This window comes from Lissotriton vulgaris, chromosome 8, assembly GCF_964263255.1.
Source record: "Lissotriton vulgaris chromosome 8, aLisVul1.2, whole genome shotgun sequence".
In the NCBI taxonomy this organism is placed as follows: Eukaryota; Metazoa; Chordata; class Amphibia; order Caudata; family Salamandridae; genus Lissotriton; species Lissotriton vulgaris.
Window position 1 is genome coordinate 794,656,467 of NC_141696.1, and position 72,089 is coordinate 794,728,555.

The 72,089-nt window shown below is 45.6% G+C and overlaps 1 pseudogene; it reads right to left on the bottom strand.

Moving 5' to 3' along the window:
- The window catches only part of LOC147698002 (uncharacterized), a 2,036-nt pseudogene extending 1,880 nt beyond the window's left edge, over positions 1-156 (bottom strand).
- Between the last annotated feature and the right edge of the window lie 71,933 nt (positions 157-72,089).

Consider the following 72,089-nt stretch of genomic DNA (forward strand, 5'->3'; position numbering starts at 1 on the left):
TCGCTCTCTCTTATGCGGTTGCTGTTCAGGGCAGGCTCCTTCCTCCGATACCGAGCCGCAGCCGCGCCTTGCCGCAAGCTTCTGTTCCCGGGTAGCCTGTTTAGCCGCTCGGGTTTTGGGGGCGGCATTACCCGATGCAGGATTTTTTGGAGCCATCCTTGCAGGGATAGAGTCGCCGGTCCGGATGGAGGGACTCTCTGTACCTCTCTGTGCCTCACTGCCTTCGCTCAGAGCGCTCGGAACGTTTGGGAGACGATGCCAGGAGAGGAGCCTCAGCAGCGCGTAACCGAGCACCGAGGCCACCAGATGCAGAGATGGATGATGCCGGTCTGCTATAGAAGGAGGATCAGATGCCAGGTAAGCTCCACGCATATTACTTTACTTTTTTCCCTCCCGGATATATAAGTTCAATCATTCATATCTTTTCTGCCAGCAACGAGGATATAGGTCATTCTCTTGCCATTCTCAAAAAAAAGGAGATCGCCCTTTTCGGTTTTTTCCCAGGCACTGGGCAGAGAGTGTCTCACAGCGGTCTAGGGAGCCGCCGCCATCTTGCCTCTCCAGGGGATCCCTCACAGCGGTCTAGGGAGCCGCCGCCATCTTGCCTCTCCTGGGAAGCTACCATAGACTGTTGCAAAATCAATATATTTTTGGTAAATATTCTGGATTCAGTAAAAATTGAGGGAAACTGGTTCTGTACCCACTGACAACCTTGACCGCATATGTGAAGTGAAGTGAAATGAAGGGGTTTTGTAGAGCGTGACTGCTGCCCGAGGGTGTCCAAGCGCTAAGTAGAGGAAATGAAACTCTGAGGGGCAGGGGAAGAAAACCAGGGGGAGAGGTAATTTCTGAAGAGGAATGTTTTCAGCTCTTTGCGGAAGGACGAGGTAGTAGGGTTGGACCTTAGTGAGAAGGGAAGAGAGTTCCATAGTCTAGCAGCGTTGAGCGTGAAGGACCTGCCTCCTGCTCTGGACCTCTTGACTCTGGGAACTGCAGCAAGTGTGTCACTTAGTTGCCGCCTAGTGCTGAATAGCAGTAGCTTAAAATACTTGGGCATATATGTGACAAAGGATTGTGACAACTTTTTCAGCTGAACCTATATACTGTGCTTAACAAGTTTAAGTAAAATGTTTGACAATGTATTCTCTTGCCACTCTCGCTAATGGGTCAAGCAGGCCTGTTTGCCCTTATTAAACTGACCCGTGGGGTATATAATGGGGCTTTGCCCTACTGGATGTGAGGGGGAATTACTGGATATCTCAGCTGGTTGTGGTAAATGACTGGGGTTTTGCTGGATGGATAGAAAGTTACATAATAAATAAAAATAAGATGCATTAAGGCCTTATATGGGAAATATTGCAGGAGGAACCTCCCAATGTATGTGCTGGAAGTGGTGAAAATGTGGCAGGCAGTACTTGGGTACATTAGCAGGGGAGACACATTGTTCAGGGACTCTCCCTTGTGGATTAGTGACCAGCTGAAAGAGTTTTGGAGATTATGAGGGTTCTAAAAATGGGATGTTATTTTATTTAGTAAACTAGGGAACGTTTGAAGCCAGACATAGCTCAAACCCTTTGCAACTCTCGGAGGGGAGTATAAGTTAGTGGAAGAAGGGGTGTTTAGATACCTGCAATTTCAGCATGCACTGGCTGCATGCATACATAAGGAAACACACATTGAGGTAGCGATCCCCTAAAGGACAGAGTATTGATGGAGCATTTCCCAAAGAAGAGAATATACCTTATTTACAAATAAATAATTAACAAGGCAACCGATAGCCTTGAGGGACTTCACAAAATTGGCAAAGGACTTGAGGTATTTAACGGAGGCTTGGGTATTTAAAGGCTAGTTTTAGACTAGTTCAATTAAAACTTATCTGAAAAAAGCTATACCACACGGGTGCTACAGAGAAAGATTGGATGGATAAACTTGAACTGCTGTCCCAGGAACTGTGGATAAGTGGGAACATACATTCACACTATTTGGCAGTGTTTGGAAAATGTACTAACTTGCCTGGCAAGGGTATGTGGAATTCCAATGGGAACCAAAGTGAAGCTAAGTATCCTGGCATTATTGGGGAAGGGGGATGAAACTGCGTCACAATACCAAAAATGTATTTGTAATCTTGGAATGGTGGGGTCAAGTGAAACATTGGACAACTGTTGGGGTAAAGTACCTTCTGAAAGCTCGGGAACTGAAAAAAAGACATGGACCTATGTCCCCAAGGAACTCTCACTGGAGATTTGACAGCTACTGCGAGAGTCCTGCAGGATCCAGTGCATCTCTCAATGTGATTTCACAAGACTCCAGTGGAGAAAAAAAGACAGGAACAATTTGGGATGAGGGCCCATGGCTGGTTGCCAGCTAACAAGGGCTCTGCTACCCTTGGGGGATTAGATCTTTGGACGTGCGTGACGAATAGTTGACTCTAGGGGCCGTATTACAGATGACTGCACCAGCCCTAATTGTCGCTGTGCGTCCGAGTATGTCTATGTGCGTTTGCATCTGTGCGCTAATACAATTTGCGTATAGTTGCAAACGCACATAAACACAGAGTTCAAAGTCTGCGCCAACATCATGGCGCATTACAGACCGATCCTCTGTAATGCCGTTGGGCGCACAGCGACAATTAGCGCTGGTGCATTCCTCTGTAATACGGCCCCAGGTGTATTGTAATAAAATATTACTTTACATTAGAAAAAACATAGAAATTAACATAAAAAACAATGGTTAAAGTGGAGTTATATGTGAGGAAGGCAGTAATATTAATTTAAGATAATTTATTTTTAGAAATTCAATGAAAAAAAAACACGTCAACGAACCAGTGGTGTCATTTAATGGCACATAGCTGTGACGAACAGGGGAACATCCTTTACAACGCGGTAATGACACCGCAGTGCCATTACAACGCGGGTTTCACAACGCAAGTCGTAACCACGATTTGCGCTGGAGGGCGCTCTAGGCCAAGGAATAGTAGATTTACTATTCCAGCACCTTCCCTACTGTACGTAGGCTGGTGTTGGAATAGTAAATCTTACTATTCCTAAGTCCAGCACCCTACAGCGCAAGTCGTGATAACGACTTGCATTGTAAAACCTGCGTTGTGATGGTCTGCGGTGTTTTATACTGCGTTGTACCGTCATACATCTGACAAACAGGATTAGTTTTAGAGTTCATAGTCTTATATGTTTTCAAACCTGAATAAGATGTGATAAATATTTTCCACCCTGTTCACCAGACAAATATATATTTATCTTTTTAGCTCCAGATGATTCTGTGCCTTAAACTGTGACATCAGGGGCATATTTACAAGTCCCTTTCGCTATCAGAGCGTCTCTTTTTCGGACACGGCGTGGCGTAGCTCCGTTTCACATATTCACAAGGTGGCACTAAGCCACCACCTTGTAAATATGCCATTTCCGCCACAGTCCTCTGTGGCAAAGGGGCGTGCAATGGGTGTAGCATTGGGCGTTCCACCGCAACACCCCTGGCTTTTTGACGCTGCCTCAGTTTTACTAGGCTGATGATGCGCCAAAAACGAATGCCAGGGAATACCTGGTTTTAGTATGGCGATACTGTCTCCTCATATTTGTTCTTTTTATGTGTGCTGCATTCTGCAGCACATATAGAAAGAGCAAACCACCTTTAATGGTTGTTTATGCACAGGAACGTGCCCCTTCCTCCATATAAACAATCACCCCGGCAGCGCAAGCACCCTTGCAACATGGTGGCAGGGTGCCAGCGCTGACACTAGGCAGCATTTTTTAGTGCCTCTTTCCTTTTGTTGCCTTGTTATGTATATGATTTTGTGGTTGTTTTTGTTTATTGTACCATGGTATGGTAGTTGAAGTGTGGTTGAAAGGTTTGATTGGATGTTTGGTTTGATTTTTTTGAATGAATTACATATATTGTTTTTTCTACTGTTCTTGGGGGTCTTGTGCAGATAGTGTTGTACAGAATTGATTGTATTGTATATAATGATGATGTCTTTTTTTGGACGATGTCTCTGTGTGATAAATTGTACGATTATAGAATGAATAAATAAGAATATGTTTTTCTAAATAATTCTTGTGTTGGGGCAATGTTGATAAAGATACTGTATGAGGGATATATTACCTGCATATTAAGTGGATACCGAGGATAGGTTAGTTCTCGTTCTACCGTATTCTTGTGAATACAGCACAACCCTGCATTTAAAAAATGTCGGTGGGCGGCGTTGTCAAATTTGGCGTAACACAGTACTCTGACATTTGTTTGTAAATATATTACCTGCATATTAAGTGGATACCGAGGAGAGGTTAGTTCTCGTTCTACCGTATTCTTGTGAATACAGCACAACCCTGCATTTAAAAAATGTCGGTGGGCGGCGTTGTCAAATTTGGCGTAACACAGTACTCTGACATTTGTTTGTAAATATGCCCCTCAGTTTTCAGTTTTTGAATCCATTGTTTTGTCTCTTATTTATTTTCAAATCTTATAGGTAGTTTTGAAATCATGGTTCTTTGACATTGTGGCCCACACTTCCCTCCATAGGTGGCCAAAGTCCCCAAATGCATGAGCCACCCTTAACCTCTACGGGGAAATCTAGACGTCAACATTTGTGGTAAAACGAGACCAACCCCTCACCCTCCACCTGCTCTTTCTTTCTCGCTGTCCTAACAATATGGATTCTGAAAAGCCCCTAGCCTGCAAAGACTACTTTGGCCTGATACGAAACCCATTCGAATCACAACCGGCCCTTTTAAAAAATAACTATTCCGTATTAAACATGAACTTTTAGAATTGTTGAGTCGCAGGAATGATGGTGTTATTTGTTTTACTTTGGTTCCGATGGTTTTGTGTTGTTTAATTTTTCCATTTTCTGTCCATGTGAAGTGTACCCACTGTTTATCGTCCTGTCTGCCTGGAGTTATTTTATCAGTAGATGTAGCATTCTGTGTCTTGCTCTGTATAAATGGTTTTAATGGAGGCATGCGTTTGAGATGGACTCAGACGATTCACATAATTCAAGCAAATCCGAGGCAGACTTCAGAAGATTTGAACCAGGTTTCGAGAAATGGGCCCGTCCCTACTTTTTACATTTATTCAGCATTTGTGCTAACTGCCAACAGATGCCTGCTGGCTCTGACAGCTTGGGAACTGGAGAGTCTGGTCAGAGGGGTGGTGAGATGGGTAGACGGGAGGAGGGTATCACTGTGATTATAAGGCAATGTCGAGGTGGAGAAGAGGGAGTTCTGTTTCGGGTAGAAGAGGTGCATAGAGAAGACACAGAGTACCCCTTAAAATGTCGGGCACCTATGGGGTCACTGCCTCTTCTCTCTCCTGCTGTCCACATATCCAAGTTTCTAAATTGTGTTGGACTCTCATTCCTGTAGTGGGCAAATAATATTCTTTCATTTTATCCCTCTTCCAACTCCATTGATTCCTCTTTACTTGTTACCCCTTTCCTTTCTTTCTCTTACTTTTCTGTCTCTCCCTCTCTACTTATCTACCCCTATCCTGCTTATTTCTCCCTATCGCAAAATCTCTCTTTACTTCCTCCCTTTTGTCTCTGACTTTCAGTCTTTCACGTCCTGTTCTCCTCTGCCTCTTATGTCATATCTCCCCCTTCTTATCGCTTAAACACAGACGTTCTCCCCTTCCATTCGTGCCCTCTCTCTTTCTCTCGCCATTTCACCTTCTTTTGCACCATCTCTTTCTCTATCCCGGTTTCTCTCTTTCCCTCTCACTTTTTTCCCTCTTTATCTATCTCAGTCCTTTTGTTTGCTTCTTCAATATGTATATATTTTTTTGCCCCGCCCCTATTAAAACGGTCTTGTAGAGGTTTTCCTTTCCAGTGAGCATTCGCCATTCTTCACTTTCCATCACTGGACTAAATTGCATAATTTCTGACTATCAGAGAAGATAAAAAAGATAAAACGGAAGACATAAAAGTTAGGAAGAAAAATCTCACACACCGTTTTCTTAGATACATACTTAGCAAGGGGTTAAGGACAGTGCTTAATTTGTAAAACACATAAATGCCGGGGCCCTAATCAGGAGGCCACTGCAGTTTGCACCACACAGTGTCACTGTACTAAAACAACTACTAACAATCGCACTGCTGCAAGTGTACCAATTCAGACCGTTTGAGCCAACTCACACTTTATCAATCGCTTGGGTGGCAAGTATTAGTTGTTTTTAATGTATACTGAATTAACTAACAACTGTTTTTCTGCTCACCTTTAAATTGCAAAAACAGGGCCACCATGTGGCAGCTGTCATGAGTGCATCTTCCAGCAATTAAGTGCCATTGCTGAGCACTGGAAACAACCAGCTCAAATTAACCCCTTTGCCGCGGGGCTAATTCCCCCGCGGTGTGGGGGGGAGGGGGGCCGCGCACAGCGCCGCGGTGCTGATGACGAGCTCAGGCTCGTCATGCAGCACGGTGCTCGTGTGCTCATGACGAGCCTGGGCTCGTCATGAACCCGCCCGCGCAATGGAACGCTCGGCACAGCGGGGGAATTAGCCCCGCGTGTGAGCGTTCCACGGCTCATGACGAGCCCAGGCTCGTCATGAGCACACGAGCACCGTCCTGCATGACAAGCCTGGGCTTGTCATCAGCACTGAAGGGGTTAAGCACTGGTTAGGGAGAGCCAGCCAGCCAAAAAGGAAAAAAAATGGATTGATGGATGGATGCACAAATGGATGGGAACGTATTTGGAGGCCATAATGACACAGAAAAAGATGGAGAAGTAAGTGGATGACTTTAGGAGTGGTAACAGGAAAGGGCAGGAGGTAATGCATCATAACATGAAGGTGAGCCAATATTACCCTGTTATATGGAGAGAGTACATGCACTTTAGCTCTGGTTAGCAGAAGTAAATTGCCAGGAGTTCTAAAACCAATAAAAACGATTTCAGCAAAAAGGGGAGTAAGGCAAAACATTTGGGGGTGACACTTCAGAAAGGGATATTTACAACAAAAACATTCACACTGGTGGACTGTTAGTCTTCATTCAGTTGCAGGCTAAAGCTATGACAAATACAATTGGGAAGGAACTCACACCCATCCGTAACCCTGGGCGATTTGGGTGCATTTTCCTAAAACTTGGTAATACTCAATTGGCACATTAAATGCACGTATAAGTCCCTACTCAAGAGGAACTACCTGTCCCCGGGGCCTGTACCTTAAATACTACTAGTGGCCTGTTGCACTGGCTGTGAAACCAACTTAAGTAGCACTTTAAACTTGTCTCAGGCCTGCCATTGCAGAGAGTCTATGTGTGAAGTTTTAAACTGCCATTTCGGCAAAGTAAACCTTTTTCCAGGCCCAAACCTTTGTTTTGAATCCAGATAATTCACCCCTAGTGTAGGCCCTGGACAGTTCAAAGGACATGGACCAATGTTTTTAAAAAGTAGGGTATACACTCTTAAGTTTTACATGTTTTACTCTTCTTCAAGGGTTATCTTTCCAATAGGATAACCTTTAAGTTGCCTTATTACATGTTAACATTGCAATTTCCAAATGGGAATGGATAATCAGCTCATGTTTGGAGTCTCTGGAATGACATTTTAAAATCCTAACTTATGGTGAATGCGGACTTTAAATTACAATTCTGCAAATGCCACTTTAAGAATGTTGTACAAAAGGGGGTGGTGATGGACGGAGCATCTGAATCAATCAAACACTCACACCCAATCAAAAGATCTGGGTTTAATCCATCACTGTTCTTTAGCCCACTCTGCCACCCCAGTTCAGACATGGCTATATGCAAATCAGTCTGACCCTGTGCCTCATGGGAACAATCCAGCCCGAACTGCCAAGCCATGTCTTCCCTGGACCGGAAACAAGCTTCCGAGGACCGGTTTCTGGCATTCCAGCCGTCTTCAGCCCGGCTTGCTTGAATCCAGTGGCAAAGTGAGCAAGGGACTCACGTCTGAGCATACCCTGCCACACTTATGGCGGCCAAAAGCGGTACAAAAGGGGGTGGTGATGGACGGAGCATCTGAATCAATCAAACACTCACACCCAGTCAAAAGATCTGGGTTTAATCCATCACTGTTCTTTAGCCCACTCTGCCACCCCACTTTAAGAATGTTGACATGTTCTTGTCTTAGCCATTTGGTGCCTGCAACCTGTCTATGGTCACGTGCCTGGGTGTAGTGGGCAGTTGGGATTTGTGTATTGCTCCTACACAGCCACACACAATGGGAGCTCAGGTGTGACCAGATGGGTCATCACTGGCAGGATGGGAGGGAGGACCTGGCCACAGACTTACTCACACCTGAATAGTCTGTATCCTGTCTCTACACAAAGGGCTGCAGTGAGTCTGGAGCCAGGAAGGCAGGGAATCTGTGCACTTCAAAGGCAAGCCTCTAGAAGCGTATCCCCACTTCAAAGGCACAGCTGTGTATAAAAGAAGGACCTCAGACACCAAACCCTCAGTACATGTCTGGACCTTTGGATACTCTGCCAGGAAAAGGACTGCTAAGCTGCTGGACTACTGTTCTAAATAGCTGATGCCCTGTAGTGCTGACCTGCTTACCTCTTGCCTGGTGAAGTAGAACTGGACCTGCAACTTCAGCTGGAACGCTGGACCCCACAGTGACTTAAAGAGCTGGTCTGCTGGTCTCCTAATCTGAGCCTCAGGGATATAAAAGGCTCCCCAACCAGTTCCTGAACCCAGCCACAGTGAGTTCCTGTCCCCCAAGTGGTGCCCTCGTAGGTCCTGGAACCATGGTGTGGCTCAGTGCTCTTGAAATCAAAATTTTGGACTCTTCGTATCCACGAACAGGCCTGCTCACGCCGGAGCCGCGCCGTTCAAACTAAAATTCAGTTCGAGCTGCCACCATCCCATCTCTTCACACTGCAAGAATTGATTGCCAACGTGAAGGGCTAGCCTGTCTGCAAAGCTTGGCTTGCTCTGTGTGACATACTGACCACTACCTGTGATGCTCTCCTTGCTTACTTCCATCCTCTCCAATGTGAGCGGGACTCTTGACACAAAAATTGAGAAGGAAAAACTTCAGCTGGACTAATCTGGGACTGTATAGGACCAATGCTCTATCGTGGTCGGCCTGACCTTTTGACTTTGACCTTGTCCAATGTGACAAGATAGCCGCTGTATTTCATAGTTTCTTTTTTTTTAATTCATAACTCTGGTTATACTGATTGGATTTTTGTCATTTTCATTTTGTTTTATTTATTAGATTCTGCTCTATTTTTCTAAACTGGTGTGAGATCTTTTTTGTGTGATGTTATAATATTTTACTGTTAAAAGTGTTGCACAAATACATTCCACATTGCCTCTAAGTGAAGTCTGACTGCTCTGTGCCAAGCCACCAGGGAGCTGAGCACAGGTTAATTTGGGGTACCTTATCCTGACTAGGATTGTGGTTTCTGCTTGCCCAGGGCTCACACCTCAGTCAACCCAATTTCTAACAGTGGTGCTCAGTCCAGTTCTCAGAGAGTTGCCACTTAGTCTATTAGCATCCGGACATGCTTCTTTCGTACAGCTTAAAACTTATGATATTCACACAGCAGTCAGAATAGGTGGGAATTAGTCAAGTTAACATATTTGTGGTACACAAACTGTTAAGTGAATTCCAGGTAGGTTTTAGACTGGATCACAGTGCAGAGTCTGTGATCACTTCTCTCCGAACTGCTTGGAGGATGGAAGTGAAAGGATGGAAGTGGATGATCCAGTGTGAGCACCATTATTTTCTTGTATTTCTCAGTTGTTATTGACAAAGTAAATCATTTTTTCCTGATAACTCATAAGGCTCAGTGTGTTGTGGTACTGGTATTTTCTATGTGTAGTATCCGAATACCTCTTACTTTGGCTCCAAAAGCTATGACATATGGCAACACTTTCATTAATCCTTCTAGAAAGGTAAGATCACATTTCTCCATATTTGAGTGATTTCCATTTGCTACAAGGATACAAATAGTTTTTAAATAACGGTTTATTGTTCAGCAGTCAAGATACATATGTATCTCATGTTTTCTTATTGATTAACTTATCCTGTATACACCTCATAGAACTTTATGGTTAGACATCCAATTTTAGCCGTGGTCCCTCTGTTTTAGAAGGTAGACAAGGTGAATGTGCTTTTACAACTTTTTATGTGTTTTCAGCCTGACTTTAGAGCCACTTGCCACCATTTGACCATGGTATGTCATATACACTCTTGAAAACCTCCCACCTTTGAAATGGGTAATTTTGGAAAGACAGGTGAGAATGGTCCTCAAGTTGTATAATGTGCTCTGCTTCATAGTACTAGCAAACTCTCAGGAAGGTGTAAATATCACTTCACAAGAGTCAAAACCATGGCCTCGATAATTATGCAATTTTGTGTCTGAGTAATTTTCAGCATATTTATGGATGTGCCTTGCTTGCACCTAATTGCATAATTTGCAGATTAAAAAAAATATATCTTTCTAGCTTCAACCTAAAAGGCCCATTTGGTACAGTGGAATGTTAAACACTTTTTAAAAGTTGGTTCTCACATTCAGCTGTTGATTGCTCTATTCACTACTAAACCATTACTGACCCAGATAGTATTAATATTCCACTCAGTGAACAGGGGGAAGTTTTTTTTGTCTGCAGTATGAAAGAAATCCTTTCGTATCTACTTGAATCTAAAAAAAAGATGTAAACATTGACTTCTCCCTTGTCATGAAAATGATTTGTTCCCTAATTCACACAAATTGATGCTACACTTTGGACATTATTTTCAAAGCAGCCGTTATTTAATAGTGTGTGCTGAGTGTAGAAAATTCCAAATATTTTAAGGTTTGATCCTTGTGGGGATCAACAGAAAGAGCTATTTCCCGTTGCCCATGAAGTGAATACATCTTAAACCTGAAATTTTGTTGAATTTCAATTCATAAATTAAATGGACCGAATAAAATAGGCACGTCTTTTATTACAAAATGTGTGTTTATATATAGACCGGTTTTCTGCTAAGAGCAATGTTATGTGTTTTACAAACTATGTTATTCTTGGAGTTATTGGGAAAACGGCATTGCTGTGTTATCATTCAAGACAATCATCAAAGAATAACATTTTGAGTAGGATTTCCTAAATGTTTACATTTAACTGTTTAAAGAAACCTTTGATGCATTTTCTATAGCTTTGCAATCCCTTCTGTGGCAGCGTGTTAAAAAGCCCAAAAAAAGGACAGAGTGCGATCCATAATGTTGCGTACTTTGTCTTTTTTTGCTGCATAATTTAGTCAAAACCACTGCATACTTTGGTCCTTACTGGATCATTCCAGTGGTCTTGATCCTAACATGACATAACTGTAAGAAATGTGGTTACTGGTTGAGGAGGGTGAAACCCTACTGAAGTGGGAAGCTCAAACCATCTCAGTGTGAAGTCACAAGCAAAACCCAAATTAACCTGTGCTCAACCCTCTGGTCGCTTGGCACAGAGCAGGCAGGCTTAACTTAGCGGTAATGTGTAAAGTATTTATGCAACACTTCAAATGGTAATAAAGTGTAAACACAACACAAGAAAAATCCCACACTAATTTAGAAAAATAGAGTATATTTGAATACATAAATCAAGACAGAAATGACACAGATCTGATCAATAGAACTGGAGATATGCAAGTATGAAGATTTCAGTGAAAATAGTGCCAAGAAGCACAAAGCGCCAACTGTGGTTACCTGTTCGCGCTGGACCGGGACAGTGTCACAAGTCCAACTGAGATGAAGTGAGGGCCAGCTACCGGTACCCTTTTAAGCTTGCTGAATACAGTACCTTTATCCTAGTTGCGATGAGATGCAAAGTTCCTTTCTGAGGATGTGTCAAGCAGCAGAAGTAATGTGAGATCCGGGCAAGGAGATGCATTTCTCAGAGATGGTACTGATGGAGTGATGGTATTGAGGGGCGGCGAAGTACGAGGAGGTGTCCTTGCGAGCAGATGCGTCAATCAGTGGCAGTTCAGATAGGCTGTGCTGGATGAGGTGATGTCCTTCCATGGAGATGTGTCGGCGCTGATGGGCTGCAATGGGCGATGCGAAGTCCTTGCATCAGTGAAGAACGTGCAGAAGGTAATATTTTGGTCCTGAGGGCAATACGTTGAACAGCAAAGGCGGTCGGCCAGTTCTATGGGAGTTGCGCTGCAGAAGAAATATGTTGGTACTGCTGGATCTACACATGGACTAGCAGAGCTCCTTCACCTTCACTCCCAAAGGTCCAGGACTGATATGGCACCACTTGGAAAGGCAGGACTCCCAGATGGCAGAGTCCAGGTGCATGGTTGTTTGAATCCTATTATGTCCCTGAGGCTTCTGAGCAGGAGGTCATTCTCACCCAGGCAAGGGGGCAGCAGGTGAACACAACATGGAAGCAGTCGTTCAAAACAGCAGTTCAGCCAAAGGCAGTCCTTTCAGCAGTAGAGCAGTCTTTCTTCCTGGCAGAGTCCACAGGTCCAGAAGTGGACTGAAGAGTTAGGTCTAAGGGTTCAATATTTATACCGGGTGCCCATTTTCAAGCAGAGGATGCCACAAGAAAATGGCAAATTTCTATAAGTTATTCAAATAGGGGTTACGTCCAATAATGTTGGCCAGATAGAATGTAGAAAAGTTTAAAGCCATTTTTTTCCCATAAGTGGCATTTTCAGAATTTGACATTACTATTAAAGGGGGTTTTAATTACAATTCTTTAGACACCAAGCACGATCTGTCTACCTGCTCCCAATTGGAAGTTACAGCTGATTAAATGTAATAAGGTAACTCCAATGGTATCCTATGGGAGAGGTAGGCCTTGCAGTAGTGAAAAACGTAATAAGGGTATATTCACTACCAGGACATGTAAAACATAAAAGTACATGTCCAACTTTTTAAATACACTGCACCCTGCCCTCTGGCATTTCAGGGCCTAGCCTAGGGGTGACGTATACGTATTAAAAATGAAGGTTTGGCCCTCTCAAGAGGTTTATTTTTCCAGGTTGAAAAGGCAGTTTACACTGCACACACAAACTCTGTATTAGCAGGCCTGAGACAAGTTTAAAGTGCTACTTAAGTGGGTGGGACAATGAGTGCTGCAGGCCAATAGTAGCATTTAATCTACAGGCCCTGTTCACATGTAGGACCACTTTACTAGGGACTTACAAATAAAATAAATGAGCTGACTGGGTGTAGGCAAATTCCGCCATGTTTAAAGGAGACAGCAAAAGCACTTTAGCACTGGTTAGCAGTCGTACAGTGTACAGAGTCCTAGAAGCCAACAAAACAATTTCAGAAAACAAGAGGGTGAAGGCAACAAGTCTTGGGATGACCAAGCAGACAGGGCCAAGTTCAACAACAACATAGCATAACATACCATACCATACCATATCATAACATATAACATAGCATATCATACCATACCATACCATACCATACCATAACATAACATAACATAACATAACATGACATGACATTAGACAGAGATGTATTCATTTTTAACTGCACAGTAAATCAAACAGTAAAGTGGAGCATGGATTACATTCCTCTAGGCACAAGATCATAGCATTGGATGGTAAAAGAATCCAAGGGGCATATTTATTTTGGGTCCACAAGGCCATATTTTGACCCATGCTTGTGTTTCTTGCAACCTGCAAACAGTGACTTACTCTGCATTACATCCTGGGACCAGTCCCTCTCTCCATTACTTCCTCTAGAAGGTCTATCAGACCACTGGCAGAGAGACACTATGATTCCTCAAGACAAATTGAGAATGTTTTACTCTTGTATGGACTAAATGGTTCTAAGAATAATCAAGAAACTGGTAAGCAATCAATGTGTGACAGTTTAAAGAGCACCATCACTGTGCAGCTGTACACTGTATGGGTGTGGCACTGCATGGGAGAGGATGCAGCATTTGTTAGGATAGTGTAAAGGTAACCTTGACCTTTCATTGGAGAGCTTGAGGGCCTAGACCAATGTGGGCGATGACTTGGTGCAGTCTCAGGAGACGCTCACTATTGACAGAGCAGTTTGACCTATATTTAAAAGTGCTGGCCCATTTGCAAATTGTGTGAGCATGGTCCCCTCAGTACTGCCAGGATTTTTGCATGTTGTTCCAGCCAGTCTTTGATAGAGGGTTTATCTCACTCAAGGGGAGATGAGGCCATCTGTGACAGACCCCACTCCTGTGACGGTGACCACATGGATTCCAGTGTACCTTACATGCCTCATTTAAAAGGCGGACAAAGATGTGTTATGAATATTATGTCTTTTTAATTCTGGGTTTTCCCTGCTTGAATTACATGTGCCAGTCAATCAATTAAAATTGAATATGATTAGTCAAAAGCAGAATAGGTGTGATTAATATGGCACACATTTAGTTTATATTAAGTTCTGTAACATGATGATCAAGCTTACCTGAATATGTTTTGCAGTTTCTTAATCTAAACGCTGAATACTTCATTTTACAAGAGCTTTTTATTGATTTCTAAGGGTTTTTAGAAGGTTGACAAAAATGTAGCTTGTTTATTGTTGATATTTGTTTTTAAAAAATCTCGTATAAGGAAAATAACTGAAAAGGAATCAGGCCACTTTCTGGTAAATGTTTTTACTAAGAGTTTCTAAAAATTATGAGAGTAGGTTATAAACCTTGACTATCGAGAGTCGAGGGTTTAGGGGGCTCCTCACGCCAGGTAACACTGTGACAGGCTTTATAGAGTCATATCTCCAGACCCAATTGAAGGCTACTGGGATGGAGGTACTTAACCTACGCTTGCTGGGTTATGAGTCAAGAATAGCAGATCATGGTATTTCATTGAACAAAGAGTTCTATTGTTCAAATAGGTATGTGGGTTTGTACCATCCCAGAAACTAAATATAGATTTTATTTATTCTGTGATTAGTGCATAGAAGTAGCAGAATGATGGTAGTATTGTTATGGATTTTTAACGGAAATCATGTTGGACTTGGCCCTCTTATTTATTCTTTAGGTCATGTTGCTGCTGCACTTTTGTCTTTATTGTGGCCACTATTCATACTGTGGGCACTAGACTAGGATTTTGATTTAAATAAATCTTTAACATGTATCCTTTGTCTTCTAGTGTTCTTGAGTGTGGTATTCGTTAATCAAAGAATGTGTGGGGATTCCACTAAGTAATCCTGTAATGTCTCTTGGTATTAATTGTTACATGAACCACTTGTCCCTCAAATAGGGCTCAGTGGATTGTGGAATGGTTGCAGTATAACTGTTTGTCATGATTCCTTGTACTATCTTAATGCCTCTGCCAATTGCAGAGTATTTCCTTTATAAACCCCACCCCTATCCCGTGCAACCAGCACAACCCGTGACATGTTTTATGTGTATTGTTTTCAATATAACTGTAATCGTGTGTTCAAGTATGATTTTTTTAAATGTAAACCTGCGCATTATGTTTCATAGTCAAATACAAGTGTTTCTAACTGAGAGTTCAAATAGTAAAATATATACGAGCAAAGTAAGAAGACTTGGGAGGGAGGGCGAGGGGGGGAGGGTAGATAACGCAGACCAAGAGAAATTTGAATGTGGAAAAGGCCACTTTATTAGGAACAGGTGCACATCACAAATTAAATAAATCTTGGCAAAAGCCTTCCAAAACTAATCCTCACTAAATAATTAATTAACCCTGACCCTGCCCCCCACCCCCTCCCCTAAAATTTCATAGCCCCTCCCCCACCCATACAATACAACATTTCAAACATTACAACAACATTATAAAACATTACATCATCAATATAAACATTACGTCATCATATCAACCCCAATAACTTATAAATACCAGGCCCTCCATTAACCAATCACATGCCTGCCCCTTCACCTCTGTCAAACCCCCAAAATGTATAAACGGTCAACCAATGACCAACTTATCCTTTCCCTGCCGATAACACAAACCTGACCATTAATCACCAAAATCTGACACAAACTGCCCCGTAACAACTAGACCCCACACTGCATCTGCTCCAAGCGACAAAATACAACTTAAATCCCCGGCACCCCTGCTCCAAACAAAAACAGCCAGATGTAAAAAAAAGGGGGCAAAATTAGAAAAAGCAAAAAAAATTGGGGAACCACACCAATACAGAAGGAAAAAACCAAGCTAAACTAAAAGAAAAAAAATTTGTTTGGGAGGGAGGGACAAAATTGCTAGCTAACCTCCCAGCCACCAGGTCACCAAACCTAAAATGGTGGCTGGGAGGCGGGGACAAAGAACTTTATATGTTGGGCTGCGAAAACCTACCAAAATACAGCCCAACAACACTTCTGGAATGTTCTGGCTGACAAAAACCCCAACCCCCCCGCAGCCCTCCCAAATCTCCCGGGGGGGGGCCTCCCTGCGATCGGCGGCCCCCCCCAAGCCCCACTTGGGAGGGAGGGCGAGGGGGGGGAGGGGAGATGACGCAGACCAAGATAAATTTGAATGTGGAAAAGGCCGCTTTATTAGGAACAGGTGCACATCACAAATTAAATAAACCTTGGCAAAAGCCTTCCAAAACGAATCCTCACTAAATAATTAATTAAGCCTGACCCGCCCCCCACCCCCTCCCCTAAAATTTCATAGCCCCTCCCCCACCCATACAATACAACATTTCAAACATTACAACAACATTATAAAACATTATATCATCAATATAAACATTACGTCATCATATCAACCCCAATAACTTATAAATACCAGGCCCTCCATTAACCAATCACATGCCTGCCCCTTCACCTCTGTCAAACCCCCAAAACGTATAAACGGTCAACCAATGACCAACTTATCCTTTCCCTGCCGATAACACAAACCTGACCATTAATCACCAAAATCTGACACAAACTGCCCCGAAACAACTAGACCCCGCCATCCAGGAAGGTGGGGGGAGCAACACTACCCCCCCCCCCGTTTCTGCCCCCCAGTAGGAAAAAAGGATGGGACCCGAATATCACTTACCGCTGCAAGGTCAAAGACCTAGCCAGAACTTCTCTCAACTCCAACAAATACAGGTCCAAACCTACTCTAGATAGGTGAACCCCATCGGCCCTAAATAACTTCAACCGACTCAAAACGTATCTCTCTATGAGACACTCTTCCAAAACCCAGCTGACGGCAAAATCTGGAAACCTCAGAGTTAACCTTCTTCCTGGCCCTATCAATCGCTCTAGGATTCACCGCTCCTCTCCAAATCCTACGAGGAACCAATTCTGTCAAAAAAATATGGCAACCAGCCCAACGCTCCCTAATAACAGCTAAGTCCCTCTTAATTGCCCACAACAAAACCACTCCTTTAGTTGCACCAAGGTCATTTTCACCCAAGTGGATGACTAAAATATAAGAACAGCAACCCCCAACCACTCCTGTATTGAGACAAGTAACCAGTTCCCTCCAAAGCATCCCCCCTTTTCCTTTCCAAACAATGCTGAACATTTTATCATTGAAACTTAACATCTCTCCAAAATAACTTTGAGCCGCCTGAACCCGAGCCCACTTGACGAATGAATGCCCCACTATCCAAATCGTCACCACTTCAGAATGGGGCCCAGCAACTGAACCTGTAAAAGAAAAAACAATGAATACTCAAGAAAAGGAGGATGACGCATGCGCCCCCCGCGTTGCCCCGCACATAACGCTGAAAGCAGTTAGATGACCAGCGCCCCAACCTCATGATGTCCCCTTGAGACCAACCCCTGTTAAAAGCTTCCGTCGCAGCACCGATCCTAAAAGAGTGTGCACCATATTGGTCCCCATCCAAACCAATGTGCTGCAAAGCTTTACGCAAAACCATGCGCAACTGACACGCTGTGGCGGGCGCCTTATTAATGTGCTGAAAAGCAGGATCACAATCGCAACCCCCCAAGAGCGAGCGCCAACGGCGAGCCAGCAGCAATGGACATGTAATTTTTGGGAAACACGTCTCCAACCACACCCCTTTACCCAACTGCCTTTGATAAGCCTTTGAGCTGGAAAGCCACACATGCAAGTTCAAGTTCAAGAATTTATATAGCGCACTACTCACCCAGAGGGTCTCAAGGCACTTGGGGAGGGGGTTCATTATTTATCGAATAGCCAGGTTTTAAGTTCTTTTCTGACGGAGATGTGGTTCTGTGTAAGGTGGAGGTGAGTGGGGAGTGAGTTCCAGTTCTTGGCCGCCAAGTAGGAGAAGGATCTACCTCCCATGGTGGATCTTTGGATACGCGGAACTGCGGCGAGGGCTTGATTGGCGGATCTTAGTTGGCGGGAGGGAGTGTAGAAGGACAGTCGGGTGTTGAGGCATTCGGGTCCTAGTTTGTAGAGGGCCTTGTGTGCGTGGGTGAGGAGACGGAACGTTATTCTCTTGTTGACGGGGAGCCAGTGGAGGTCTTTCAGGTGGCCGGTAATGTGATCTTGGCGAGGGATGTCCAAAATGAGTCTCGCTGATGCGTTTTGGATGCGTTGGAGTTTTTTCTGTAATTTGGCTGTGATTCCGGCGTAGAGGGTGTTTCCGTAGTCCAGTCGACTCGTGACCAGTGCGTGGGTGACAGTTTTTCTTGTCTCGGAGGGGATCCAACAGAAGATTTTTTTGAGCATATGAAGTACGTTGAAGCAGGAGGATGAGACGGCGTTGACTTGTCTGGTCATCGAGAGTGAGGAGTCTAGGATGAAGCCAAGGTTACGTGCGTGGTCTGTGGGTATGGGTGCTGTGCCCAGAGCCGAAGGCCACCATGAGTCGTCCCAGGCAGAGGGGGATGATCCTAGGATGAGCACCTCCGTTTTGTCTGAGTTAAGTTTTAGGCGACTGTTTTTCATCCATTCGGCTACTTCTTTCATGCCTTCGTGAAGATTGGTTTTGGCGGTGATAGGGTCTTTGGTGAGGGAAAGGATCAGCTGGGTGTCGTCAGCGTAGGAGATGATGTTAAGGTTGTGCTGACGCGCGATGGATGCGAGTGGACTCATGTAAGTGTTGAAGAGGGTGGGACTGAGTGATGATCCTTGTGGTACACCGCAGATGACTTCGGTGGCCTCTGATTTGAATGGGGGAAGTTGGACTCTCTGAGTTCTCCCAGTTAGGAACGAGATGATCCAGTCCAAGGCTTTTCCTTGTATGCTGATGTTGCTGAGGCGTTGTATGAGGGTGCTGTGACAGACTGTGTCGAAGGCGGCGGAGAGGTCGAGTAGAATGAGGGCCACTGTTTCTCCGTTGTCCAGTAGTGTTCGGATGTCGTCTGTAGCTGTGATGAGGGCGGTCTTGGTGCTGTGTTTGGCTCGAAAGCTGGACTGTGAGGGATCGAGGGAGTTGTTGGATTCAAGGAAGGCGGCGAGCTGGCTATTGACGGCTTTCCCAATGACTTTGGCAGGGAATGGGAGGAGGGATATGGGGCGGTAGTTTTTAAGTTCAGAGGGGTCTGCTGGGGGTTTCTTCAGGAGGGCGCTGACTTCGGCATGTTTCCAGCTTTCTGGGAAGGTAGCAGAGTTGAAGGAGCAGTTGATGACATCACGGAGATGGGGTGCGATGATGGAGTCTGCTTTGTTGAAGATGTGGTGGGGACAGGGGTCAGTTGGCGAGCCAGAGTGGATGGAGTTCATTAGGCGGATGGTGTCTTCAGTGGTGATTGAGTTCCAGGCGCTGAGGTTGTTAGAGGGCGGTTTAGGTTCAGAGGATTGTTCGTTGGAAATGTTCTCAAAGCTGTTATGTATGTCGGCAATTTTGTTGTAGAAGAAGGAGGATAACGAATTGCAGAGGTCTTGGGAGGGAGTGATGTCGTTTGAGGCTGCGGTGGGGTTGGTGAATTCTTTGACGATGTTGAATAGTTCCTTGCTGTTATGGGCGTTGTTGTTGAGTTGATTCTTGAATGCTGATTTCTTGGTGGATCGAATCAGTTGGTGGTGTTTGCGGGTGGCTGCCTTGAAGGTGGTCAAGTTGTCGGTGGTTGGGTTTTTTCTCCATGTTTTCTCGAGAGTACGGCATAGCTTCTTGGATTTCTTAAGGTCATCGTTGAACCAGGGGGCCTTTCTGCTGTCCTGTTTGGTGTGATGGTTTTTCAAGGGTGCTAATTCATCAGTGCTGTGAGTGATCCATTGTTTGAGTTTGGTGGCGGCTTGGTTTGGGTCCGATGAGAGAGCGGGTGGGTTTTGGTTGAGCGATGTGAGGAGTTGGTCGGTGGTGATTTTGTTCCAGTTTCTTCGAGGAATAGGTTGTGGGGGGTTGTGGGTCGAGGTGGTTTTGTAGCTGAAGTGAACACAACTGAGGTCCGTCCAATGGAGATCTGTGGTACGATCGAAGGAAATGTATTTGCTGGAAGTGAAGATTGGGTCGAGTATATGTCCGGCTACATGGGTGGGGGTGTCAACAAGTTGTTTGAATCCGAGATTGGCCAGGTTGTCAAGGAGGGTGGTGGTGTTGCTGTCGTTTTTCTTTTCCAGGTGGAAGTTGAGGTCTCCTAGTAAAATGTAGTTCTCGGAGGCGAGGACATGTGGGCTGATGAAGTCAGTGATGTCTTCGCTGAATTGTTTACGGGTTCCTGGGGGCCGGTAGATGAGGGTGCCTCTAAGTGTGGTCCTAGGGTCGGTGTGGATCTGGAAGTGGAGGTGTTCGGCGGTTGCAAGGTTATCGTCGAAGCTGGTCGTGATTTTGATGGTGTTCTTATGGACGATGGCGATGCCTCCTCCTGTTTGATTGGTGCGGTCTTTTCGGGGGATCTTGTAAGTGTCCGGGATGGCTATGGCGATGTCGGGTGTTGATGATGCGTTCATCCAGGTTTCTGTAAGGAAGGCGACGTCCGGTGAAGCAGTGTCGAGAAGGTCCCAGAGTTCAGTTGCGTGTCTGTGGACCGAGCGGGTGTTCAGCAGGATGCACTTCAGGTGGTTAGAGTCGAAGCTGTGTTTGGAGTTAGTGGATGTGGTATGGATCTTGATGCTGGTAAATTTGCAGGAGTGGCAGGCGAAAGGACCGTGGGTATGTCCAGGGGCAGCTTCGAAGTATTGTGGTATGCATTTGGGGTTAAGGGCTAGGAGGGTCGAGGCGTCATACGTTAAGCGGGAGGAGTGGGGGTCGCGGGGGCTAGGGGGTCTGGCGCTGGGCGCGGTCCAGGCGCGGACGGGTGCAGACGGGCTTACCTTTGGCGCACCTTCGGCGCGCATGGGGCGCGATCGCTGCGCGTGAACGCTGCGCGCGAAAGCATCTGTCATATGTGGATAGAGGGAGGGGAGGGGCGAGGGAGGGTCAGCTGGGAGGCGGGGCGGGCTGTGGAGGACGGGCTCTGAGGCACAACAACAACTAAAATGGCAGCGAAAACGAAACTAGAGGTAGGCTGGGGCACAGAGAATCAACAATGGCTGAGACAATGTGTCTTGCAAGCGCGACAATGATCGAGTCAAAAACAGGCAATGCACATTAAACAAAGCAGCACAAATAGCGCTACAGCTATGAAAGCGCGAATCAAAGCACCGTGTTAAAATATCCCAAAAGCGCTACAAATGTCTTTAATAATCCACAATGGCAATCGCACTACAGCGCTATGCTATGTAGGAGGCAGCAGTATTGCGATCAGCAAATAAACAAGAGCGCAGCCAACGATACCAGGCAGGAGCTGGGGGCGAAGGGAGCGACCGCTTCTGAAAGCGTCAGGACGGTCACAGCGCTTACGGGTGTGGGAGCGGGCTATGCAGTCCGTGGGAGGGAGGGTCAGCTGGGAGGCGTGGCGGGCTGTGGAGGACGGGCTCTGAGGCACAACAACAACTAAAATGGCAGTGAAAACGAAACTAGAGGTAGGCTGGGGCACAGAGAATCAACAATGGCTGAGACAATGTGTCTTGCAAGCGCGACAATGATCGAGTCAAAAACAGGCAATGTACATTAAACAAAGCAGCACAAATAGCGCTACAGCTATGAAAGCGCGAATCAAAGCACTGTGTTAAAATATCCCAAAAGCGCTACAAATGTCTTTAATAATCCACAATGGCAATCGCACTACAGCGCTATGCTATGTAGGAGGCAGCAGCATTGCGATCAGCAAATAAACAAGAGCGCAGCCAACGATACCAGGCAGGAGCTGGGGGCGAAGGGAGCGACCGCTTCTGAAAGCGTCAGGACGGTCACAGCGCTTACGGGTGTGGGAGCGGGCTATGCAGTCCGTGGGAGGGAGGGTCAGCTGGGAGGCGGGGCGGGATGTGGAGGACGGGCTCTGAGGCACAATAACAACTAAAATGGCAGTGAAAACGAAACTAGAGGTAGGCTTGGGCACAGAGAATCAACAATGGCTGAGACAATGTGTCTTGCAAGCGCGACAATGATCGAGTCAAAAACAGGCAATGCACATTAAACAAAGCAGCACAAATAGCGCTACAGCTATGAAAGCGCGAATCAAAGCACTGTGTTAAAATATCCCAAAAGCGCTACAAATGTCTTTAATAATCCACAATGGCAATCGCACTACAGTGCTATGCTATGTAGGAGGCAGCAGTATTGCGATCAGCAAATCAACAAGAGCGCAGCCAACGATACCAGGCAGGAGCTGGGGGGCGAAGGGAGCGACCGCTTCTGAAAGCGTCAGGACGGTCACAGCGCTTACGGGTGTGGGAGCGGGCTATGCAGTCCATGGGAGGGAGGGTCAGCTGGGAGGCGGGGCGGGCTGTGGAGGACGGGCTCTGAGGCACAACAACAACTAAAATGGCAGCGAAAACGAAACTAGAGGTAGGCTGGGGCACAGAGAATCAGCAATGGCTGAGACAATGTGTCTTGCAAGCGCGACAATGATCGAGTCAAAAACAGGCAATGCACATTAAACAAAGCAGCACAAATAGCGCTACAGCTATGAAAGCGCAAATCAAAGCACTGTGTTAAAATATCCCAAAAGCGCTACAAATGTCTTTAATAATCCACAATGGCAATCGCACTACAGCGCTTGATTAGTCATTGTTCAACGGCGCCGGGAACTTCAAGAGGGAGATCCATACAAAGGAGGTGCACCGCCTTCTTTTTGCTGTTTTGAACGCGTGTACTGAACGCGTGCACTACCCCTTTTTCTCGTCTCCTCCTGGCTACGGTTCCTATATATAACTATCAAGATAACTAATCAAGCGGACAGCAAAATCGAATACTTTTGAAAAACAAGTGCCTATACTCGTCATATCGTCCCAACCAGGCTCGATGACCTACAATATTTTGCCCGTCTATACAATAGGCCCTGAAGATTCGCAGTGTGTTCCCTGCGATGAAACACGTGTTGGCCTGTATAAAGGAACAATAAATTGATGTACCACACCAAGAACAGAACGTCTTGTTGAACTTTTTATATGCCTATCTGACGACTTATTATTCTCGAAGTGTCACACTGAAAGTTTTGATGTGCAGAACAATTCTCGTCAATTGACTTTATCATTACCAAAAATTGATTTATATGGTATAAGAGCAGGGGCTTTGTTGTGTTTTTACTACTTTGTGGATCCTCCTGATCCAACCTTGAGCAGTGGTGAGGGTTTACCGCTCGCCCTATTGCCTATACTGACCACCTCTTGTTACTATTTACTTTGCGGCCACCCAGGTTGTGCGCCTAGTCATTCTGGATTACTCAAAAAACCTCTAAGCTGTATACTGTCTAGAAAGACCCTTGTCCATGAGGTCCAAGATGAACTGAATGACATCCTCAGATCGACGTCAAACCTCTTCACGCCTGCAGGCGCCTGATTCCAGAAACTCCTTCCATGCCAAAGAATAAGCTGAACGCGTGGACACGGACAAGGAACCTACCACCAGTTGTAATACCCGACGTTGCCTACGTGCCACAGATGTCTCGGCATTGGGGTCGGTGATCTGTCCGCCTCCCTGGCCAGTCCACGGAATCTCCCCCACTGCGAACGAGACAAAGCATCCGCTATGTCATTGTCCACACCGGGAATCTGTAAAGCTCGAAAAGTGATGTCATGCTTCAAGCAACCCAACACAAAGACTCATCAGTTTCAAGACCTGCTCATCTCTGGCCGACTGTCGATTAACAATCTCAACCACCGCTATGTTGTCAACACGGAAAAGGACTTTCTTGTGTGCCAAATCGTCCCCCCAAAGTGTCAAGGCCACCAGTAAAGGAAAAAGCTCAATAAATGTGATACTCCTCCCACCATTCAACCAATCTTCAAGCCATTGCTCTGCACACCATCTACCATTCCAGTATAGGCCAAAACCTTCGCTGCCTGCAGCATCTGAAAACATCTTTACATCCCACTGAAAATCCACATCTCTGACCAATGGCACACCATTAAAGGAAGTGAGGAAAAATGCCCACATCCGCAGGTATTCTTTGACACCTGCTGACAGTCGTACACGATGGTGAGGCAAATGCTGTCCAGAAAGAGCCCTGCCCAATCTTCTACAAAAAGTTCTTCCTGCTCTCCCCACCCTGCACGCAAAGTTAAGGTGCCCCAGTAAAACCTGAATTTCCTTCACCTTCACTTTCTGTTTTGACAACATTTCACTCAACAAATCTAGCATCTTCACTTTCTTATCCTCCGGCAAGCGAGCACACATTGCCGCGGAATCAATTTCAATGCCCAAGAATGACAATACAGTAGCAGGACCCATTGTTTTCTCAGGAGCCAAAGGCACACCCAAATCCTCCATGAGCCCATAGAAAGTGTCCAGAGCTGCCTGACACGCCGCGGAGCCCGGGGAACCAACAAAAAAGAAATCATCTAAATAGTGCGTTACAAGTACATGACCAGAGTGGTGGGTGAAATGCCACTGCAAAAAAAGTGCTGAAACATTCAAATAGGGCACAAGAAATGGAGCAACCCATCGGCAATGCTTTGTCCACGTAACATTTCCCTTCAAAATGGATACTCAGAAGACTCCAATCATCTGGATGGACTGGAAGCAGCCGAAATGCAGACTTAATATCACACTTAGCCATCTCTGCAGTTGCGCCCGCGGTCACAACAAGTGACATGGCCACGTCAACTGAGGAATATGATACCGAAGCAGCCTCCTCATCAATGAAATCATTTATAGAAGACCCCTCCGGCCACGACAAATGTTGAATAAGTTTGAACTGTCCTTGCTCTTTTTTAGGTACCACTCCAATGGGTGAAATTATCAAATCATGGATCGGCCAGTCATGAAAAGTGCCTGCCATCCGTCCTTCACACACTTCCTTACTCAATTTCTCCCTTACCACTGCACTATGCTCAGATGCAGACTTAAAGTTGTACACCCAACGCCTCTGCCTTGGCCCCAAGTCTCCTAAACGAAAACCAAATTGAAAACCCTCCTAAAGCTTCCATTTCACACCCTCATCCTCATAATTCTGGAGGGCCTGTTGTAATTGTGGCAGCTTTACTGGTGTATGAGCCCTTAGGCCCAGAGCCCTGCGCCCCTCTACCTCCCCGACTTCCTTGAAACTGCTGAGTTGATCCTGAAACACCTGTACCTGTCTGACTCTCTTGTTGTCCACCTGGCGGTTTGGGACCCCAACATTTAAAGAGAGGGTGTCGCCTACCGCAGCTTGAGCATTCATGCCTATATCTACAGTATTCCGAAACGCATGACCCCTATTGAAGTCCCAACATGCGCCAGTTCCTGACTGTGCACTTGAACTACTTCCCACCCCGCCCCGGGGGGGCTTAGCCTGAAAGAGCCGATAAATTAAAGGGAGACCGCTAGCTGTAAAAATGGTTCTGCCCCCCGAGGCTGCCCCCAACGTATGCTGCAAGAGATCAGTATCCAACTCCCCCCACTTTGCCTCTGGATTCCATGCCATCCGAGCCCTAAAGGTAAGGTAGACCACCTAGACCTGCTATTCTTAGGGGCCAGCAAAGTCGTACCAGACCTTCGTGCGCTGACCGCGACGGGCTCCCTCGGTGGAACAGAGAGGGCCGCGCTAGGTTCTCTCCTCACTTCACCTCAGCGAAACTGGGCTGGACCACGCCCTACCGAGTCCGGACCGCCGCACCAATCCCCCACCTGAAAAGAAAAGTTTGGACTGGTGTGCTGGGGCCTCTATGAAAAACACCTACTCCACACCCTGGCCGCTGGGACACAACCGGGCCCACAGACCTCCCTTGCAACCTATCTAAAGACAAAAACCTGCCTGTACCTCTCGAAAGTGCACCCCTCACAGGAGAGTCACCCACCACGTCCTCATCATCACTCCAATTCAACCTTGCTGATACCACCTCAGAAGCAACACCCTTGCCCAAAGCCCTCTCTACAAAACCTCGCCCCTCCCTGCACCTCACCCTTGTCCATACACACTCTCCCAAAGCGATCCCAACCAGACTGCCTGGCCTCCAAAGCCCTGTCACGAAAACCCTCTGAGTAATAAGGAACAATATCCGAGGACCCCCCACTGTGACACCACCTATGTGCCCCAAATCCTTACCACAACGTGGAAAAACACCAGGAACAAAATTCCCCAGACCACCCTCAGGTGCCTTATAGCCAAATTCAGCTAACAGACCCACTACTGATCCCCCAGCCCTTACCTGTTCCCCACCCTCATCATGAAGAAAACCTTTGCTGGCACCCCCTTCCCCCATCTGAGCCCATTCCCTCTCACCTCATGAGCTGCCTAAAACAGACAACACCTCTTCATGTTCAGAAGGGGCACCGGAAAACAATAAAGGGCTACCAACAAAATCATCACCCTCATAAGCAGCCTCCACCATATCAATCTCATCAACAGCCGGGGCATGCTGCCCAACCAAAGCGTCAGTCACACCACCTCCTACCACATCTGAAATACCCCCTACAGTCACAACCCCAATCTGGTGCTCTGAAGTCGCACGCCCCTGCAAACCAAGGGAAAAAGAAAAAACGTCCCCGCCTGCTTTCCAACCGCCCCTCCCCTCTCCCAAAGCAATTAAGCCCCTGCGATGAACGCACGGAGAAGCGCAGACTCCCGGCCCCTACCGCCGCTCAAGTTCAGAAAGGAAAACCGAGCACTTCTTTGACGCCTTCTTGCCTACGCGACCCGAAGCAGACGCAGGGGCACCCTCGAAACCGGCTGGGCGTTCAATGAAACAGGTGTCTTCAGACACGCGCTCGGCCGGAGACAACACCATTGCGGCCCCCCCCTCTGCAGCAGAAAGATCACGTAAGACACCAGAAGCGACACCACCTCCCACACGCCCTTTTTGAGACAGGGCCGGCTTCCTCGTACGAGAGCGGCCCCGTTCCCTTACCCCATGTGCTCGCCGCTTCTTAGGGGAGGAACACGCTACCACAGCTGCAGCAACGCCCGCAGAGGCCTGGCGTAAGGGACGCGCCGTTCCCCCTCCAATCACCAGATCCATCCTGCCAGCCTCTGACAGTAAACGAAGAGCCTCTAACACTCGATGATCTTCTATTGCCATAGTAAGTTAACAAAGTAAGGCAAAGCTACCTTAATACTAAGACTAGAAATACTATAAAATGCTCCACAAAAACTACCACAAAAATTGCTAGCTAACCTCCCAGCCACCAGGTCACCAAACCAAAATGGTGGCTGGGAGGCGGGGACAAAGAACTTTATATGTTGGGCTGCGAAAACCTACCAAAAATGCAGCCCAACAACACTTCTGGAATGTTCTGGCTGACAAAAACACAACCCCCCCTGCAATCCTCCCAAATCACCCGGGGGGGGGGGCTCCCTGCGGTCGGTGGCCCCCCCCCCAAGCCCCCAATCTGAGTTTTGAAATGTTGAAAAGAGTAAAATTCGGAATACTGTATGTTGAGTGTGTTTGCCAAAATCATAGCTGACTTGAAGTCAGCTTTGTGACTGTTGCACAGGCGAGAACAAAAGAAACACCAGAGCAACGTTTCACTCCGCGTCACGCATAGTGTACATCGACATGGTGGCCATCTTGGGTGTGGCAATGCCACGGAACAATCTCTAGGGGTAGAGGGGGAAGGGAATAGGTAAGGCAGCCCCAAACTCATACAGTATTCAAACAATTGGAGCCTCACCTACATACACCCGCATCCATATAAAAGACCAACAGGGAAGGGACTATTTGTCATTAATATTCCCAGGAATTTGTCCAATAACATAAATCCTTAGGTCAAGATGCATGCTTGTTATAAAATCACACAGGACCACATACAGTTCACCCCAAAAAAGTATGAAAAATAGAGAGAGTACCTCACGGTAAAACAACACGAGGGGGTTCCCTGTTTAGTAATTACCGGTATACCCACTTTTCATCATTGGCCACTCTCTCTATGTGAAAAGACAAACGTGCACTAAAAAGAATAATCGTGCAGACGTGAGAATAGTGGTGAAAAACACAAATAGTGACAGACGTATCAACACTGACACACACTTGTAGTGTACAGAAACGAATAAAATAGACCCCTAACCAAACACAAAAGATAATGTATAGTAGGGCTTTGCTTGCTTTACCATTTTATTCTGATGCAGCAAACCCCACTTATTTAAAAATGGTTACTTGTATACCATAGTGATTTATGTCCTCAAGCCGACATGTTTCATCGCTCCACGTTTTAGCGATTTCATCAGGGCATACGAGGGGTTAACTATTCTCAGTCTTTTCAGACAAATGTGGACCTGTGTGAGAAGATAAAACAAAGAAACGCTCAAAGCGCCGTTCCTGCCCCTCCCATGGGGGGCATCACCGATGCAGCATAAATTGACACACAATTAAGGCACATTTACCTTGAGGGCGCTACGTCAGCATGTACCAGCACCACTCATTAGGACACCGTTCTAAATATTCACGAGTCCCAGATGTGACCGGAAATAGTCGCAGCCACCTGTACATGTTTGAAAAAGGATTATGCGTCAGATGGAACATTGCGAACTGAAATGCTTTAGTGACAAATTGGTAGAGAGTAGTGAGTAGAAACTATGCTATCCCCAACTTTATCAAGCACTGCGTTCTTAGTAAAATGATTTTCAGAAACCCTCTCAATCCAGCGCAATCCATCATCATTCTCCCGATTTCAGAGAGCTAACTCCATATGTAAATGGCCGGGGTTATGCTGTTAATAAAATACCCCAATCCAACATTGCCGGCTATTGCTCATTCCTAAAGCATTCAGGGCTCCCAGTCAGATGTCAATGCCATTTAAAAATCGGACTCGCATTTGCTGCCCATAAGAATCAATCGGAGTCGATACACATACACCCCCGAACACACATACGCTAGACCTCCACAGCCCTCTTACTGTTGCCGAGTCCCTCCGGCGCTTCTGACGGTCCTCGCACTGGGTGTGAGCGCGGAACAGGAAGTAGCCGGAGGGAAACGTGACCCCGCCCCCCCGGCGGGTAGCGCGTCGCGGCCATCTTGGAATGGGCTGACGCCAACCTGTTATCTGTTTCACGAAGGTGTCCCATCACTTATGACTAAAGACAAACAGAAATAAATCTGCCAATAAGTTGGACCCCAACTATTAGATATGGGCTACCGCTATATTAAAGGTGGGGATAGCCTACTGTAAACATTTTTTACACTTAAACAGACAACTCAGGCAGGCTGGGTCCTGTTGAGTTGCAACTTGCATTTTGGATAAAGGTTGGCAACACAACAACTAAGTAGTTACATAAATGCCATGGTGTGTATGTGTGATTCTCTGGATTGAATATCAAGAAACAAACAAGGGGAATTCACTTATACATATCGTAGGTGAGTGTGCCCCATGCAACCACGAACCAGGGTGTTTTTTCGTGAGACTGGGACCCTCATGGAGGTGCATATATTCATAGACAATATAAGAGCGATTGACATCAAGCCCTTAATATTCCTGCAGCATGGTGGCTTGTGTCCTCAGAACCTAGCAGAAGTTAATTAGGAGGTGCACGACAAAGCCCTGTTATCGCCTGCTCACTATGTTCCACTCAATGTTTTCATTAAGTCCCTCCTGGTCTGCCTTCTCCAGAAATATCCATTTGGCTTCTTTTCTTGCCAGAATATTCTCCAGGTTGTGAGTTTCGCCCACCACCTTCTCTAAGACGGTCCACTTGAGATCTTTGGGATCATTTCCCGAGGTGTTAAAATGTTGTACCAAGCGGGTGGTGAGTTTCTTTGCTCTGATGGTGCTCAGATGTTCCTGCACTCGTATTTTTACTTTGCGGATCGTGAGGCCGATGTAATATAGACCACAACTGCACATAAGTCTGTAGATAACATGTGTCGTGTTGCAATTGCTGAACCGGTTGAGGAACCAGGTTCTACCCCCACGTAAAGTTACACTCTTGGTGACTGATGTGAGCCCACAAACCGAGCAGTTACCACATGGGTAATGTCCTGCTGGTATAGTGCTTGCCTGGACCATATTCAGATTTCGTGTGTGGACCAATTTGTCTCGTAGGTTAGGGGCTCTTTTGAAGGCAAAGCGCGGAGTTGGCATCTTGTTCCCCCCTAAATCAAGTATAGACCAATGTTTTTTTATGATTTGCCTTATTTTGGTTGAAAGGGGATCAAAAGTCGTCACTCGGTAGTGACGACTTTTGATCCCCTTTCAACCAAAATAAGGCAAATCATAAAAAAACATTGGTCTATACTTGATTTAGGGGGGAACAAGATGCCAACTCCGCCCTTTGCCTTCAAAAGAGCCCCTAACCTAAGAGACAAATTGGTCCACACACGAAATCTGAATATGGTCCAGGCAAACACTATACCAGCAGGACATTACCCATGTTGTAACTGCTCGGTCTGTGGGCTCACATCAGTCACCAAGAGTGTAACTTTACGCGGGGTAGAACCTGGTTACTCAACCGGTTCAGCAATTGCAACACGAGACATGTTATCTACAGACTTATGTGCAGTTGTGGTCTATATTACATCGGCCTCACGACCCGCAAAGTAAAAATACGAGTGCAGGAACATCTGAGCACCATCAGAGCAAAGAAACTCACCACCCGCTTGGTACAACATTTTAACACCTCGGGACATGATCCCAAAGATCTCAAGTGGACCGTCTTAGAGAAGGTGGTGGGCGAAACTCACAACCTGGAGAATATTCTGGCAAGAAAAGAAGCCAAATGGATATTTCTGGAGAAGGCAGACCAGGAGGGACTTAATGAAAATATTGAGTGGAACAGAGTGAGCAGGCGATAACAGGGCTTTGTCATGCACCTCCTAATTAACTTCTGCTAGGTTCTGAGGACACAAGCCACCATGCTGCAGGAATATTAAGGGCTTGATGTCCATCGCTCTTATATTGTCTATGAATATATGCACCTCCATGTGGGTCCCAGTCTCACGAAAAAACACCCTGGTTCGTGCTTGCATGGGGCACACTCACCTACGATATGTATAAGTGAATTCCCCTTGTTTGTTTCTTGATATTCACTCCAGAGAATCACACATACACACCATGGCATTTATGTAAATACTTAGTTGTTGTGTTGCCAACCTTTATCCAAAATGCAAGTTGCAACTCAACAGGACCCAGCCTGCCTGAGTTGTCTGTTTAAGTGTAAAAAATGTTTACAGTAGGCTATCCCCACCTTTAATATATCGGTAGCCCATATCTAATAGTTGGGGTCCAACTTATTGGCAGATTTATTTCTGTTTGTCTTTAGTCATAAGTGACGGGACACCTTCGTGAAACAGATAACAGGTTGGCGTCAGCCCATTCCAAGATGGCCACGACGCGCTACCCGCTGGGGGGGCGGAGTCACATTTCCCTCCGGCTACTTCCTGTTCCGCGCTCACACCCAGCGCGAGGACCGTCGGAAGCGCCGGAGGGACTCGGCAACAGTAAGAGGGCTGTGGAGGTCTAGCGTATGTGTGTTCGGGGAGTATGTGTATCGACTCCGATTGATTCTTATGGGCAGCAAATGCGAGTCTGATTTTTAAATGGCATTGACATCTGACTGGGAGCCCTGAATGCTTTAGGAACGAGCAATAGCCGGCAATATGTTGGATTGGGGTATTTTATTAACAGCATAACCCCAGCCATTTACATATGGAGTTATCTCTCTGAAATCGGGAGAATGATGATGGATTGCGCTGGATTGAGAGGGTTTCTGAAAATCATTTTACTAAGAACGCAGTGCTTGATAAAGTTGGGGATAGCATAGTTTCTACTCACTACTCTCTACCAATTTGTCGCTAAAGCATTTCAGTTAGCAATGTTCCATCTGACGCATAATCCTTTTTCAAACATGTACAGGTGGCTGCGACTATTTCCGGTCACATCTGAGACACGTGAATATTTAGCACGGTGTCCTAATGAGTGGTGCTGGTACGTGCTGACGTAGCGCCCTCAAGGTAAATGTGCCTTAATTGTGTGTCAATTTATGCTGCATCGGTGATGCCCCCCATGGGAGGGGCAGGAACGGCGCTTTGAGCGTTTCTTTGTTTTATCTTCTCACACAGGTCCACATTTGTCTGAAAAGACTGAGAATAGTTACCCCTCGTATGCCCTGATGAAATCGCTAAAACGTGGAGCGATGAAACATGTCGGCTTGAGGACATAAATCACTATGGTATACAAGTAACCATTTTTAAATAAGTGGGGTTTGCTGCATCAGAATAAAACGGTAAACCAAGCAAAGCCCTACTACACATTATCTTTTGTGTTTGGTTAGGGGTCTATTTTATTCGTTTCTGTACACTACAAGTGTGTGTCAGTGTTGATACGTCTGTCACTATTTGTGTTTTTCACCACTATTCTCACGTCCGCACGATTATTCTTTTTAGTGCACGTTTGTCTTTTCACATAGAGAGAGTGGCCAATGATGAGAAGTGGGAATACCGGTAATTACTAAACCGGGAACCCCCTCAGGTTGTTCTACCGTGAGGTACTCTCTCTACTTTTTCACACTTTTTTTGGGTGAACTGTATGTGGTCCTGTGTGATTTTATAACAAGCACGCATCTTGACCTAACGATTTATGTTATTGGACGAATTCCTGGGAATATTAATGACAAATAGTCCCTTCCCTGTTGGTCTTTTATGTGGCAATCCACACCTGTCTTCTGGAAGGTGCTTAGCCTTCTGTCTGTTGCCTAGGAGAGGGCTGTGTCCGGGTCGTTTACCTGATATAGACGCGGCTTCCCTTTGGCTTCAGTTCGTCTTCTGGTTCATCTTGGCTTCTTGACAGCATCTCGGCTTTAATCTTCAGCTGTAACCTGTGGAGAAAGAAAGAACAGAAAGTTAAGTAACTAGATTCTATTTATGGCGCCTGATATTTATAGGAAGGGAAAAAAGAAACTAAAGTGCATTCAAAGACAACATATACCTCTTGGTTCATCACTACTTGTTGCTTTGCAGGTCAACAACAAGAGCTCACCAGCGCCAGCATCTCCTCTGCGAAACTCAACTATGGACAGTAAAAGTAAGAGTGCATGGTTGGTCTGACACTGTTTTTCTGATTTTTTTGGCACATTGGCTGAACTGTTTGTGCTAGGGGTCTAGAAACCTGAAACTGTTGTCTGTGACGTTAGAAAATCTAAAGATTACTTCAGATGGTGTGCTAAATATTCCTCATCTCAGTGACAGACATGCATCAAGTTTTTTTTCCACAACCTTCACAAAATTCAACGAAACATTTCACAATGTCACAAAGTTGCAAAGTTTAATGTTTCCCCACCTTTGCCTAAAAATATGGAATTTTTTGACAAGTTATATCACAAAAGTACTTTTGCAGAGAAATATTCTGCATGTATTTGACTTTGTGCTTACAAAAACTCTGCTGAAGGTAACCATGCACACAAAAGGTGTATATGCTTTTTCCATCATGACTGAATTGGACCTGAATGAATGAATGAAGCAGGATTTGTATCGCGCAACTTAGCCCCAGAGGGCGTCAAGGCGACCTGAGTGAATATTGTATCCATTAGAGCCCAGAAATTGTCCATGGTGTACTTTGTACAAAATGCATATGCTATGTGGTGTGGTGGAGTCAAGGAACATTTAAATTTCAAGAAGTAGTGTTTAATCAGTAGGTTGAAATGATCTGGCATGTGACGTAAACAGATGGTAAAATAACTAGGAAATTGTAATGTAGTGTGGGCTATTAAAGTTGTTCATAATGATAGTCTTCTGTTGATTTTAGGTCCTGGCTCATGCTGAATAAAGAAAAGAAAATCAGTTCCGAATCAACTGCCCTCTGGACTTGCCTGCTGTTTACCCCCCCGCCCCCCCCCCCCCAAAGAATGAAAAGCAGAGGACCGTTGCAACGTCGTACTTCAACCATCGCTTCCCAAGCACAGATTGTACCATGTGCTTCCACTGACAGCATAAATCATCCTTGGGTTGTGTTTGGCAAAACCTCTTTCTGGCTGTCACATTTATTCTTTTTTTATCTGTCATAGTTCCCCCTTAGGAGACTGATTGCTAGTTGTGCACTTCACCAACAGATAATACACATTGTATTTATTGGCATTTAAAAATGTTCTGAAAAGAATCAGAGGAACCCTTCCTGTATTTAGCGTGTCCAGACTTCCTAAAACGTGAAATAGCATCAAGTACACTCAACATTAACGTCTTGTTTCACAAATTCTAATGGTGCGTGTGTTTATTAAAGGGGCAGGTACAATGTCAATATGCTTCAACTATTTGTTTTGGTTCCCTATGTCATTTATAACAACATATTTAGCCCACATTGCTTTCATGGAAAACCAGAAGACAGTGTTTTCTAAAATACAGCAATCTAACCACGGTCTCCTTCTCAAATAATTGTGGTGATTGAAACTAAAACTAATTGTTGTGCATAGTATTGATAATGGTGAATATTCTTCATCTGTGATGCTGCAATATAAAAGTTGACAATACTTTTAAATTGAAGGGAAAGGGAAGCTGTATCTGTGTGTGATGAGTGATTTGTTTGTGTGTAGTTGGTACACTTTTAACAAACGTATAGAAATATACATAACCACCAAACAAGTTAATAAACACAGACTAATATATCCACACATATTTTCATGCCTGTAACTGGACCACAAAACATTCTCACCAGTGCTTTTTTTTGTCCTTGGTGGTAAGTGAAGGCAGTGCCTAGAGCAAACACCTTTAACCATCATATTATAAATCAGTGTGAGAAACTATGTTGTGAGGACTGGTCAAGCAACAGCCACAATCCGTTACAAGGTGAACTACAAAAAGTCACTAAATTAACATGTGCTTAACTCTGGGTAGTTTGGCACAAAAAGCAGTCAGGCTCAACTTAGATGGTAATTTGTAAAAAAATGTGTGCAGCATAGAAACAGTAATAAAGTTGAAAACAATCCAAGAAAAATTTCTAGATAATCTATAAACATAGAGAACATTTAATAAATGATTTGACACCAAAACAACAAAAAACATATCAGTAGAGGCGAAGTTATGATTTTTAAAATGTGTTAGTAACAATTAGCAGCTGAAAGATTAAAGCACAGACAGGGTACCTCTATTAGGGTGAGACCCAGCCAAGGTAGAAAAATGTGTTTGTCCGCAATGAAGCATGGTTCAGGTACAAGAAGTGGATTGGACCTGATCAGTGCTTACATTCGGACTTAGAAGAATTTCCGAGAAAAAGTGCCGGCTGCAGGGGATGTCTGAGCAGGGAGCAGATAGCCCTGGGTTGAAGCCACCGTGAAGCATTTTACATTCCAATTTACCCCTAGATTCATCAAAGTCCCGTTTTGCGAGTCCTTAATAGCGATTATTAAGGAATCGCTATTAAGGACTTGCAAAACGGGATTCATGTAGGAATCGCTAAATAAATTGCGATTCCTTATTTGCGATTAGCAAATTGCTAATCGCAAATAAGGAATAACTCCCCATTCATTCCTATGGGCCTAAAGGCCCATAGGAATGAATGGGGAGTTATTCCTTATTTGCGATTAGCAATTTGCTAATTGCACATAAGGATGCGATTTCAAGGGTGCTAGGGGTGTCCAAAGGACACCCTGTAGCACCCCTGAAATGTAAATTTAGACTTATGTTGCGCACACACATGTCCAAAAGTGCATTTTTCTCAGTTTTCGCTATTTACCACGAAGTCAGACTTCGCGGTAAATAGCGGCAAAAAATAGCGAAATCGCAATTTATTAATGGTTCATGAATAGCATTTAAGGAATCTCAAATTGAGATTCCTTAACTGCGATCGCAATTTGATAAATCGCATTTTTTTGCGATTTTTCAAATTGCGAGTTCATGACCCATTGATGAATTCCAAATGCCATTTTTGCGGGCGCAAACGGCCGAATTCTGCGATTCGCACCGTTTGCGCCCGCAAAAATGCTTCATGAATCTAGCTGGAAGTCGAAAATCTCCAATTGGACAAAGCAAAGGGCTGTAGCGGAAGACAGTTCCATGAGGCATGTTAACCGTTTGGCGAAGGACAACTGAAAAGGATTTGCTGCTGTGAAGAAGAACTTAGCAGGAGAAGCCGCAGAGTCATACCGACCACAGATGCACCTCATGTAGATAGGCAAGCTGGTTGGTTCAATTCTGCTCCTGGTTCTCACAGTACCTTTGTGCCAAAATGTAAGTCCTCAGGTTTGGTATATGGCTATCTGGGCACCTTTAACACCACTTTCAAAGGTCCAGGACTGGAGAGGAACCACTTGGAGGGTCAGTACACACTTAGGTTGAGTCCAGGTGAGGGTTCAAGATGTAAAAAGCCTTTTGTGTCCCTGTGACTCTCAACAGGAGGCCAGCAAATTAGTCTTTGTGAGTCACTTTGGAGGTCCTGGCATGGATGAAGATCCAGACCTTCTTCCCAGGTAGAAGGCAGCAGAACAGTACGACAACATGCCAGCAATCCAGCAGGGCAGCAGTCCTTGAGGGCAGCAGCCCAGCAGATTGGCAGTCCTCGCAGCAGCACAGCAGTCCTTCTTCCTGGTAGATTATTCACAGGCCTAGAAGTGTATTCACGAGTGGGGTCTGAAGGTCTAATTTTTATATTGTGGTGACCCTTCTCTAGAAGGTGGGAGAGGCTTCTAGAAAGGTTCGTGAATGGAATTTTCTACCTCCCCTGCCTTGGCTCCTAGCTGGTTTCTGTGAAAATGTGGGGTTGTTATGTCCTTTGTGTGAAGGCACAGCACAGGTATTCAGTTGCAAGTGGGGCTGTGCTCAGCACCGCCACCCCCATCCTGCCAGCATACGGCCTATGTAAGCACACCTACTCCATCTATTTTGTGACTGTCTGGGAGGAATTCACAAAGTCTAACTGTCAGCTACACCCAGTCATGTGTCCCAAGACATGCTGCGGGCACTAAGGGCAGGAAAATGCCAACTTTCTCAAAGTGACACAAAACAATGACGGACGGAATGCTGAACTTTGTCAAACATCCAGTCACAGATTTGGGTTTAATCCATCGTTATTTTGCTCACCACGCCATTCCTATTTGGACCCAGCCATATGCAAATCATTCTTGGCCCAGCTCCCCAGGAGAACAGTCTAGGCGAAAATGCCAGGCCAGGTCCTCCCCGGACCGGAAAACATACATATTGAGACCGGTTTTGGGGTATCACCCCTAATCAGCCAGGCTAGCTTAAAATCAGGGGGCATAGCGAGCAATGGACCCACGCCTGGGCACTCCCTTACCACTTAGGGTGAAAATGCAACACAAAACGAGGATGAACAGAATGCTGAACATTGTCAAATATTCACCCCCTGTCACAGATCTGGGTTTAATCCATCATTATTTTGTTCACTGCGGCATTCCATATTGGACCCAGCCATATGCAAATCAGCCTTGACCATGCTCCCCATGGAAATAGTCGAGCCCTGACTACCAGGCCAGGTCGTCACTGTACCGGAAAACCAGTGGTTTGGGGGTATCACCCCTCACTAGCCAGTCTAGCTTGAAATCGTTGGCGTAGTGAGCAAGGGACCCACGTCTGGGTATACCCTTCCCACGTAGGGCTAAAATTCAACACAAAACAATGATGGATCACTGCTATAGTTATAAACTAGACAGTTTTGGGAAAATGGATGAGGACAAAGAAGTGACAAAGGAAAGCGAAGGGGAGGAACAAGTGGGGAATGAAGTGCTAGTCAGGGGTCAATATGAAATAAGAAGAGAGAGAAATTGAGGTTTGTTTATTTTTTTGTTGTTTTATGATGTGATCGCTTGTAGTGCTGCTGGTTAATCAAAAGTAAAAGAGTGGTTAGCAAAAGGAATCAAAGGGAAAGTACAAGGACTACATTTTAGCTAAAAGAGGAGAAGGGGCAGCCCGTCTAAGGAGTGCCAGGGGTGTTGCCCGGCTATGTGAGAGCGAGCTGTCACATTTGTGTCAAGTATTGTTCTCTGTGTGTTCTGCTCATTACTTTACTTGGGGTGGAGAAGTGGGCTGCTCCCCAAGCATAATGATTGGCAGCCAACTTGCGTGTCCCTGTGAGATGAAGTGTGCATGTCAGTTTGCCAACCTGCCATGCGTACACCAGCTCTTGCAACTGGTAATCAACCCTTTGTACGCGGCTTTCAGTCCGCATATCATTACTACGCACGCGTTACTAGGCTTGCGATGTAACAATGCGTACCATTACTACGCAAGTTGTTAAATCGCAAGCGTTATTAGAATGCATGCGTTGTAATGGCTGGCTATCCACATCGTTGTTTGGAAAAGGAGTCGCTTCCGATTCCAAACAAGGACATGCAGCTCTGACTACGCAGGAAAAAGGAGAATAGAGGAACCACGCTTTACTGAGAAGAGAGGTACCACGAGGAGAGCGAGGTAAGTGGGGCTGTGTAGTTTTTAGGGTCGTGCAGGGGTAGTCTTTTAGGGTGTAGGGTTGTGTTTGTGTATTGTAGTGTAGTGTATATGGGTTTAGCGTAGTGTCGGGGTCATGAAGGGTAGTGTGTGGGAGTGGGGACAGGACTGGGGGTCGTGGGTGGGAGGTGCAGGGGGTAGTGTTTTAGTGTTTAGGGTAGTATTGTGGTGTTTGAGTAGTGTAGGGTAGTGTTTTAGGGTTATAGGAATTGTAGGGGGGCGTGCAGAGTAGTGTTTGAATGTAGGGAGCGGACTGGGGGAAGGGGAGGGACTTGCAGGGGGGAGTGATTTAGGGTTTAGGGTAGTGCTATGGAGTTTGTGTAGTGTAGGGTAGAGTTTTAGGGTTTAGGGTAGCATCATTGGGGGTCGTGCAGGGTAGGGTTTGAGTGTAGGGACAGGAGTGGGGGAAGGGGAAAGGTTGTGCAGGGGGTAGTGTTTTAGTGTTTGTGGTAGTGTTGTGGTGTTTGAGTAGTGTATGGTAGTGTTTTAGGGTTTAGGGAAGTGTAGGGGGGCGTGCAGGGTAGTGTTTGAGTGTAGGGAGCAGACTGGGGAAGGGGGAGGGACTTGAAGGGGGTAGAGATTTAGGGTTTAGGGTAGTGCTGTGGAGTTTGTATAGTGTAGGGTAGAGTTTTAGGGTTTAGGGTAGTGTAGTTGGGGGTCGTGCAGGGTAGTGTTAGAGTGTAGGGTCCGGACTGGGGTAAGGTTGTGTAGGGGTAGTGTTTTAGTGTTTAGGGTAGTGCAGTGGTGTTTGAGTAGTGTAGGGTAGTGTAGTGTTACAGGGTTTGGGTAGTGTTAATAAACATTGAAGTGGTATGCGTAGTAATTTAACGCGGTATAAAAGCATTTTTAGTTTATTTCTAAGCAGTTGCGTTTTAAAAGTATGCAAAGTAAAAACTTGCAAAGTAATGGCATTTACTAAGTAAAAACATCATAATAAAAACATGCGAACTAATGGTTTGAGAAGTAACGACATACACTTGCAACTAGCACTACATCAATGAGCCAGGTCTCCCTGAGAGCCTTGTCTCTGCCCACTCTAACTAATATGGTGCTGCTGTTGTAAATGCACTAATACAAACAGTATGAAAGCAGCATCAGGATTGGTTTATATGACGGGCTACATCAGTGAGTCCAGTTTCCCTGTGAGCATAGTCTCTGCCTGCTCTAACCAATCGGGTGCTGCTGTCATACTCTTTACTTACAAAAACAGTATGAAAGCAGCATTTGGATTGGTTTAGATGACAGGCTACGTCTGATTGCGGCATCCGCACTTGAATTGCGAAGCCATCCGAGTTTGGCTCAGGGAGTTTGGGAACAGTTTATTGAAGTTGGATGCAGGCAGTAAGACAAGTTATATAAAACATTGTGCTTAATGCAGTCTGTACTGCTAGTTGCATCTGTAAATGGAGCGTGAAATGCTTCACCACTTTCAAAAGTCACCAGTCGCCACTGAGAATGAAAGAGGGTGGGGCCAAGCACTAGACAACGCGGACGCTTGAATCATCGATGCCACCCTTTCACCACCTTCCCAAATGTTTTTGCTAGCCAGACACTCTAGCGGAAGCCTTGAGGGGTCTAGTAAGGAGTACTGAAGTTGGGGAAAATGAGGAAAGTGCACAACAACCCAGCGTCCGGTCGACCCACTGGGGATAAATAAGTATGGGTGTAACATCCGTTTCGCGGGCGAATTTGCAGATTTTTGGCGATTTCACGATCCGCGAATCGTGCGAATTTACCCAATAATCCGCAAATTTGCAAGCCATGAATTATTTTGCTTGGTCGCGCTTGAAAAATACAATATCGTGCACGCGGTGTTGACTTAACGTGATTCTCAGTCCGCCGAGTTGTTTTTCTCCAGGTTTCGTGTGTGCTGCGCCATTTTCGATCTTGCTGCGTGATCGCGCAAGAGTTTTTCCAACGCAATTACGTTATCGCGTGCACGGCGAGAGTTTGACAACGCGAGTACGTCATAAAGGCCCGTGACGGCGCACAGCTGACTTCTGGCGGGAGATTTGAACAGCTTGCGTTCCCAAAATTGCAAAAATTGCAATTCTGCACAAGAAATCCACCGCAGGAAGCATAAACCTTGTGAAAATGATGATTGTGATAAGAATAACTCCTCAGATTGACATTTGGCTGCACTTTTTGGTGCAGGAGTCCATTTTATGTGGTATGGTGAGAGGAAGGAAGTGCCTCAGAGTCTCCAACTTCCTGTTCCTGTCCAGCAGGCTCCTCCCAGTGCTTTGTGCATGTACTGGTCACTTTTCATTTGGCTGTGTAGCTGGAAGGATTACTTTCTGTGACTGCTGCTGGATTTGTATTTGAGGACTTTTTGGACTTTGGAGTTTGGATCACTTTTGGACTTGAGATTTTACAAGTAAGTTAGTGTTGTTTGTTTGGGGCATTGCAGTTGAGGCAACTACAGTTCTAAAACTTTTTTCACAACTTTAACAAAATATATATTTTGGTGGGTAGCCACAGTATCCAGTAGGCCCAGGGTTAGTCATGGGTGCATGATACAACTGTTTCTGTGATTTGTTTTTTAACTTAATTCTCATTTATGTCATGGAATTTTAGCTCACTGTTATATGTTGATTTTTTTTTAATTTTGGGGTGCCTGTAAAGCCTCACTAGCCAGTAGGCCCAGGTGTAGTGAGTGGTGCATGGGCCTAGTCTTTCTGTGGGGTGTCTTGAATTTAAACATCATGGAGGGCATGGATGGCATGGGATTGTGGTGATTTTTGAGTGTTTTTCGACTTTTTGGGGTGTTATTGGGGCCTGGCATTGATGGTGGTGGCCATTTTGAGGCCCGGTACAGGCAGGGCCTGGCCATGTGGTGGGGGTCAAGGGGCCATGTTTAAGCCAGGCAGTGTGCTCAGGCCTGCACCCGGTTTGCCTTGCTTTCAACCATTATGCCCAGGGGTACTCAGTGGTGCATGGGCCTAGTCTTTCTCTGGGGTGTCATGAATTTAAACATTATTGAGGGCATGGATGGCATGGGATTGCGGTGATTTTTGTGTGTTTTTCGACTTTTTGGGGTGGTGTTGGGGCCTAGCCATGTGGGTGGGGGCCATTTTGAGGCCTGGTACAGGCAGGGCCTGGCCATGTGGTGGGGGTCAAGGGCCATTTTGAGGCCAGGCAGTGTGCTCAGGCCTGCACCCTGTTTGTCTTGCTTTCAACCATTATGCCCAGGGGTACTCAGTGGTGCATGGGCCTAGTCTTTCTCTGGGGTGTCTTGAATTTAAACATCATTGAGGGCATGGATGGCATTGGATTGTGGTGATCTTTGAGTGTTTTTTAACTTTTTGGGGTGGTGTTGGGGCCTGGCCATGTAGGTGGGGGCTATTTTGAGGCCTGGGACAGGCAGGGCCTGGCCATGTGGTGGGGGTCATGGGGCCATTTTTAAGCCAGGCAGTGTGCTCAGGCCTGCACCCAGTTTGCCTTGCTTTCAACCATTATGCCCAGGGGTACTCAGTGGTGCATGAACCTAGTCTTTCTCTGGGGGGGTCTTGAATTTAAACATCATTGAGGGCATGGATTGCATGGGATTGTGGTGATCTTTGTGTGTTTTTTGAGTTTTTGGGGTGGTGTTGGGGCCTGGCCATGTGGGTGGGTGCCATTTTGAGGCCTGGTACAGGCAGGGACTGGTCATGTGGTGGGGGTCAAGGGGCCATTTTTGAGGCAAGCAATGTGTGGTCAGGTCTGTACCCAGTTTGCCTTGCTTTTAACCATTATGCCCAGGGGTACTCAGTGGTGCATGGGACAAGTCTTTCTCTGGGGTGTCTTGAATTTAAACATCATTGAGGGCATGGATGGCATGGGATTGTGGTGATTTTTGAGTGTTTTTCGACTTTTTGGGGTGTTGTTTGGGCCTGGTCATGTAGGTGGGGGCCATTTTGAGGCCTGGTACAGGCAGGGCCTGGCCATGTGGTGGGGGTCAAGGGGCCATTTTTAAGCCAGGTAGTGTGCTCAGGCCGGCACCCAGTTTGCCTTGCTTTCAACCATTATGCCCAGGGGTACTCAGTGGTGCATGGGCCTAGTCTTTCTCTGGGATGTCTTGAATGTTAACATCATTGAGGGCATGGATGGCATGCCATAGTGGTGATTTTTGAGTGTTTTTCAACTTTTTGGGGTGTATAGCTGATGTTCCTCTGGCTTCCATTGCTTTTAGGTTCACAAGAGAACCACCAGCGCCAATAAGAAGTCCTGCAGCGGTGTGTGCTGCACAACGTCACGTGACGTCACGTGTGGCCACAGACAAGACAACTCTGCAACTCGTGCAACTGCGGTCTGCTGTTCTGACATCTCAAGAAGATGGCCCCAAAGAAAGTTGGCCGTAGCGTCTCAGCGAAAAAAGTTGATAGTGCCACTGCCAGTAAGAAGGAGCAGAAGAAGCAAGTGGCACCACCTACCAAGGAGACTGGTGTGCCCACCGACACCTTTTTTGGGAGAAAAAAAAACTACACCTTCAGCAGCAGCGGTGTCCGCCGGGGACCAAGCTGGAAGCAGCACCTCCGCTTCATTGGGCTCAGTGCCACCACGCCAAGTTAGGTCCAGGAACACCATGAGTGCTGCTGCGGCAGCCACTTTGTTTGTTGAATCACCATCGACCAGTGATCTTGGCTCATCACAAGAAAGTCCCATCCAATCAAATCCGGGTGTAACTCAGCTGACGAGTGTTCAACAACCACAGCCACAAACACAGGTGCAACTAGTACAAGCGCAAGTATATGGGCAAGGAGAGGTGCAAGTACAGCCGCAAGGAGAGGCGCAAGTAGAGGCGCAAGTAGAGGCACAAGTACAGCCGCAAGGAGAGCCGCATGGAGAGGCGCAAGTAGAGCTGCAAGGAGAGGCGCATGGACAGGTGCACGGAGAGGTGCGACTAGAGGTTCATGGAGCAGCACAACTGCCTACAACGCTTTTTCCTCCAGAAGTAGGGGCACATCAGGAAATTGCTATTCAAGAGGAGGTATCATCCGAGGAAGCCACTCCTCCTGATGATGACCCATTGCCTTCCAGATCCCCAGCAAGAAAAAGGTCAAGGAGGGCTACTAAAAGTTCTTCTTCAAGCCCCCTTCCTTCTGATGAACTTGATGTTGATTGGAACTCACCAATGCAGTCTGAGAGTAAGTCATTCCATGAGTCGACAAAGGTAGGTAAGCCTAAAAGGAAGGCTCCCGAAAAGCTTCGACTTATGGCTGATGACGACGGACAAGAAGTGATGTCTTCTTCTGCTGATGAACAGTCTGACGATGACCCAGTCATCACAGTCGTCACTCCAGCCCCAGCAGGCATGCAGCAAACAGACATTTTCACCCTAGCCCGAATGGCTGCTGAGCGGGATATGGGCGGCGTGGCACTGGTACCACCACCGTTAACTACAACACCAACACGACCTACAGCTTCCATCTTTTTTAGTCAGAAGGGCCAGCATGGACCTCCATCCAGCTCAACCTCAAGTAGTGGTGCTGTAAGTGAAAAACAGAAACAAATTCAGCCACGCCCATCCTCCATTTCATCCGGCATTAAAAGTCAAAGTAGCACCTCCAGCTTCAGCAGACATCACCAGTCCCCAGTTTGGGACTTCTTTACTGTTAGCGCAAAGGCGGAAAACATGGTTGTTTGTTCGATTTGTAAAGCATGCAGTAGTCGGGGTAAGCTTGGTACCAACTATGGTACCGGAGGCCAGAGAGGTCATCTCAAGCAACAGCACACTATCGAGTGGGAAGCACACATGAGGAAGATCGAGGAAGGCAAAAGAAAAACAAATCCAAATGTATCCCTTGATATTGCATCTGATGATGACGAGAATCTGATCGTGCTGGGGGGAAGTGAAGAAGCGACAGACATTTTTTCTGGTACACCCAGTTCTGCTGGCAGCAGCACTGCAGTGGTATCGCCCTCTACCCCTGCAACATCTATGAGGCACACTAAGAGTGTTGTAGAGACACCAATGCGAAAAACTACATCAATGGGCCTAACTGGTTTGAAGACGTCGTCATCTTCATCTTCATCACGTAAAATTATCCAACCCACCATTCGCAGAATGTTCTGGTCGGAGGCGCCATTTGAAAAAAAACACCCAACGGTACGTCTGTATAATGTGAAGCTGGCTAAAATGCTAGCGCTGGACCTTCTCCCTTTTTCTTTCGTGGAAGGGGTGGGTTTTCTAGATTTAGTGGCAACAGTCTGCCCTAAATGGAAGGTTCCTAGCCGGTCCTATTTTGCCAGAGTTGCAGTTCCAGCACTACATCAAGATGTGAGGTGATTGGGGCAGCTTTGCAGAAGAGTACTGTTCACAGTATCCACTTGACAACAGACATGTGGACCAGTTGCCAAGCCCTTGATTACATGTGCATCACTGCACACTGGGTCTCTTTTGCAGGGTCTTTTGCAGGGGTTAGAGACAAGTCAAGTGCAGTTGTTGACCTGGACACAGTTTTTCAAGCTACTCGGAAACATGCAACATTAGCCATGTTTGCCATGGAGAAAACTCATACTGCAAAAAACATTTTGGAGGAGTTTAACAGTAAGGTCTCTGAATGGCTGCAACCAAGAAATCGCTTAGTTGGTTATGTTTCCATGGATAATGGCAGTAATATAGTTAAGGCCATGCAGGACGGTGAATATTTCAGAGTGCCGTGTTTGGACCACTGTATAAACCTGGTTGTTCAAAATTCCTTGAAAACTGAAAACCAAGTCAAGAAGTTACTGACCACCTGCCGAAGAATCTGCACACATTTCAGCCATTCTTTTAAGGCCCGGAAGCAGCTGAGGAGCATTCAACATGTACGTAAAGTGCCAGTCAAAGGACTCATCCAGGAGGTGGCAACACGTTGGAACTCAACCTTTTACATGCTTGAGCGTCTGTTGGAGCAGTGCATGGTAATCAATGACTATATCTTTACATTAGGTTCTGCTATTAATGACATGAGGCTGGAGTTTGAGGAATTGCAGCTAGTTAAAAGCCTGACAGACATGCTTCGTCCTTTTGAGGTCTTCACACGTGAAGTCAGCAGGGAAGTCTGTTCTTTGAGCAAAGCTATCACATTGTTGCGCATGCTAGAGCACCAACTGAAGGCGCTGTCTTCAACGTTGAGAGATGATGTTGTAAAGGAAGCTGCATATCTGTTGGTGGAGAACTTATTAAGCCGCCTAGTTGCCAATGAAAGGCTTCAAAAGATACATACAGAACAACATTACATTTGTGCCACTGTTCTGGATTCACGGTACAAAAAGGCAGTGGCCAGCAAAGCATTCATTCCTTTTGATGAGGCAGATGTTTCAAAGTACAAACATTGGATAGCTGTGTCAGCCAGTTGGTTCGAAAAAGAGCGGCAGAAAATTCTAGGAGCCGTCAGAAGTCCAACTGAATCAGCAGGCGATCCAGCGTCAAGTTCCACTTCTGAATCTGTGGGCGAAGGGAGTAACTTTCCCTCACATCCGTTAACGACACCAGCAGCAACCCTATCATCATCCTCACCTGCACCAGGCCCAGCCATAATATTGTCGGAAGCGGATTGGCTAACTCATCAAGGGTTTGTTCGTTCCAGTGCTGAGAAGGCCACAAATGGTACGCAAAGTGGAGCAACCGTGGAGAACCTTCAGTTGATGGTGCAGGCCTATCTGGATGACCCAAAACAGGTCTTTGTAAATACAAACCCATTGCTGTATTGGTACAGGAAAATGGCTCTATGGCCACTGATCACCAACCTGGCTCTAAATTCTTTGTCTTGCCCACTCGCAAGCGTGTCGTCTGATCGTGTTTTCAGTGCTGCTGGTGCCATTGTAACTTCAAAAAGGACACGCCTCTCAGCCAAAAATGTGGAGAGGTTAATACTGATCAAGATGAATCAGCACTTGATACCACCAGATTACAAAGTACGTGAATGCACGCAGGAAGTAGAGGACACCAACTTAGGTGACGAAAGTTCTTCTCTGTTACCTGACCTACTCCCGTCTCAATTCATGGAGTTGGAGGACGAGCTCTACTTCCCTGACACCGAGTCCTGAAAATGACTTTCTTTTTTTCGTCCTTTTTTACTTTTATTCCTGTGTGTCTTTCTTTGTTTTGCAACTTTTACCACAACAAAACTCTAATCACCTAATCACAACAAGCCCATCAGCAGCACTGTCTTCATCTTATATTTCTTATTGATTTGAAGGTGCCGCAGTCTGCATTCCTGAGGTTCTCAAGTTCACAACTCAGTCATGCCCCTTTATACTCCTCCTCCAGAGTCCCCCTATCCATTTCCCTCAAGGCAGATGGATGGATTACGACGAGTCCCCTCAAGTGGGACTGAAATTACTGACTGACTACATGCTTGCTGATTGCTGACAGAGTTACTTTTGATATAGACAGGAGAGGCTGCCTTGTGGGCCCTCACTTTCCGAAGAAGATGCGGACAAAAAGTAGAACAGGTAATGAATAATTGAGAAGATGGCATGCACTGGACAGCAATGGCTGTCTGGCTCTGATGAAACCAATTGCCGTTTGTTTTTTGTGCATGAAATGATGATTCATATGTCTTGTCTTAGTTATTATCTCATCTTTCACACAGTAATTGTAACTCATGTCAACAATTCTTTTTTTTTACCTTGTTTAATTAAAATTGTACTTCAAATTCAGGGGCCACTATATTGCATTTCACAAAATATGCAAAATGTCCTTGGAGCGGACTCACTTGCCAATATACCATGATGATTGATTAATAATATATCTTTTTTCTTTACAGTCACTCACTGGGATCGACGGATCATCAGCGTCGATTTACGGAAGAACTATGGCCAATTCGTGAGTGGCAAACAGGTAAACCAGTCTACAACAACTACTACAGCAGGACTACATGTCTGTCTATTCGTGGTATGTATTGGTCGAGGGCGAGGCAGTGTACTGTTGTTGTTATGCCAGGCAGAGTCCACTCCAGACAGCAGTTCATCTAAAATTGGGGCTATCTAGCTTGCTGCATACAATTAGATATGCTTTGTCTGTCTGACAAAGATCCTAGGTATTCTACATCAGGTTGCTTCACTCAGTGGTGCCGGCCTTGACCCTCTACATGGCACTGCCTCAAGCTTGGGCCAAACATCTGTTATGTTTGCAAAATTTGCTGTTTTTCGGTATTTCGCAAATCTCGCGAAAGTACCGAAAAATCGCAAATTCTTGAGCGGAAAGGATTTTTGGCCCATGCTTGCGGCAGGGCCATGCAGACGGTCAAGGCGGCACGACTGAGTAAAGCATCCTCCTGATGTAGCATACCTAGGCTCTTTGACACAGACAGACAAAGCATATCTACGGTTTAGAGTTCACTGCGATTTAGTAGGGTTTTTGGGTTTGAGTTGGTATGGTTCACACTGATTCTAGGGCTCGGACCCGATGCAGGCTCGTTCATAATGATGTTGGCAATGTTTTAGGGGGGTTTGGTCTTCTTTGGTCCAGAATTGGTAGAATTTGGGCCTTTTTGGGTGTTTTGCGAGCGCGTGTGTTTGGGTGAAAACTAAGTGAAAACTAGTCGTAGACCTTCTTCTTCTTCTTCAAAGAGCGCAGTGGTTCGATTTTGTTCTGCCTTGCTGAGATTCTTGTGAATCGCTGGAACAAGTGACTGTCCAGGTGAGTTTCCAGGTGAGTTTCAAGAGGATCAAAGTAGTGGAAGTGCTGAAAACAGTAATGTTTTGTGAACAGCGCAATTTTCCATGTTTTGAATATACCAGTATTGCATGTTTTTGGGGGGCTGTTTGGGGGTGTTCTAGATTTGTGGGGGAGGGTGTGGGGGTCTGGGAGCACTGCTGGGATAGCATAATTTTTATTGGCAGTGATTTGAAGAAAATCCATGGTGGGAAAGGAAAGCTAGGGCCTAGCTACAGAGCGCGTTTGGACCGATGTTGACTGGTTGGCTGAAAACTTTCTAAGTATGAGTTTTTGAATTTTTGCTTTTTGCCTGTTATGGGGTGTTCTGCTTTTTTGCAGGTGCTTGCAGGGGTCTGGGGGCATAGTTCGGAAGGTCTAATATCGGAAGCAAGTGTTTTGGACCAAATCCATGGCGAAAATGTTTTTGCGTTTTTGCTCACTTGGCTGTCTTTGGGTGCTGTTTGGGGGGCTTCCAGGTTTTTGTGGGTGGGTTTTGGGGTCTGGGAGCACTGCTGGCACAGTCTTATGTTGATTGCATTTTGTTTTTCAGGAAATCCATGGTGGAAAAGGGGAGTTAGGGCCTAGCTGCACAGAGTATTTGAACTGAATTGAAGGTAGGCCCATGTTTGCTTCTTGCCTGTTAAGGGGTGTTCTGCTTTTTGGCAGGTGGCTGCATGGGTCTGGGGGGCATAGCTTTGAAGGTCTAATATCGGAATCAAGTGTTTTGGCCCAAATCCATGGTGAAAAAGTTTTTGCGTTTTGCTCACTTGCCTGTCTTTGGGGTCCTGTTTGGGGAGCTTCTAGGTTTTTTTGGGTGTGTTTTGGGGTCTGGGAGCACTTCTGGCACAGTCTAATGTTGATTGCATTTGTTTTTCAGGAAATCCATGGTGGAAAAGGGGAGTTAGGGCCTAGCTGCACAGCGCATTTGGACTGAATTCCAGGTAGGCCCGAAATTTGCTAAGTCTCACTTTTTGCGGTTTTGCTTTTTGGCTGTTTAGGGGGGGTTAAACTTCTTTCCACCTGGGTTGACGGGTCTCGGGGCATTGCGGTGAAGGTCTAATACCGGATAAAAGTGGTTTGGAGAAAATCAGAGGTGAAAAAGTTTTTCAATTTTCAGGCATTTTGCTCACTTTAGCGTTTTCGGGGGGCTGTTTGGGGGGGTTCCTCGTGTTTGTGGGTACGTTTTGGGGTCTTGGAGCAACGCTGGGTATGGATACTTTTCATTGCAAGAGGTTTGACGGACATCCATGGTGGCAAAGGGGAGTAAGGGCCTAGCTGCAGAGCGCGCATGGAGTGATTTTGGAACTAGGGCTAAATATTTCTAAGTCCCTGTTTTTGTATTTTTGCTTTTTGCCTGTTTGGGGGTGTTAAACTTGTTTCCGCCTGGCTTGACGGGCCTGGGGGCATTGCTGTGAAGGTCTAATACCGGATAAAAGTGGTTTGGAGAAAATCGGAGGTGAAAAAGTTTTTCCATTTTCAGGCATTTCGCTCACTTTAGTGTTTTCGGGGGCCTGTTTGGGGGGGTTCCTGGTGTTTGTGGGTGGGTTTTGGGGTCTTGGAGCAACGCTGGGTATGGATACTTTTCATTATAAGAGGTTTGACGGAAATCCATGGTGGCAAAGGGGAGTTAGGGCCTAGCTGAAGAAAGCGTTTGACACTATTTAAAACTTAGGGCTCGTTAGGGTTAGCAATATTGCATGTGTTTGTGGGGTGTTCGAGATTTTGGCAACTGGGTTCTGGGGTCTACTCTTGGAGCACTTGTCGAGAAATGTCTAATTTTGGTTGCAATTGGTTTGAAGAAAATCCATGGTGGGAAAGGGGAAATTTGGGCCTACTTTACTTTTAAAGTACGTTTTGTCACCATTTTCCACTAGGCCTCAGACAGGTAGCAGTATCGCACGTTTTTTGTGGTCTGATTGGTGGTATTCTACATTTTAGCATCTGTGTTTAAGTGTCTGGGAGCACTGCTGGGACGGTCTAATTGTGTTCTAAAATCGTAGTTTACACTACACCTAGCTTGAGGGGAATGATCTGCAAAATTCGCCCATACTTACTTATCCTTCAAAAGGAGACTCAGAGTACGCCCTTTCAAAATTATTGTACTGTCGATTCTGAAACTGAAAGTGTGACTTTTTGCACTACACAGCGTACGTACCTTATATTTTTTTCTCAGTGGTGTTTTAATATCACTTCCTGTTTTTGCATCAACATTTACAGGGCGGCTTTCACCCTGTGCAATGGAAAAAAGGATGAAGTCAGGCTTCACATTAGCGACCCGCAATTCAGCATCCGCCAGGCAGGCAGTGGACAGGGTGTCTTCTGGTCACCAACATTGATCGACGGAGCATCAGATGGAATGGAGGAGTACCGCAAATAAGAGGAATGGCTTGATGCATGCAACTTCCCAAATTCAACACGACAAGTACAACATACAGTAACAGTATCCATTCATTTCTACTTATCTTTAAAGTAATGTTATTGCTGTGAACTTCTATGAGTGTGACTCTGCATTTCTTTGCTCTCTGCTTCTAAATTCATCCCTCCAGCCATTGTATAGTTTTACTTTGCTATTTTTCAAACTAATTTAATGAACAAACTGTTTCTCTGAGTGCTGAGATAGGCAAAAACGCAGAATTACTGCAGCCCTGTACTGTCACATTCTTTCATTCATTAGAAAGTACTACTTAGTTTAAGTAACCTAACCATCCATTGAGCAATCAACTTCATGCCTGCAGAAGTGCATGCACTTCCTTTATGTCCCTTAAAATATTTATGGATTTCTTCGTATCCAAAGATTTGTTTATCTTCATTTGTTGTTTGTTCATGCTGTGTTTTTTTTCCTCTCTCAACAAAACTTTCCCAAAAAAAAACATTCCCATCCAATTTCCAAACCCTAACCCTCTTCCCCCAGGCTGTGTGGTTTTCATTGATGTGTGAGTAAATTACAGCAATAATTCCACACACTTGCTGGGGAGGATAAGGTCATAGCAACTGAAAATGAATTGCATTTCAAGGCTGGTGAAGGAATCGAAGGATATATTCTTACTCAGCTTGACACAGACCCATGACTATTGGCAAATCAAAGCAGATTTTCATGGGCGCCATCAACTGGATTGATCATGAAGAACATCCTCCTCCTACACGTGGCAAATGATTACGCTGCTGTGTCCTTCACCTTCAGTACTATTTCTTGTAGTAGTAGCCAATGTCAAATTCCATGCAAGTAGTAGTTATACTTTCAATACTTTAGCATTTGTAAGGCTACATTTTGGCACTGTTCTAGTGTACTGTCACGCGCTATAGTATCTATCGTACCATTCTAATGCTCCGCTCAGGCCGATCAAGGTTTAAATTTCTTTTTTTTCATATGCTGCAACTGCCACTGTGTACCACCACTAGTTCCACCGCAATGATGCCATTTCAACCGCCCAGGATTGCCATCCTTAATCGCCATTTGCCATGCAGCCAGCCCTGTGCCTAGCCCTATTTTCAAACACGAATTACAGGTAAGATAAGCGTTTGGGGGGAGGAAGAATAATGGAGTAGTATGAGAGACGAGAGACTGGCGGTAGTACTAGTAAAGTCCTAGGACAATTGAATTCACTAACTCTGTGAGAGGCACTTACTTTTGTAAACATTTGGGCAATTACTTACACAATTTGAATCAAGAAGCCACTTAAGTTTCAGGAAAACAAACTTACAGTTAACCCCCCCCTCCAGCCTCAACTGAAGTAAAAACATGTATGCTATGTTTAAGTTGAAAGTAAGAATTATTTATATCCCTAACAAAAATAAACTATCCCGCGAGACCCGACCCACCCCCCCTACCTAACCCCAACGAATGTCCGTGAAATAAAAAGTCCCCAAAGTCCAAAAAACCCAACTCCCAATTTCCACCCCCCCAAAAGTCTTTAAAAAAGGGGCAAGGGACAGTTTCTTCTTCTCTAATGTCGCCGGCGGCGTACTTTTTGGGCCAGGTGGTCATGCTCCTTGCTGAGGTTCTTGAGCAGGATTCTCAGTTTCTTCTGCTCCTGCTCAAGGTAGGACACCCTAAGGTTTAGGCGGTGCACGCGTGCCTTGCACCTGCTGTGGGAGGCAGCAAATTTTTTGGCTGCTTGGTGTTGGTGGGTGGCTGCGGTACCACAGCTCCGTACCGCTGGAGGCCTGCGCTGACTGGCTGACCCAGGGAGCACGGAGGAGGATGCAGCTGTCCCTGTGGATTTTGTGGTCGACTGCGTGTCCTCCTCCTCCTGGGCCACCAGCCGCCGATATTCGGCGACAGTCGTCTCCAGTTTCCGTTGCCGGGCCCGTCTAGCCAGCTCCTTCCGTGACAGTTTGGAAGGAGCATCTATATGAAGAAAGAAAAACTGTGGGCCCGATTCACAGAATGAACTTAAGACTAAATCCTAAACTTACTACTATTTGGTATTCACAGAATGCACTTACTACTTTGGGATTCACAAAGTGAACTTACTACTTTCGGGATTCACAGAATGAACTTACTACTTTCGGTATTCACAGAATATATTTAAGACTACTAACTTTACGTCTGCACTCGGGCCGTAAATTCCGGCCCGGAGGTGGAGTTTCCGGCTTGGGGACGGAGCTTACGGCCCGAAGGTGGGTATTTAGCCATGGCTGAAATCTCCACCTCTGGGCTGGAAGCTCCGCCTCCAAGCCGCAAGCTCTTCCTCCGGGTCGTAAGCTCTGCCCCCAAGCCAGAAACTCCGCCTCCGGGCCGGAATTTACGGCCCGAGTGAGGACCTAAAGTTAGTAGTCTTAAACCTATTCTGTGAATACCGAAAGTAGTAAGTTCACTCTGTGAATCCCGAAAGTAGTAAGTGCATTCTCTGCTCTGCGTGGCAGCTCGGCATTGCTTCTAAGCGCTGTGTTGATAGCGCGCTGTGCTATTTTAAAACTCCCTTTTGTATTTTAGTTGTTTTATTTCGCTTAGTCCTTGTTTTTACTGGGATTGCTGGCCCCTTACCTGCATATAATTGTCATTTTCACCGCTGCTTTGGCGGGTCCGGTTCTGGGGGCGCAGTTTCGTTCCTGAAGCTCGGGTGCCATCTTGGGAGGGGTTCTGACGCTTTTTGGGCGCCACCTTGTGTGTCCTAGTGGTGGCGGCTCACACGTGGGGGCCCAATTTAAGGCGGCGCGTTTCGCAGCTCGGCCTTGACAAAGAACCACTCGCTCTGCGTGGCAGCTCGGCATTGCTTCTAAGCGCTGTGTTGGTAGCGCGCTGTGCTATTTTAAAACTCCCTTTTGTATTTTAGTTGTTTTGTTTCGTTTAGTCCTTGTTTTTACTGGGATTGCTGGCCCCTTACCTGCATATAATTGTCATTTTCACCGCTGCTTTGGCGGGTCCGGTTCTGGGTGTGCAGTTTCGTTCCTGAAGCTTGGGCGCCATCTTGGGAGGGGTTCTGGCGCTTTTTGGGCGCCATCTTGTGTGTCCTAGTGGTGGCGGCTCACACGTGGGGGCCCTATTTAAACTTGCCCTTGCTCGCGCAGCGGTTCGCGCAGCGGGCCGCGCCTTCGCTGCGCCTGAGTCGTGCCAGTGTCCTGCCCGTCTGCGCTCGTCAGCGTCTCGACACTGGAATGCTTTCCTATTCTTCTTCCGAGCTCTTGGCTCTACGTAGGTCTTCCTCGTCTTGTCATCATATATTTCCGGGAGGGCGTGTTCTTAAGAGAGGTTGTGTGGGTTGTGGCTGGCGTCTTTCGGGCAATACCAGTAACCCGCCCGGCTGTCTCACCTACTCTAAACAAGTGCCTTCTTCTCAACACGAGGTCTCTTGCCAAACATTCCCTTGACATCTAGAACCTTCTCACGGAGTCCAAACCACCTTGTTTGTTTCTTACGGAGACATGGCTCGGAGAAGGCTCTGGCCCTGATCTAGCTAACGCTATACCATACTTAGGAAGGATAGGGTGATAGGCAGGGGAAGGGGGGTTGCCCTGGTTGTCAATAAATCCTTCCCCTGTACAACCTTTTCGATTGATGACATTTCTAATTGTGAGGCCCTTGGTTTTACTCTTGGGTTGTCACCTCATCAAACGGTCATCGGGATTTTACTTTACAGACCACCTGGTCCTCTGGGCTCCTTCTTGGATGATTTACAAGTAGCACTTTCTGTGCCCTGCCTTAAATCAGACCATTGTATTTTATTAGGTGATCTGAACATCCACATGGATAAGAACATCGATCCAGATGCTCTTAAGCTGCGGGACATTACTTCGTCTTTAGGGCTGATGCCTTATATTACATGGCCAACTCATATCAAGGGCCATATCATCGATCAAATTTTTTCCACAAAGACGATCAGTGTATCCACACCTTTACCCGTTTTGTGGTCTGATCATTTTTTAATAAAGTTTATTATACCCCTCATTTCTGTGATAGTCCCGAGAGCACCGCAAGACCAGAGAAGAAGTACACGAGCTTTCCATCAGGTCTCTGCCGAAATGGTGTCTGAGGCGCTCTGTCGTCACCCTTGTGTATCTTCTGGAAGTTTGGAGGAAAACCTTGAATCATCGCATAAGTGGATGACTGCTATTTTCGAGGAGTTAGCCCCAGGGAAGCCGGCTAAGTCCGCTGATAGGCGTGCTTCGGCCCCGTGGTTCACCTCATCCTTGGGTGCGATGCGGCAGGAATGTAAGAAAGCCGAAAGGGCCTGGAGACGCCTATATGACCCTCATCTTAAGGCTTGCTACAGAGATACCATCAAGCTATATCACAGGCATATCCTTGCAGGAAAAAAAGTTTACCTTGAGCATGGAATAGACGATGCAGAGAGCACCAGTAAAGAGATATTCAGGATAGTCAAGGAGTTTACTTCTCCCTCCACTGGTGCCCCATCTCATGCGCACACTGAAGCCTGGATTAGCCAGTTAGCGGATTTCTTCGTGGACAAAATCAAGGTTATTCACGATTCCTTTCACCGTCCATGCCCTATGTCTGAGCCGGGTTTCACACCCAGCCTGGAAGCATCTATAATGGAAGAAGGCCCACAGATGTCGGAATTTCCGGCAATGTCTCTCATGGTTTCCCTCGACCTTCTGTCTCGGCTTAAGTCCGGCTCTCCGCTTGACCCTTGTCCGGCGAAATGCTTGGGGAAAGAAGCTCCGGCTTTAAATGTGGTGCTCAATCCTTTACTTAATTCCTCCTTGAGCACGGGTGTTGTCCCTCAAGCGTGGAAGCATGTACTGATTCTTCCACTGATCAAGAAGACCAACTTGATCCTCTCATCCATGCTAACTACAGGCCTATTTCTCTCATCCCTGATCTGGCCAAGGTGACTGAGAAGCACGTGCATAACTCCATTTCCAACTTCATTGAGAGTAACAACATTCTTCATGACTCTCAATCGGGTTTTCGCACGAATCTTAGCACAGAGACCGCCCTTCTCGAGTTCACCGATGCCATCAGTGAGGTTTTGGATACTGAAGGAAAGGCCATTTTGGTTATGCTGGATTTGTCGGCGGCCGTCGACACCGTCCCCCATGAAGGTCTCCTTTTAAGACTCCAGGAGATCGGTTTTCGTGGGACGGTGTTGAATTGGTTTAAGTCATTTCTGACCGGCCGCCGGCAAGTGGTCTGGGCACGTCCGTTTTCCGCTGAAATGCCGACACTGGAGGTGGGGGTGCCGCAGGGCTCTATTCTAAGCCCTGCGCTTTTTAACATCTATATGGCCCCGTTGGCGGCGGTTGCGGAATCTTTTGGTGCTCAGATCATAACCTATGCTGATGACACCCAGTTGCTCTTTACATCGGAAAAGGGTAAGGACTTTGACGGCCCGCGGATTAGAGACTGCTTGGGAGCCGTCTTTACCTGGTTCCAGCGACATAGCCTAAAATGCAACCCCGATAAATCGGAACTGCTTTTTTTCGGATGCCCACCTGATCCTGGCTGGAAGGCCTGGTGGCCTTCAGACATGTCTCCACCGGATGCTGCCTCTTCCAAAGCTAAAAATCTGGGCTTTGTGATTGATGATGGCCTTGCTTTTGGCCCCCAGATTATTGGGCTGACCGGCAAATGCTTCGGCCTCCTGAAAATGTTACGGAAATGTCTTCAGTTGTTGTTGCTGAAGCATAGAAAGATCATCGTGCAGGCCTTGATAGGCTCGCGTTTGGATTACGCGAATGTTCTCTATCTTGGCCTGCCGAAATATCTTTTGACGCGACTGCAGATTGTGCAAAACTCTGCAGCCAGAGCCATCTTTGGTCTCCAGCGCAGAGCCGGAGCTACGGATTTGTTAAAAAAACTGCACTGGCTCCCAGTCGCTAAAAGGATTGTTTTTAAGGCGCTTACTTTTGCCTTCAAGGCCCTTCATCTGATTGGCGCCAAATATCTTCAGAAGTGCTTGGCTTTTTATGTCCCTCGTAGGGCGTTACGTTCCGCGACTTTATCTAAAGCCATGATTCCCCTCATTTTTCGGGCTAGAATTGGAGGATGCTATTTTCGCTTTCTAGCATCTCAAAGCTGGAATGACCTGCCTATCTCACTTAGGAAAGTCGAGGATCTGCTCTCTTTTCGGAAAGGACTAAAAACATGGCTTTTCACACAGTAACTGTTCTTCTCTTTTTCTATCTCCGCAGTGTTATGTTTTTACATTGAGGGTTCTTTGTCAAAGCGCCGGGACACTCCTAGGAGTAGCCGTGCACTATAAAAGAGCATTTTTAACATAACATAAAATAACATAACATTCTGTGAATACCAAATAGTAGTAAGTTTAGGATTTAGTCTTAAGTTCATTCTGTGAATCGGGCCCAGAGTCACTACAGCCTACCCCATTTTTATTTAATGTTTCTGTAGCCATAAAATGTGTAATAATGCTGCCATGTACAAGTGCTACTCTACCAAGAAGGCATATTCCCTCAGTGAGGTGAATAAGAAGTTGCAGTTGACTTCACATTACTATGCTCATTGCAGGCACATGGTGTAACAACTTCACACAGTATTAAGGTTGGAAGAAGCACCAACAGGTCACAGCATCAATTACAAATTGGAATGATGGACCCAGTGGATACCATAGGATAGAACAAAAAAATAATGTATGTGGGCACCCTTTGAGAAGACTTGTGTATGATGGTGTCATATAAAATTGGTTAACAATCGGCTTCAACATGTGGGAAATGCATGGATGCAAGGAGTGTGTCATATTAAGGGCACTCATCAGTTTTCCAAGACAACAGTGCCATCTTTTGCTGCCCAGCACCAATACAGGCACTCTTGCAAAATGGTACAAGAGTGCCTACTTTGTCGGGAGGCAGCTAAATTGCACCAGCACAGGGCAACACAATGAAAGAAGCTGTGTTGTTGTAGGTACGGTACAGGGGTGCATTTCCAAACTTGGGATGCGATGCGTAAAGCCAAGAAGACTAATGCTGTTCTCCCTCACTTCATCATAATTATTGCCCAAAAACTTCTCATGATGTTGCCTCATCATGGTAGAGGTGATATCCATGTTACACACACCCAGACTGTGTTCAACAATATACAGGAGCAGTCATCACAATCAATCTTTATTTTGAAAGCAACATACATGGACGAAGGCACTCATCAGTGGCATGTGGGTCCCTGAACACATCAATGTCTCCCTAAGTGAATAATGGTCTTCCAGCTGTGACACAAGCAAATATCAGTCACAAGGTGTCACATGTGTCATGTTCACTATTGAATTAATCTACATAAAATGTGAAACTATTATATTCATGTCTCGGGTCATGTGGCCTACATGAAGGGATGCAAATTGACTGTCTGCCAAAAAACAGATGACCAATGCAGGCTTGTGGACTACGAGACAATCTTGCAATAATACATGATTATATTCTGACTACAAATGGAGGGACATCTTGCCACAACAATGTTACTTTTCTTGACGTTGTGGTGGCAATAGGGGCTCTGTATCATTCACAAGGCTGTGTGAAGCAACTTGTTGTGGCTTATTGCTGCATTGTGAATAAGGCACCCTTTCACGCTGTACTTAGCATGAAGGGTGTGGGCAATGGGTGTTGCACCGCAACACCCACTGTATTTTACGCTGGCCCATATTTACAAAGGTGTCCCTTCTTGCGAATAAACAAAGATCGTAAAAGAATCAATTTCAATTTCAAGGATTCTTTATTCGATGATTAAAAATCACCATAAAAGCACATACATATATACATGAGTAAAAAATTCATTAAATCATTTTCAGGATCACAATTATAATAATTATTTTTACACATTGCAAAAAGAAGGGAAAGGGGATTTTGACACTTTAAAAAAGATTAATAACAATTTTTAGGCATCATTCCTCTCCTCTGGTTACCCTTAAACGGACCGCCACTTTAATAAAGTTCATTATGCAGCACAATGTTAAAGGGTCGGATGCTTTCTGTAGGTAAGTTAGGGCCTCTTTAGCATGTTCCAGGTTGGCATGTTTTAAAATTTTCACTAGAAATCTACGCCTAGGCATGGAGTAAAAAGGGCACAGTAGTACAAAGTGAAGGGAATCCTGCGGAGACCTATTGTCGCAGCCGCAGGTTCCCTTCTGCTCAATTGTAGTTAAAAACCCTGCTGGTGATGCCAATAAGTATGGTAGTAAGTTTAATCTAAAGCGACACATCAGAAATCTGTCCTGAGCATTATGCATGAGGTACAGATATGGCTCCATTCCCTCGACGCTCTTAACCAGGTTGTGAGCCCTCACTGTCTTTTTGAGCCCTTCAGCCTCAGCTCTCTGTTGTGCTTTTTGCTCTAAAAAAGCTTTTTTTACTAACACCTTGTGCTGGGATACAATTGCTACAGGGTTGGTGAAGAGGTTCCTGTAGCCAAGGGCCTCTAAGGTACTCTTTACATAATTGAGCCATGGTATTCTCATACATTTATCCCTTTCTAAGCAATCATTTAGGATTTCTCTGCTTAGAGACGCATCAGGGTTGACCCAAATTTTTAGCCAGGCCACTATTGGCCTAAGCTTTACCAGATCTTCTAGGTAAGGCCTCCCTAGTTCCCTGTGTGCTATGAAACCAGCGGTACTTGGGGGTACCCTCAGGATGGTTCTTAGGTATTTATTTTCTTCCCGCTGTATTTTTGCAGTATTAACAAAGCCCCATACCTCTGCCCCATAAATCACTTTGGAGCAGCATATGGAGCTATACAGGTTCATCACCTGTTCGGGGCTACATCTGCCTACCCTCCTACCGTAACTTGCAATTGCGCCATTGGTAGCAATCATTTTACAACAGCGCTCCTCAACCAGGGAGTTAAATTGTAAAGCCCCGTCAAAAATTACACCTAGATAGGGAAATGTTTTAACCTCTTCTATTTTATGGTTTCCTATCGTGTACATAAATTTGGTGCAAGGTTTGTTACCAGCCAACAGCACATATGATTTGCCCAAATTGACAAAAAGGTCTAGGGAGCCCATAAATTTAACAAATCCATCAATCAAAATCTGTAAGCTCCTAGGCGTACGTGCGAGCAAGACCGCGTCGTCTGCGTAGAGCAGAACGGGGATATGACGCGTCCCCACCCTTGGGCAATCTGTCTTTAGATTTAAAAAGAACTGCTCCAAATTGTTTATATAGAGGGAAAATAAAAATGTGGCAAGAATACAGCCTTGCCATACCCCACTCTTGCAAGGAAATGAATCGGTCAGCCCCCCCCTCCCTATTGAAACGGACTTTAGCAGAGGTATCACTGTGAAGTTCCCTTAAGATATTAATTAGGCCAACCTCTATCCCCATGAGAGACATCATGACCCAAAGTTTCTCCCTATTAACATGATCGAATGCCGCTGCCAGATCCATGAACCCCATATAGATGGCTTCATTACTGGCCATGGTGTATTTGGCAGTCAGCATATAGAGGTTCAGGCATTGATCACCGGTGGACCTCCCCGTCCTAAATCCATATTGAGTGTCCAAGAAGATGTTATTTTCTTCGGTCCACTCGGACAGTCAATTAAGGATCGCCCTTCCCAGAAGTTTGGCAGACACATCAATCAGGGAAATCGGGCGATAACACTTGGGGTCATCCCTATTGCCCTTCTTAAAGATAGGGACGATTATGGCCTTTGACCAGGACGGCGGCAGGCCACAAGTAATGGCGGTATTTATGACCCTAGTCATTATGGGAGCCCAGAGTTCTACACAGCTCAGAAACAAATCAGGGGGGATTCCGTCAGGGCCCGGGGCTTTATTTTTTGTCAGTCCCTCTATTCCAGCAGTGATCTCCTTAATGGTGAACACTACTGTAGTGCCCTGATGTGAGATCTCTGCATGCTCTTCAGTTATTCCTGGCTCGTAGTTGTACAGCCCCTTATAATGGGAGACCCACTGTTCTGGTAGGATATTTGATCCTATCTCCGGGGTGTTATTTTCCTGGAAAGTTGGTTGGTTGATGATTCTCCAGAACCCGGACATGTCCCTTTTTTCCCCTGCTTCTCTTAGGTCTGCCCACGCTTCTCCCTGTAGAGCTAATTTCCTCCTCATGGTCTCCCTCTTGTAATTATTCCTACACACCGCAATTTGTAGGGTGTCCCTTGGTTTGTTTTTAAGGCTGCTTTTGAGCTCCCTCAAAGCCTTTGAGCAGTCTCTATCGAACCAACGTGGATTACAGTGGTTCCTTGTGGGCGCACTAGTTTTTAGTAGACCGTCTATAAGGTCAGCAATCTGGCCAAATGCTTCGAGCAATCTCGGACCTTGAACATCCATATATAAACAGTCATCCATGGCGGGTTTACCAGAGTCCATCAAGGATTTATAAAAGGTTTCCCCATCTATTTTGGACCACATTAGTCTCCGTCCCTGGTCTGTTACCTTCTCAGTAATTGTAAAAGAATCATGTTGTGCTAATTCTATATATGTTGCATTAAGCAGCACACATGCAAGTGTTTCGACACAATTTCGGATTGCTTATGTGCAGAAAGGAACACATTTTTGCACATGAACAATCATTCCCTTCAAAGCAGGCACACTTGCACAATGGTGCTAGAGTGCCTGCGTTGGAGCTAGGCAGGTTCTTTTTCTACAAAATCTTACGCATCATCCCAATGTCTACATTACATTGTGTCACTGACTACAGTTATTACCATGGAACATACAGTGGGATTTCAGACAACTTTTGTCATGTACGTACCACCTTGCCTGCCAACAATGATCCCCACGTCATCCAAAAGGTCTGCCTCACAGCCAACGCAATCCTGCCATCTGTGTTTACCCTGGTAATCAGTCCTGTCTCCGAATATCTGTAACATGTGGTGGCGGATGCGCTCCCACCTCAAATTTCATACCTTGACATCATACCCCTGCAGTAAACGCCCCCCACTCTCCACCATCCTTGACAAAAAAAATCTTACCAGCCAGAGGAAAGCCCCAAATGCCTCCTCTGACAACCTGGCATCCCTACCCTCTCCCAACATCGCCCACAACACAACTAACCCCAATATTCAAAGAAAAAGTAATTAAATATCCAACAACTCTATATATATACAAAATAAACCCTGTAGACAAACACCCAACAAGATAATCATTAAAAAAAAACATGGAAAGCCAGCGACACAGGACTTTACAGGGACAGCAGACTAGAAACTAAACTACTCTCTCACACCACAAAATCAGCAGACACCTCCAAACACCGCCACAAATCTCAATAGACACTAAACATGTGATTAAAAGTGAAAGTGTACAGCATTCCTCCATGAAACAGGATGCATGTTGACATCACTTCTACCTTTTTTTAGCCTGTTTTGTGAGTCAGTGTGAAATTCTTTGCCACAAAAGGGTTAGTGGAAATTTTCTATTGTCACCACAGGTACTTTGCATGTGTTTTCCATAGCAGGAAGGGAAAAATAATGCTTACATGAAAAGCATCAAAGAAATTGCCGCTAAGTGCTACGTGATCAGCAAATGTACCATATTGCTGGATACTGCATGCCTAACAACACCATATGCCTATGGTATGTGATCTGTGTTGGGTTGGGGTGACTTCATATATACTGATATGTTTTGGTATCAGAAATTCTGAGCTGTCAACATGCACTCCTTCCTCACAATAATGCATATCCATATATAATATTGTTTGGTAATTAATGCACGTTTCAGTGGTAGTCATACTGATTACTATAGGTTGTGAGTGCGGCTCTATATGAGGCTGTTACATTACACATTGCTGTAAGGTGTGTACCACTGTAATGGCCTTGTGACACACAAACCAACCTGTACAACAAACATTCACAACTTGTATTTAAGATTAATAATGATGCATACAATGTGAATGTTGACTACAGAATTTCATTGGAGTATTTGCTTAGGTGGAGACAACATGCACATTTACACTGGTTTTTGCAAAGGCATTCAATGTGACTTAATGCCACATGGTCCATGGTATCTGTGCAACACCACTCAAATACATTAATTGGTTGTGGCATAGGTGAGGATTGGGACAGTTCAGCATAACTTTCTGTATTTTGAGGCTTGTCCAGAATGATACCTCTGGGGCTCTGTGGACTTTGAAGACTCTGTCAATTCAACAATTTAAAGCCCAGAAAAGTTGACATTTAATGTTTCTTTGTGATCTACATAGATTTCCATGTGTGCTACGTTGTAAATCACACATGGATTTGGAAAATCTACTTTCCTCAAATTATTGTGCTGGAAGGGGTCACTCAATGCAAACAAACACTTTAAAAGGCAGACCAGTCACCCTTTGTAGATGGCACACAGGCGGGAACATGGACTGCCCTTGCCCTGATGGTTAGACACCACCACAAGGGCATCCACATACCAGCCCCATATATTTTTGGTACATATGCCTCATTCGTGTTTGTTAAGATTAGGCAAAGCAATATGTGAATGACTGTTACACAACACCTGACTCAGACCTTTCCTCATAGCTTCCCCTAAACAATGTAATCTTAAAATGATGTGTCAATGTGTGCAGCAACATGCATTCGCCATTTTCTTAGCATACTGAAAGGTGAATGCGATGTATTTTGTATTGAATCTCCCTTTCAAGACTACTTATCTGAACCATTTCATATTTAGATGCAGTCTCAGATGACTACATCTGCTTCAGCATCATCACGCAAAATATGTTGCAGTGCTAGAGCCACTGCAACACACTTTGCATCCCCTTTCCCCATCTCATGCAAAGTGGAGGAAGTGCATGTGCCTAAAATTGATTTGAACAATATGTCACATTGGTTTTTTGTACATCACTTTTGACTGGAAAAAGTTGGCCAGATCGATTAAGACACACGTTATGCCTGACCCTTTACATGTGATAGGATTTAGATAAGTGTCCAGCATGCTTTAGCTATTTTTGGATTATGTCCCACTATGAGTTTGCGGTGGTGTGTGAGTAGATGGAGGGTTGGAATGATGTGACACATGTAAAATGTTGGTGTCTGTTCATGAGTATTGCGTACATTCCTGGAGAGATTCAACCGTATGTGAAATGGCCATTTTATATTTGATATATTGTCATATTTGTGTTCAATTGTGCTTGCAAATGTAGAGATATTTTGACATGTGTAGTTGTGAGAAATACCTAGATTACAAGCATTACGCAATCTGCATTTGAAATGCTGTAGTGGCATTCCGGAGGGAGATGATGCCACTTCAATGTGCTACCACGTTTTTTGTGATACGTCTCACACAAATGCATTGGCCTATGATGTTGTGATTCGTTGTATGTTACTTTCATGTTTTGGACGTACTTATTGGTATTCCTGATGCACTTAACTCATGTGTCTGTCTGTTTTTGTTTTTGGGTTGTCAACACACAGTAAGTGTGATGGGATGAGGATAATGCCATTTCCCAACATTAATTGCCATGCCACACTCATGTTGGTGGACATGGGACATCCACACATTCTTGTCACTGCATTTCCATCTCTATTATCCTGCATACACTTTGGTGAATGCTGATGCTTTCACAGTCGTCCTATGGCTAACCTATGTATCAGGGTTTGTGCTGATAAAAATGTATAATTGTTAGATCAGTGCAGTGTTGAAAGATGAATCATGCACAGTGTTTTTGATGCAAGACAATTTCTAATTTGTCACTACACTGACACATGTGCCAGCTAGGGAGGTAGTATCACTTGCTAGTGCTGAATATTTGTGTATGATTGGTGTATACCGCATTCCCTGAACTGTATTGATGTATCCATTAGTCTAGCTCAACTTTCCTTTGATTCTTCAGCTTCCCCACCCTCAAGGTGATCCTGTTCACTATTGTCATGTATCATTGTAACTTTTGTCAGAATTTTTTTTCAGGTGGCACAGATTACACAGAGAAATTGTTTGTCAAAATGTTTGAATAGATTTGAGCTGTGTGGTTCCAGCTACATTGATGCACCATACACACATTGTCTTGACTCCTGCACTCTTGTGAAAAGATAAAGCTGATTGTGCTTAGGGAACCATGTAACAAGCACATTGTATTTCACAAATGATGACCTATATGCATTCTGTAGTTCTGATGCCCAAAACATTTTCACATTCCCTGTCATAGCTTAGTTGGTGTCATTTACCCTGCTAGGTGATTGCTCTCTGTGACACTATTGTTTTGAGCACTTACGTTTTCATGATTGTTCACCTTCTGAAGTCACAAACCAAGCATACAAGATATTGGTGGAGTGATTGTTCATTATACTACATCATGATGTGAACATATAGATGCCAAGCTATACATAAATAATATAAAAGTGAGGTGACATTAGGTGAAGAAGTTGTTGATGATGGCATCCCTCCTCAATGTTGCAGCTGCAGATGAGGAAGGTTGGCTTGGCTCCACTTCTTCCTCCAGCCCTTCATCAGTATTTCCCATCTCTTCCTGGTCTTCAGACAGAGGTGTATTTGTCCTCACAGAAATGTTGTGTAAGATACAACAAATGAGTATGATCTTGCACACCAAGTCTGCCCTGTAAAGGAGCCTTCCACCTGAAATGTCCAGGCACCGAGACCTTGATTTTAGAACTCCAATTTTTCTTTACACAATGAGCCCTGTGTGGCCCAGTGCCACATTGTAGTCTCTCTGTGCCTGTGTGTGGGCCACTTTGCTGAGTGTCACCACCCATTGCAATAGTGCATAGCCTTGGTCAGCTGAAACAGAAAATGGAGAAAAGGTGTATTAGTCTACGATCATGATGTGTTAGATTACATTATTTGACTTTGTGTCCAGTGAGCAGCATTCTACATTCTCCTTCCACATGGGGTGGTATAGACAAATTACCTGTATCCATGCCATTGAATTGCCTATATTTTTCAGCATACACATCACGAAAATGCCATTGGCCAGGTTCTGTGTAATAACCCCATGGTATAATTGTCTGCATGTGTGGGCACCTTTACATAAATTTGTCACTCATTATCCTTACGCTCACAATGCACATTGTAATGGCTGTGGTGGTTACTTCCATTAGTACAAAAAGTGTATTTGCCTTTGAAAATCTTGATGTGAAATTTGCAATAGGTCAGGTATGGACATGAAAGTAGATCTTTTTGACACTGTGAGTTTTGATCTTCATGTTAGTGCAAACTGCCCATTTTTGGGACACCATATATTATTTGCTGTGTGCGTAGGGAGGTTCGACATCAACATTTGGTACAATTATACTGCATACACTGCAAGTCAAAACATCTTGGCGCAAGTGTATATCATATCTTGGACACTGTTTGTTATCCATTTATTGTGTGTTTGCGCTGGCATATGCAGTGCTGTTTACCACTATGACACACCTCAAATGCCCATCAAGCCGTTGTTCTTAGTTGTGATTAGATGAGCTGTGTATGCAATGTGATTTGAACTTGCTGCACAGTCTGAACCTGTGGATAAGAGCTAGGGTGATTAATTTTCTCACAAAATGTTCTGGGTGGTTTACATTGTCTGCTTTTTATCTCATTAGTTTTGTTATGTTAAGCAGTATTATCTAGCAAGACTAGTGCAGTACTAGTGTCTGTGATTCATTTGCTCACACAGAAAAGTGTAAGAAAAGTGCCCAGGGGAACACCTTCTGGGCCACTGAGTTCACAACAGGGATGATTTGCTTTCTCATTGCCTAGTTGAGGCTGTTCAATATGAACTTTGCTTACATAAATGTCCAGGACAATATCTGGATGTGCACATGGTTCATCATGATATTTGGTGTGACACTGTACATTGCTGTCTACATGTTGCACTACGGACCATGATTCTGCCAGTGATGCTGCCCGCTTCTTCCTGGTGGGCCGGGATACAGCCCGAGGCACCTCCCTCTATTCTTCAGGCACGGTGGTCCGCTGCTGACAATTTGGCATATCGGGTGCCTCCCGTGGCGCTTGCACTCTTTATGTGCCTCTGACAATTTGCCTGACAGGTATGCTGCAGCTCCAGTTTTGGAACTGCGCCTTCCTATTTTCCAATGTTGGGACACTATATTCTTACCTTCCTTTCACTGGATATTTATTTATTTCTTCAATTCTTCTTGGGGACATCTTGCCTTCCCATGATTCCATAGTCTTCATCCCAGAAGATCTTGGGAAGTATCTGCTCTACCAATTCAAGATGGTGACCTTCCTTTTCATTCCACTACCCTTTTCCTTATCCAAGATAGTGGTTAGTAAATTTCTGTTTGGTCACTTCCTGTTTGGTCACTTCCTATTCATGGGTATTTAAAAGGCTGAATCCTTCATTTTCTTGCTGTTGGACTTGGCCTTTTTTGGCAAGTTCAAACCTAAACTTTTTGCCTTTTTTCTGACATGGTATTGGTGGTTTTAGGCCTCTGGGCACTTTAGCACCGTGGTTCCGTGTAAAGTGCGTGCGCTCTCTGTGTTACATTGGTGAGATTGTCCTGCTCTCCCATAGGAATGCATTGGGGATTTCCTTATCAGTGTGTGTCAGTGGTAATTCATGGCATGGGAGGAGCAGAGTGGTCGAGTTTAGTATGTATAAAATTGTAAGAATAAATTCTGCACAATGGTGTGTGCAGATTTATTATGACTAGTTGGGAAATGCCACTTTTAGAAGTTGGCATTTCTGTGTGCTATGTGTCTGCCTGCCTGATGTGAATTGCATGTCTGGCTTGAGAGTGAAAGGGGTTTGGAGGTGTATGTGGCTCCAGGAGGGTCTGCGTGAGCCAGCACTAGAGTAAATGGGGCATCTGTGCTGGGAGTAGTGGGAGGAGTAATTCCCTGACCCGGAATAGGACGGTGCCCAGGCAGGACAATGCTGGCTCCGCCCCTGTGGTGTGTCTGATCACCTAGCCCCCACCTGACAAAGGGGTAGAGGAGCTTGGAAAATGAAGTGCTTCAAATCCCCCCTGAAAAGTCTGGTTCCCCGAGCCCTGCGCTGCAAAGGAATGCTGGATATAAATGTAGGGGCTGTTACCCCATGAAATTGTTTAGTTTTTGTTCCTGAATCCTGCCGGGGTGTGCTGCTGCTGGGGCCCTGGGGGACTGCCCTGAGGGCTTGCCTCCTTGGGCCCTGCATTGCCCCTTCACTTGTAAGGACTTTTGGGACACTTCTGCTTTTGTTTTTCTTGATCCCCAAGACCTCAAAGGACGTTTTGCATGCTTCTACTGCCTGGTAAGCGCTGTGCTTTGTTTTCCTATCCGTATCCAAAGAGGAAGAGCACAAAGGCTCTGCAGTGCAGAGCTGCTCAACCTGATGGGGGGAATCCCGGCGTGAGGGACTCCCCCGTGGTGCCTAGAGCGGCGGGTGCCCACCTCACATAGTTTTACATTTAAATGGTGGGTGCCCACTTCAAATGGCCGCTTTGTGTTTATTTTTTATGCGGGTGCCCAACCCGCATTGTCTACCTTAGCCGAAATCACCGCCACGGCCCAGCGTGACCAGGAAGACAGGCACGTCTGCCTGACTGTAGGTGGGGCCTCGCGGACATCATTTCAACCTTCCCCTGGCCAGGAGAAGGCGACCCGGAAGACTGTCCATTCCTCGTGGGGCTCCCATGAGCCGAGGGAAGCCCCGCATATGTCCAGAGAAGACCTGGATTACTAAATAATGCTGAGTACAGTGGTTGCCAGTAAGTACTGGTTGTGTTCTATGCTTATTATATGTTCTACATTTACTACGTTCGCTTTGTGATGGTTCTGACAGTGGTCCAAGTTGCCCTGTCATGTACATACATTCCCGGGTAAATATTGCCCAGTGCCAGTTGGCACAGTGTATATTGTGTGATTACTATTCTAATGTGTTTTATGATAATACAAAGGCTATTTTGATATAACCTTGTGAGGAGTTCCTTTTGTGGTGTGCCTAGTATGTTGTTGCTGGGTGTGTGTTGTGCAAACGCTTTACACATTGCCTTCGGGATAAGCCTGACTGCTCGTGTCATGCTACCAAGGGGGTGAGCAGGGGTTATCTTTGGCATGTAACTCCCTTGCCCTGACTAGAGTGGTGGTCTCTGCCAGGCTTTGGCGCAAGCCTTAGCCAACCAGAGATCACATTTCTTGTTGCAATACGCTTTGCTCCTGCTGGTGTGTCCTCGCTCCTGTTGGTATTCTGTGCTCCTGCCTGGTGTATCTGTGATTCCTGCTGGTGTACCTGGTTCTTGATTATAGTCTTCTATTCTGGCTTGGATTCCTTGCCTACTAATTTCTCCTTACTGGTAGCTTCTTTCCTTCCTTTTCATTCCTGGAGTTCCCACTTCCATCAGAGGTTATTCCTACATGGTTCTTTCCTCTTGGGACTCCTTTTGGAAGGCATGGTCTGCTTTGGCCTTCTTCCTTGTCGGCAGCACCGTGGCTACTAGAAGGGGTCACCCTTACCTCGGACAGACCAGAACCCTCAAGAACCGAAGTCAAGGATCTTTCCAACATACCAGAACTGGTAAAAACACTTCAAGTCATGACAGTAGATGGCTGAGATAACCTGAATGCAGAGCAAAGTGTTGGTATGTGCTTTCGAATGACATACACAACATCCATGTTGTTCATGCTCAAACATAATTATTGAATGATGTATTTGCATGACTGAGCTGACACCATTGGAACATTGTGGACATGTTATCTTGTTGTGTGGAGTTGACATTAGGTAATGGGATACATATGCTACAAATCTTGCAATATTAGCTGAGTTACTTCCTCTTACATTATGTGATACAAGTTACAGGGACTAATCATGGTGTATATGAAGATGACCCCTATGCTTCTGCATCCTCAGTTGGGATTCTGGCGGGTGGCCCACCACTCAAACCCATTAAAATGGATGCACTACATTTGAGGGGTATGTTGAAGTTGTGGTCTCACGATATCTTGAATGTTTTGGGCTGACAAATTATCCATAGAAACCAATGTTGCTATCTGCAAAGTATGTGATGTCCTTCCTAGTGGGTTGCCATACATGATTGCCAATTGTTATTTGGAATGTTCAGCATTATTTCTGCACATGATCAGGTAGTGGGAAAATGGCCATGTCCTTAACTATGGCAGCATGCCAGATAACCGTCCCTCATTGCATGAGACTGGTTTCTGTGGCCCAAAATGTCCTGTTGAATGTCCCCTTGCCCAAAATTAGGGCATAGGTTAGCACACAATATACATGTTTGTGACAGATGTGTTTGACATCCCATTCTTGAATCTCATCTGTGGAAGAACTGGGACTGTATAGGCAAAGGAGTAACTTAACGACAGTGGCAACATTTCATATTAGAATACGTTTGTGATTCAGAGGGTTTAGGATCTGTGACCAACAAAACAGGAATTATGAACCCTTGATGGATAACCTTGTATTAGTTACAAACCCATTGCAACAGTAGGACATAATGGTGACAGACAGAAAATGAGCGTGAAAGGTAAGGTAATTGAAGATGGATAGACCTTGAGTGCACATGCATCATAGGTCATGGTTTGATTATAAGAGTGTGAGGGATGAAAAGAGTCAACTTCAAAAAATTGATTAGGTTATACACATTTAGTGCAGTTATGATTTAATGTGATAACAAAACAAATTAGACTGAGTAATTTAGAAAGCAGACCAATCAGATTTAACTTGGAACTGAGGGCCAGATGTAGGTAATTGTAAAAATACTGATTCCTTAATACCGAATTTTACCGATTCGGTATTAAGGACTCGGTATTTCGGATGTATATAAAGATTCGGTAAAAATTACCGAATCGGTATAAATTGCTAAAAAATAGCGATTCGGATTGGATTGGTAAAAATATTTTACCGTAACCCCAATACCGAATCGTAAATACCGAATCCCAATACCGAATCGGTAAATACCTTTTCGGTATTTTCAAAATTTGGTAATTGTGGAATCAGCCAATCCTGTGCATCCCCATTACCTCCCAAACAGGAAGTGGCCACACCCAAGCAGCTACACTGAACCTGGAGCTCATTGTGAGGCAGGGATCAGAGCGGAGAAGCCAGGAGCAACACAGCTTTATTTTGCAACCAAAACCAATCAAAATGGCAAAACAGAAGAGGGAGCAGGAGGGAGCTGAAAGGAAAAGAAAACAAAAATTTAGCAAAAGGGAGCTGGAGGTCCTCATTGAAGATGTCACCAAGGACCATGACAAGTTGTTTGGCAAGCAGTCCCTGCTTTGTGCCAGAATCACAAAAAAGGCAGGTCTGGCTTGCAATTCAGAACAAGATCAATGCCATCGGAGTCACCCAGCGCTCCATTGAGGATCTTAAAAAAAGATGGTACGATCTGAGGAAGTCTGCTAAGGTGAGGATGGCAGAGAGGCAGAAGCAGGCCATCAAAACTGGTGGAGGGAGAAGCACAGCACCTGCACCAACTGCCCTGGAGCTCCTGGTTGAGTCAGTCCTCCTGCCGGAGAGGGTGAGTGGGGTTGGCGACGCAGACAGCTCAGCCAGAGCTGCCAACAAACAAGGTAAGATGCATGTACAGCATGCTGTGCACCCCCTCCCTACCACCAATCCCCAGAGAGGCATAGGGATTAACACTCCAGTACATGTTTTACTCATAACCTGCAATGCATTATGGGAGATGTAGTCAGAAGTAACACATGTCAGAACAGTCAGTCCAGCAAACAGAAAGGCCTGTGAGAACAATTAGCAATTAGCAAGCAGAGGACAGTCAGTGTGATTGGCAGGCATTACGTTTATTGCAATGCAAATGCTGCCAAATAAGTGAGCATATCTACTTTCTGTCTTCACAGGCGAGACATCTCGCAGCGCAGCAGAGGGGAGCAGAGGAAAGGCACCCAGGCCAGAGAGGAGACAAGAGGAGGAGGACCAGTCACCTCCAGGGCACACCACCCCACCACCACCACTACCCCCATCAATGCCACCATCACCACAGCTACCATCAATGCCACCACCACCACTATCACCATCACCACCGCCACAAACAATGCCACTACCACTGTCAGGCAGGAGGCATGCAGTGGCCACCCTCCAGCAGATGAAGGTGTCCAAGGAGGACAGCACAGGGGGCCAACAGTCTACAGTGGCGGAGGACGGTAACAGGGCAGGATCACAGTCCCCAACTGAGCAACCCACACATCTTCCAGACGCACAGGGCAAGGGCAGCCAGTCCTCACTTCCAGGGCTTGGATGACAGTGTGTTTGCTGGTCTTGAAGGCAACATGCTGAAGGTCCAGCGCCTGCAAGGGAGAGCAATCAGGTCAGTGCAGCAGGAGATGGCACGCATTGAGAAGGGCATCAGTGTCATGAACACCACCATGGCTGAGGGCATGAGTGACATGGCGGAGGCTGTGAGGCAGCTCTGCAGCAAGTTGGAGGAGGACCGTCTGTCTAGGCGCAGGGAGAGGCAGAAACTGGATAAGTACACCAAGGCAGTGAACCACCTGTCCACTGCAACCTCTCTCATGTGAAGACGATCAATAGCCATGTAGGAGGAGATGGCACACTGCATTCAGGATGTGGCTAGGGGGCTGGTCACAGTGACCTCTGCACTTGAAGTGCT